Source organism: Musca autumnalis, unplaced genomic scaffold (assembly GCF_047663935.1).
Source record: "Musca autumnalis isolate F117 unplaced genomic scaffold, ASM4766393v1 scaffold_5, whole genome shotgun sequence".
NCBI classification, from domain to species: domain Eukaryota; kingdom Metazoa; phylum Arthropoda; class Insecta; order Diptera; family Muscidae; genus Musca; species Musca autumnalis.
In genome coordinates this window covers 25,357,799-25,429,887 of record NW_027412088.1, presented here as the reverse complement: position 1 = coordinate 25,429,887, position 72,089 = coordinate 25,357,799, and the positions used below count along the sequence as shown (strand labels likewise).

General features: G+C 36.9%; 5 protein-coding genes across 7 annotated transcripts; 4 read left to right on the top strand and 1 right to left on the bottom strand.

Moving 5' to 3' along the window:
• The first annotated feature begins 3,494 nt into the window (after nt 1-3,494).
• On the top strand, nt 3,495-4,602 carry LOC141386439 (uncharacterized). The gene has a single exon (XM_073954901.1). The coding sequence runs from the start codon at nt 3,633-3,635 to the stop codon at nt 4,461-4,463; it is 831 nt and encodes a 276-aa protein (XP_073811002.1). The 5' UTR covers nt 3,495-3,632; the 3' UTR covers nt 4,464-4,602.
• Nucleotides 4,603-13,263: 8,661 nt separating this feature from the next.
• Usp20-33 (Ubiquitin specific protease 20/33) lies at nt 13,264-17,900 on the top strand. The gene is made up of 3 exons (XM_073954898.1): nt 13,264-13,534; nt 13,836-16,548; nt 17,153-17,900. Exons 1-3 carry the CDS (start codon nt 13,460-13,462, stop codon nt 17,527-17,529), a joined length of 3,165 nt encoding a protein of 1,054 aa, XP_073810999.1. The 5' UTR covers nt 13,264-13,459; the 3' UTR covers nt 17,530-17,900.
• Nucleotides 17,901-20,794: 2,894 nt separating this feature from the next.
• LOC141386438 (ubiquitin carboxyl-terminal hydrolase 20-like) lies at nt 20,795-22,136 on the bottom strand. Its single transcript, XM_073954900.1, has one exon. The coding sequence runs from the start codon at nt 22,083-22,085 to the stop codon at nt 20,895-20,897; it is 1,191 nt and encodes a 396-aa protein (XP_073811001.1). The 5' UTR covers nt 22,086-22,136; the 3' UTR covers nt 20,795-20,894.
• A 741-nt stretch (nt 22,137-22,877) lies between these two features.
• Nucleotides 22,878-50,622, top strand: SmydA-1 (SET and MYND domain containing, arthropod-specific, member 1). Its single transcript, XM_073954899.1, has 6 exons — nt 22,878-23,173; nt 23,323-23,774; nt 31,347-31,775; nt 31,838-31,945; nt 50,057-50,241; nt 50,316-50,622. The coding sequence occupies exons 1-6, from the start codon at nt 23,042-23,044 to the stop codon at nt 50,552-50,554; spliced, it is 1,545 nt and encodes a 514-aa protein (XP_073811000.1). The 5' UTR covers nt 22,878-23,041; the 3' UTR covers nt 50,555-50,622.
• A 3,363-nt stretch (nt 50,623-53,985) lies between these two features.
• Nucleotides 53,986-71,420, top strand: Mdr50 (Multi drug resistance 50). 3 transcript variants are annotated; one of them, XM_073954895.1, is made up of 10 exons: nt 53,986-54,276; nt 62,045-62,300; nt 62,663-62,940; nt 65,870-66,362; nt 66,423-67,688; nt 67,743-67,904; nt 67,975-68,178; nt 70,018-70,119; nt 70,187-70,888; nt 70,954-71,420. In XM_073954895.1, the coding sequence occupies exons 1-10, from the start codon at nt 54,179-54,181 to the stop codon at nt 71,299-71,301; spliced, it is 3,909 nt and encodes a 1,302-aa protein (XP_073810996.1). In that variant the 5' UTR covers nt 53,986-54,178; the 3' UTR covers nt 71,302-71,420. The 3 variants fall into 3 exon arrangements, with proteins under 3 accessions (XP_073810996.1, XP_073810998.1, XP_073810997.1); XM_073954897.1 differs by lacking the exon at nt 53,986-54,276 and adding an exon at nt 61,221-61,442; XM_073954896.1 differs by lacking the exon at nt 53,986-54,276 and adding an exon at nt 61,312-61,565.
• The last annotated feature ends 669 nt before the right edge of the window (nt 71,421-72,089 follow it).

Genomic DNA, 72,089 nt, shown 5'->3' with positions numbered 1-72,089 from the left:
GCGCGTTGAGCGTTGCGTTACAACAACCACATGAAAAACTCAAGTACAAACTTGGCATCACTTACACATATTTCATGTGGTTGTTGTTTTCAACGCGTGACGCAACGCACAACGGACCGTATGTGCCGGGACCATAATAGTGCAACCTTCCTCTCGTTGGGCTGCGATTCCAAATCAGAGGCACGCAAAAATATCTTAAACTGAGTGTGCCACGTGTTCCATTCTTTCGCCAAGTTTGGTGCTTTTAGGTTTATTGGTGCCAATGTGGCCGCAAACAATTTGCCACCATTAGAACAGCCGGCTTCAACACTTCTCTCTTCCAAAGACATTTTTCTTTATTTTATCTGATATTTAATTACCAGAAATCACTCCTGACACCATGTTAAATGTTAATAATTAAAAGACGTCTGGTATCTTTAGGTTAACCACAATTAATGTGATGATTCTTTATTCAGATTGCAGAGATGCACTTTTGTGCAGCATATGCTTGAACGTCAAAACAGGTAGATTCATATATTTGTTATGTGTGCTGGTTCTAAGCACTAGGCCTAATAGTATGCGTAATAGTCATACGCATTATTACGCCTAGCTGTACGCGCTGACATAACAACTATACAACAGCTACCTGTGTATTTGTACCATGCACAAAAGAAACCTGCAATAAAAGGTCTGTACCATCGTGCAATAAGAAGGTGTTACATCAAATCATACCAAACGTCAAATTTGGTCACAATAATGTATTATTGTGAATTGCTTGTTTACATTTTGTACGTGTTTTTACTCACAGTAATGAATTTTGACAACTAATGTGATAACCAGCTGTTTTTGCCGCTGTACCTGTATTATTGTGCCATGGTCTGTTATATACAAGAGGTAAACAAGCAATTCACAATAATGCGTTATTGTGAACAATTTTTGACGTTTGGTATGGTAAATGGCCCGATTTTTGTTATCATGTAACACCTTCTTAAGCTGAAAACAGATACAACGTTTGATTAAAGTTTTGCGTCGGGCGTCGAGAAAAAAACAACAACAACAGGGCGATGACGACACCAAAGTCCAGCGTTTATCTGTTTGCCGGCATATATTTCAAATGAATTTGAATTTTTCGGCATCATGCCCAACAGTGTAAAAACGGCCAAAACGACACAAAACTTTACTCAAACGTTGTATGTGTTTCCAGCTTTATTCCGACATGGTCTGTACGATAACCCAAAACGGTTGGACAGTTATCGATAATTCCAAAAAATCTTCATTCAAAACTGACAATGTATACTGCACTTAAGTGCAGTACACATTGTCACCCAGCAAAAAAAAATGGAAGTGGTGCAAGTTGGAGTGAGGATTTCATTACATGCATGGATGCGCTTCCAGTGGACTAATGAAAAAGGCAATCCTTTTCCTCACATTTGGATTACATCCAACAAGCACTTTTATGTATAAACGATAAAAAATTCAATTTTCATTCAACAAATGAAATTAAAGTAATACGGCGTTTATATTATAGTTTTTTGCAGGGTTAACCTTCTTTATGAGGATTTGTTTGAAGTATATACAATGGAAATGACATTTGAAACCCAGACCCACTGGGTTAACCTTGTTATATATAAACGGCCTATAAGAATAAAATTAAAATGTCTTATTAATGGCCTGTTCCCGTACTTTACAAAGTGGTAAAAGTCGTAAACGATTTTCATACAAATTTTGTGTACGGGAACGCAAAACTCGTAAAAGTGGTAAAAATTGTAAAAATGGAGTGCTTCCTAGCTGCGTGCTGCGGAAGCAAAATGGAGTGCTTCCTAACTGCGTGCTGCGGAAGCAAAATGGAGTGCTTCCTTTCTGCGCGCTCCCTTGTAAAATTCACTGAGGAATTCATAGAAAAAGAAGCACTTCGTGACACTTGCACCAGTGATTTAACTGCTTCCGTGGATGCAAACTTTTTGCTGGGCAGTTTTGAATGTCGATATTTCGCAATTATCGATAACTGTCAAACCGTCCAGCAACCACAAAACATTTTGTGGTTGCATGATGAATGACAAAAATGAACGGCCACACTAGCAAGCAACAACAAAGCTGTCATTCAAAACTGACAATGTGTACCCAGCTTTAAAGGAAATTCTAATTACATTTTTTTCCGAAATACGTTTTTTTTCTCCAAATTTAATGCAAACTTAATCTTTCTTTATGAATGGAATAAAAATATCTAAATGTAATATTTTTGTAGTTTAATTACACTATTCCTATTTGGGTATGTATGAACGTTTTCACACGATAAGGTTTGCCTGCTCAAAAATGCGTTGTCCGTTTTGGTTCTCATTCGTAAATTGTGTCAGTGTTGAAACAAAATGTGGAAGTAAGTGAACGAAAACGTACATAAAGTACCATACATACAACACTAGCATGTAAGATATTATCTACCTGTTTCATCATATTTTTTACAAATAAAGGTGTTCTTCAAAACATGACTTCTATGTACCTGTAATAACAAAGGTATTTCCCTATTTCATAAAAATCTTTCTTGAAAAATTTACGCTGGTAACGCAGGTATCATCTTACCTTCAGGTGGTAAGAATTATTACATTATTTTTTACATGGCATGCGCGCATGAGGCAACAATTTTAACAACGCATCCCAATTTTATGGGATTCACAAGAATTACTTTTTTAATTTTCAAATACAATACACACATAAACCTTTTTGGTACATTTATGTAAACCGTACTTCTTTTTGTTCAAAAAGTACGCTTGTATACAATGACTTCAAAAACGCAACACTAGATGTGAAAATTACGAATGAGAGTCAAAACGGAAACCACGTTTTTGAGCAGTCAAACCTTATCGTCTGAAAACGTTCTATGTGTTTTCATCAAGCGAACGATTAAAGCTGGGTACACATTGTCAGTTCTGAATGACAGCTTTGTCGTTGCTTGCTAGTGTGGCCGTCCATTTTCATCATTCATCATGCAACCGCAAAATGTTTTGTAGTTGCTGGATGGTTGGACAGTTATCGATACTTGAGAAATATCGACATTCGAAACTGAAAATGTGTACTGCTTTTAAGACCCGTGAACTATTCTGATCCGAATGATTGAACTGGATAGTGAATTCTGAACTAGATTACTGAACTAGTTCAGTTAAAAGATCTGAGCTATTGAACTAGATCTTTCAAATGAACTAGATTGTAGAACTCTACTATATTAACAATCAAAATAAACGAATAAAGTACCCAATTGCCAAATTCCAGATAGCCCAGCTGAAAGTAATAGTGAGTATATATTAGAACTTTTATTCGGATTAACCTAACCCAATGGAATTGACAATATAAATCCAATACAATACACAATATATTCAATACAATTACATTACATGTTTGTCAAAATTAATGAATGAAAATTTGCGTATATATTAAAGCATTCATGGCCCAATGGGATAGGTTACTGTATTCGTACTAAATTAAATAATTGGCTTATTATTTTGTTAATATATGTACATACATGTATGTATGTATGTATAACGAGTTACCCTCCACATTTTCAAAATATGTATTGCTCTGTTATCGTTTTTGTAAATTTCCAAGAGGGTATTTAATCAGAGAATCAGAGGGTGGTGTTAATCCTGTATTAATCATCATGAATGAGCAGAAAAAAATCTGCATTTCTTCAACAAACAAAACAGAAATATAAAACATCCCGTCCATATAAGTTGTTTGGTTTGGTGGTAAAAGACAAAAACTATCCGAATCTTCATTACAAGATGTCTGCGACGGCTTCATTGAATATCCTGTGTGGCGTATGCTGTGAATATTTTAAAAACAATGACAATATTTACTCCACTTGCAAGTGTGGTCATGCATTCCATCACAAATGCTTGACCCGTTGGATGTCCAATTCGAATACATGTCCTCAGTGCCGTGCAGATTGTCATCCTCATATGATACATCGTCTATATTTGAATTTTTCTGAATCCACACCAATGGATGATATGTATGTGGCAGTTAAGGATACTTATGATTGGTGTCCTTTGGATAGTAGTGCCACAGATATTGCTAGTTTTGGCTTCAAATTTTGTAATGATAAAAATGGTGACGCCATTTATGCTGCTCGAGTTTACTATAAAAATGACCTCTTACCGGCTTATTATGTTCCAAAAGAGAAGGGTGTTTATTTTGCCTGGGGCTGTGCTTCACATTTTCAAGTCAATGAAATTGAACTATTGCATATTGCTGGCGACAAAGCTGAATACAAATGGATAGCGGCTGAGGATGGTGACGTACCTGGAAATGCCTTGGCCGTAGGTTATACCGAACGTGGTGAAACGTTGTATTTTGCCAGAACAAAGTATAAGCGACGTATGCGTTATGGCAAGCTACATCCATCACATCGTTGTTGTTATGTGCCCTATAAAGAGTGGGAGAAAAATAACAAATCCTATGAGGTATTAGTCCGTTTACCAACATGTACATAAATGAAAACAGGGGGTAGGTAGGTTAGAGAAGGAATGTACATAGAAGTATTAATGTTTTGTTCCTTATGTGCCAATAGGTATTCATATTCCTCAGAAACAGTGATTTTGATTGATTAATTAATTAAAGGTTGTCCAATTGTACATTGTACTAATTGTTGTATGTATTTTAAAATAAATGAAAACTTGAAAATCAAAAAAGGACAATAAATGAATGCCAAAATAGTGAATCAAATTCTTTCCCTGCTCTTCTGTCCTCATCACAACGATTCATGATGGTTGGAAATCGGGAAATCCTCTTCATACTCTACACCACCACTATCAGCCAGAGCTCGCGAACTAGAGCTGGCAAACCATCGATATTCCCAACATTAAAGAGCAGTACACATTAGTTGTGTCTTTTTACTTTTTCAGTAATAATTATTCAGTAACTTCTTTTCAGAGAGTCAGAGAAATTTTACTCTTTGATACGAAAATAGAGAAAAAAGTAAAAAGACAGCATATAGTAAATTTTAGCAAGATAACAGTTGATAACCAAAGCAAAAACATTTGCGCCAATGCATGAACGAAGAAATAACTCCAAAGCAACGAAAAAGTTATTAAATTTTAAGCAAAATAAATTAAAAATAAAAATATATTTATAAAATAGTCAATAAATAAACCAGAATCGTAATATTTATAGTATTTTCCCACAAAAAAAGACAGCATTTAGTAACATTTCGTAATAATTATTACAAATTATCACGTAAAAAGACACACATATTATGTGTGTTCGTTTACTCAAAATTTGTACAAATTGTTACTGGATGCTGTTCGTTTACTCTACAGTACAATGCAAAAGACCTTAGCCGATTACAAGAAGTTACTGAACTTGTACAAATTTGTACAAATTGTTGAGTAAACGAACACACCTATTGTCAGTTTTGAATGTCGATATTTTGCAGTTATCGATAACTGTCCAACCGTCCAGCAACCACAAAACATTTTGTGCATGGTACAATAAAGGGCCAGGTATGAAAATCACTGAGAAATGCCACCCAGCAGCCATGGCTTAAAACGTCAAATGGCATGGTACAATAATAATGGTAGATGTACCTGCATAGCTATCCCGTATTACAAAAACATATGGAACTTAAAGCTTCACTTTTTATATGTTAAAAGTGCCATATAGTGTAAAAACATTTCTTTAGCTAGGCTCCAGAATATTCTTGTTGGAAAAGTGTTCCAAAAATAGCAAAAGTTCTTCCCAAACTTATGACAGTGAAAAAATGTCATTCACTTATTTCCTACTTGACGAGTTTGGCTAATCTGACATCGTGATTGCTGGTATCCGATTTGCAGATAAATGTCAGCAGAATTTTTAAAAAAATTGTAATTTTTACATTCCCATACTTTTGGAACAAATTTAAATTAATATCAATATTTGATAAATTGTTCATTCGTAAGTTTTGCTAAAAAAAATCAACAATTTTATTTTGCCACGCGAATACATATTTTTTGTCCTTGTTTTCAATTTTAAGATTTAGTGTTACAGCAGAAGTTTTTTGTTGGAACAATTCAGCGATACATCTACCTTTATGATTGCATAATGTCAAAAACAGTACAAAATGTCAACCCTGCTTTTGACAGATTAGTGGTTTGTTCCAGTACTGCAAGAATCTACTAATTTTTACTATTTTTTCCGATAACGCAAAGGAAAAAATGTTATCGTAGTAAAAAATAGTAGCTTCTTGCAGGTTCTGGAACAGAGCATAGGCCATAAAAAGAAAAAATTGTAATCAGCTTTTAGCTGTGGCCTACCTTTACTTTATTCTACCATGCATTTTGTGGTTGCATGATGAATGACAAAACTGAACGGCCACACTAGCAAGCACCAACAAAGCTGTCATTCAAACCTGGCAATGTGTACTCAGCTTTATGCCAAGTTTACACTTGCGCTCCAAAATCCACTGGATTTCACGAAATCCTGAAATACACCCCGGTGTTTACAATTATTTTTTGTTGATTTCAAACATATCACAATGATCAAGGTAGACGCATATGCGCAGCTGATCGAACATGAATTTTCAAATCAAGTTTTTGCAAATTGAATGAATCATCAAAAATATACGACAATATAGAATTTTACAACTTTCTTTGGAAAATTATAGTAAAATTATCTATATATCGTATTATTTGTGTATAGTACTAACAAATGAAAAAATAAAAAAAATGATTTTATCGTTGAGACATCGTTATAATAAATTTTGATAGATAAAAGTTGTGCTCAGATGCTGCACAATATTAGTACTTGCAGTAGTTTTCCCGTTTAGTGCTAAAAATGCGTTCCCGTAATCCGAAATCTAGTAATACTTGCACTTCTCTTCAAACAAAAATCGCGCCGAATAACATCCTCTTCTCCTGTTTTCTGCCATACACTTTTGGCCTAGTAGAAACTAGCAGCAAGCATGTTCATTGGTATATATGATAGCTGATACGTTGATTTTGACATTTATGCTGGAGTTTTTGCAATTTCCGTCATTTTTCCGTTTCCGTATTTTTTAAGAAATTTGTATGGGGTAGCAATTTTTGACAATTCGCTCTTTTTTCTAACATTACCTGTTATGTAACTAAGACGGAGTGTAAAGGGGAATGAGGCATACCAAGATGTCGCTGGTATACACTTGCCATTGAAGAAATTCGGTCTAGCTCAGTGGCCACTCCTGACTAGCCATAAACAAAATTGATTCATTATTAATTCACAATCACAAACAGGATGCTTTATTTCAAAAAAATGATATGATGTTGTTGTTGATGATATGGGTACCCAAGGTGTTTGTTGGGATACCATGCCCTCCCAATGGATTTTCTACAAAATCCCCAACGAGTCTCACCGATGATGATGACTCCCAAAAATTTGGCTTGGCTGACCCTTACCTTTACCTTACCTTATATTGTTCAATTAGAACCTCATGATGATTAATTTCAGAATTCAAAACATGTTTATTTATAACTATTCGTTATAATAAGAACAATCAATAAATGCTTAGAGGTAATTTAATAATTAATCACTATTTGATTATTATCTAACTGATATTAAGTTCCCAAAATCAGTAAAAAAAACAATTCAATTTATATTCAGTTCAGAAATGTATACAAAATTCAAATTTGTTTTTGCATGTCATTCCCATTCGTGCCACTGTGCACCAAAATTATTTAATACTACCCTCAATTTTTTTTACCTAATGAGCTCAGTGGATAAAATTATGAGGTAAATATCCAGTAAGGATCGATGGACGGAGATCAAAGTAATGGGATTGACATTATATAATTTCCAGGTAAAATTATCAATTAGAACATATGCATATATATACCATGTGCAGTATAAACAAAAAAAAATCGGAAATGTCCGCATCAACAAAAAAAAAAGGTATCATTTACTATTTTGGTTGACCACAGGCCAATTTAACGTCGAAAAGATTCTTAAAATTGGGTATACATATGTCTATATATGCGTATATTTTAACCGAGGTATGCGATTGATATGATTTATAAATAAAGATGATGTTTATGGATCGTAAACATAATATTCTTAAAGATCGAAATTCAATAAAAACATCCAATAAATTTGTACGGTATACGATAATCACAATCTGTCGACCTGCAACGTAGTCTCGACGTATAAAAATGTCTTAAATGCTTTTTATCCGAAGGCGCGGAGTTTTAAACGAAGTTTCCAAAGATAGGAGAAATCTGTTGTAGGTTCTTTTGTTTGCTTAAGAAAAGTCGCACTCGAAATTATTTAACCAAATAACAGAAAAAAAAACTTCGAAATATCCATCCTCAAGAATCACTATTGTAGGAAATAACCGTCAGTAAAATATCGAATACTAGATTTGTTCAACAAAATTCGGATGAAAATTGTACTATATCAAGTATCATGTTCTCAGGGACCTAAATTTTCTGACCGGACTACACTGGGTAATCACGGGTTATTTTCCTACAATAAGCAATGGACAACAAGTGAACAGGCATACGCCGAATATACCCATAAATTTGGAAAAAAGAAACAATCTCGAGCGCAGAACAAAATGAAGATGAAATTTGAAAAGCACGAGAAATGCTAATAGAAAGAAACTACAACAGTTGTTGATTTAGCCGACTATTTCTCTTTCCCCAAAAAAAAGAGATAAAAAAAATCATCAAAGAGAGCAAGAATTTGTTTTCTCTCACTAAAGTGAGTTGGATTTATCGTTGATAGAAAGAAACAGAAAGATGTTGTTGTTGTAAATTTCTTATTCGAAAATGGAAATGAGAACAATACAACAACAACGTACTCTAAAACGTTTCTGTTAAACCGTTATTGCAAAGCTTTCATGATTATCTTCATCTTCTTTTTGCACGCGGAGACGAACCGTTACAGGTCCAACAACAACATTAATTTCTTATACACATACATACAGGGCTATGGCTATGTATGTGTGCATACAAAGTGCAATGCCAAGAGAATTCTTAAAAAGAGAAAGAAATAAATAATTTGCTCTGCTGACGTCGAGGGCTGGATGTAGGAACTGGTTTCCAAAATATAAAGATGACTACTCGGCTTCACCGTCGAGGAAAACAGCAAAAAAAAGACTGGTCCCACACCTCCCGGTCTGTAACTGGTTGGTATGGGTTACCAGGAAGGAGCAGGATGGTTGCACCGACTATATCTGTGTGTTATATTGCGTACTTACAGTTGGAGGGTAGGCATTACCCTTAATTTGGATTAACATCTCCTCTCTAATGCAGATTGAAATTGTGTATAAAATGGCGGCAATCGCAATGTTGTTAATGGATGCTTTTGTGTGAAGGTGGTTCTGTGAGTTGTGGCTTCCTTCTATTGTGTCGCAAACGGGAATGCTGGCAAAAAGTTCCAGAAAGTTCTATTTTTCGAGGTGGTTGTGGTGGCTTAATGTAACGTTAGTTACACAACGTGGATAATGGCCGACAAAAAAAATTCTAGGCTGTGGTAGCGGATTTAATTTTCCTTTTTATTGCAAATTGTTTAATTGTTCCATAAAGCGGGCTAAAACGATGGTTGGTTTTCCTCAACTAATTTGTTCGCCGTTGCACTAATTAAGCGAGGTTATCTGCCGGTGGTTGTAGTGCACGAATGCGGCAACACGTGTAATTATGAATTTCACAACTGCAATCAGGAAAAAACACGAATTCTTTATAATTGAATTCAACAAATTTTCTTTTCCACTAAACTCACCATTTCTTATAATTTTACCCTTACTTGGGGCTATGAAACAATTTTCCAATTGGAAATTACTTATTCGTTATGCGAATTGAGTGAGGTTGGGATTTACTTCCCAATATTCACGAATTACACTTTGTTAATTTTTTTTCCTTTTCAGGGATGTTACCGCCACCACAATTTTATTCGAATGATTGCAATTTGTCATTGCCTTTGGTGCCTGACATTTGCAATTAGCAGTGATGCCACATCGACAAAAAAGAAAAACAAAAATTGTGTGAAGAGGAACACACGATGACTGTGTGCTGTATTGCACACAATCACGACGTCGTATACGCAGCGGCTTACGCCGTTGTTATACAAGGTTAACATAACATACCATTAAAAAAGTACGGGAGCACAATGACAAATAGCATTGCAACAAAGTAATTTAATATTTTTTCACATTGTTTACAAATTTTGATACTAAAATTTTTTGTTGCAGCAATTGACCATCTACCTTATTTATTGTGATACGTGAAAAGTGTTGCAACTTTTGGTACTTTTTTATGCAAATACAGGGTTGTATATCATGTGTACTGTGATTTCGATGTTGATTTTGCTGAAATCACAAAATGAGATGATTTCATTTTTGTATGCGAAATCATGATAAATTTTGTTTGATTCCGCGCGAAATCACGAAACGCCTTCGAAATCACGAAACGACGCCAAATGTAAACTAAGCATTAGATATTTTCGATATGTTTTAAAATATCGATTGCTATCGATATTATCGTTAAGTTGTCATTGCCATTAATTTGGAGATGAAAATGACGGAAATGTCAATGATTTTCTTGAAATTATGCAAAAGTAGTTCACAGAAATGTAAGTCCCGGTCCACACTAGAGTGAATTTCATTAAAAAATTTCATGAAATTAGGCGTTCTTAGGTCGAATTCCCCACAACAGCAATGTCATGATTTTACTCTACTATGGAACTCGATCTAGAGACGCATAATTTCATGTCAAAAATTCAGTGAAATTACTCTAGTGTGGCCCGGGACTAAATGAGAATAAACAAATGCTTTTATTTTATAAAAAATGTAAAACAATACATTTTATTTTACCGAAAAATGTGTACGTGTGACTACGGACTTACTTTCTTACACACACATAACCGAAAAACAGCGAAATTTCTATTTATTTCAATGGATTTCAGGTTAGGGGTTCTTATTCCGATAATATCGAGAGGCAAAACTATCTATCGATATTAAATTTTTAAATAACAATAGATATTATCGATTGTGCCATCGATTTTTTGCCAGCTCTATCGCAAACATCGATATTCCAAGCATTAAGTGGAGTACACACGATCAGTTTTGACTGTCAGTTTTGCTCAAATAATCGGTTGCTTGTCAGTGTGGCCTTTAGTACAGTACACATTGTCAGTTTTGAATGACGATTTTTTGCAATTATCGATAACTGTCCAACCGTCCAGCAACCACAAACTATTTTGTGGTTGCATGATGAATGACAAAAATTAACGGCCACACTAGCAAGCAACAACAAAGCTGTCATTCAAAACTGACAATGTGTACCCAGCTTTACACTTAAGCCACACGTTGAAACTTTTCCCATCATTTTGGCGTTCTTACCTTGCATTTACACATTACAGGACAGTTGAGTACATATATTGATTGTCAAAAACCCAAAACTTGCCTCTGTGACGTAGGCGTCCAGACAACTGCAAAAACAGTTGTAAGATTATGACTGAAAATCGTCGATTTTTTTAGTTTTCCGTTCACATATATTTTGTTTTTGTTCATGTTCTTTTGTTTTCAACACATTTCTATTATCATCTCACTTATTTTTACAAAAATGCCAAAAATGTGTCTTCCCTAGTGTCTGTGAAAAACTGATGGACAGCTGGGAGACAGCCGACAAATGTATTTATGTGTTAGTAAATCTGGGTTGTATTTGCAGACAGTCTGTATTGTGTAAACGCCTAGTTAGGTCGAGTTCCCCAATACAGAAATTTGATAAAATTACTTTAGTACGGAACTCGTTCTATGAATGCCAAAATAATGGGAAAGTTTCGTTTCGTAGACTTAAGCTGAGTACACATTGCCAGTTTTGAATGGCAGCTTTGTTGTTGCTTGCTAGTGTGGCCGTTCATTATTGTCATTCATCATGCAACCGAAAAATGTTTTGTTGTTGCTGGACGGTTTGACAGTTGTCGATAATTGCGAAATATCGACAGTCAAAACTGACAAATGGTCTGTTCCAGTACTGCAAGAATATACTAATTTTATTTATTTATTTATTATTCATACATAGTAATGCAAAAAGTCTTTAAGACCAAAGTGCGCATTACACATAAATACAAAATATCTTGCTGATTAATCCATGACTAAGATAACATTATACAAAAATAAAAAAAAAAATATATAGTTTGCAAAAATAATGACAAAAATTAAAAAAAAGGAAACTAGAGAAACGGCTCCCCAGCCAAAAAGAATGAAGGGTAATGAATAAAAATCCCATGTTGATAATAATGCACGTACTACAGGCACCGGGCTACGTTACGTTTAAATGTATTGGGTGAATATGCAAAACTTCGCAAGTTAAGAGGCAGGTGATTCCAAAGCCTTGCTACTCTAACAAGGAATGATCGATCATAGATACCGGACCAAAAGCGAGGGAGTAAGATTTGTGGATTGCGTAAGAATCGCGAGAAAATTAACTTTGAACAGAGTAATTCCGGTGTACCATTTTTAATAATTTTATAAAAGCATGACATAACCCGAACATTTATGTACGACTGAAACGGACGTCGCAAAAACTGCAAAGTATAACTGGAGATATGATCTCTATAATTTAAACGGTATACAAATCGAACTACCATATTAATTAATATAAGAATTCTGTCGAGGCACGACTGAATAGTGCCAGAGAATACCTCTATACCATAGGTGATAGTTGACATTAACAACGAATATGCATGCTGCCGTCTTACAAAGAAAGGAAGGTAATAAGTAGTACAATTCAATTTACGCAAAATGGAAATTACCTTGGGAAATAACGTGTCAATGTGTGATCTGAAATCAAGCCTGTAATCAATATATACGCCCAGACACTTAATCTTGTCAACTACCTCAACAATATTTCCATCCATAACTATGTGAAAGGAATGACTACTCTGATTTTTTCGATAACATAAGGGAAAAAATGTTATCGTAGTAAAAAATAGTAGCTTCTTGCAGGTTCTGGAACAGAGCAAATGTGTACCATGGTGGAATAACAAGGTGTTACATCGATAACAGTAATCGGACCATTTACCAGACCAAACTTCAAAATTTGCGAACAAATGTTGACATTTGGTGTGGTAAATGGCCCGATTATTGTTATCGATGTAACACCTTGTTATTCTACCATGATTGGTCTGTTCCAGTACTGCAAGAATCTACTAATTTTTACTATATTTTTCGATAACATAAAGGAAAAAATGTTATCGTAGTAAAAAATATTAGCTTCTTGCAGGTTCTGGAACAGAGCAGATGTGTACCCAGCTTTACGGAAAAACACACCAATAATCGATAACATTGATTTAGCCAAACACGGTAACCCTACCAACATCTTTACTTTTAGATCTCTACAATTTTCACGATTTTGTTTTTTTCCCCATGTTAACCACTCTCTTCTCTTTCGCAAGAAAAATTATCCAGCGTCAAATTCCTTAAATTCCTCTAATGTGGTCAACGGTGGACGTGAAATAAATTCGATCCCTTGGAATTCCTAAAATGAGTAAACAGCAGCCGTGTGTTCATTTGTCAGCTGTGCATCATGCATCGTTGCATGAAGTTAAACTTGACGAGGTTCCATAAATTCCATAACATTTATATTCTATGGATGCAGTGCAGATAAAATAATGTGTGTTTATGTGTGTGTCTGTGAATGACCTGCAGTTGAGCAGTTGAACTGAAGGCCAAGTCTTTTTGGCCTTCTTAACATTAACATAAAAAACTAGGACACATTATTGTTTGTATGTTAAAAACTTGCCTTTGAACTAGAAAAAAAACTATGAAAATTGCATTCTAAAATTGCATTATGCTGCTTCCATGGAGTAGAACGTTCTTTAGCAAGACATAGATAATAATTAGTTGTTTTCTTTTTCAGAATAATGCTTGTGCCAATTGTCACTATGCTGGCCCTAATCTATGGATATGCCTCTACAAGAAATGCATGCTGGTTGGCTGTAGTGAACAGGCAAATGATCACAGCACGGAACATTTTCAACGAAGCAAGGATAAGTCGTTACACTGTATCCACATGAATTTATCATCCCAACGGGCTTGGTGTTATTTGTGTGAACGAGAAGTGCCCATTAGTGGTGTGGAACGTCCAGCTCAAATTGTTGGGGCAATGCGTTATTCCGATGAGGAAAACGATTCAGATTATGGCAGCGGAACTAGTGTATCAAGTGGCCTAGTGGGTTTGCAAAATATTGCCAATACATGTTATATGAATTCAGCCATCCAAGCATTGAGTAATGTGTTGCCTCTGACCCACTACTTTCTGAATTGTGGTGATTTAATGGATCACACTTTGGAACAAGGCGCTCATCGTTGCAAGGCTGGTTTGGCAAAGAGCTATCAACGTTTGATGCGTGATATGTGGCGTCGCCGAGATGAGGGCAAGACATTTTTGGCACCACGCAGCATTCTATATGGCATACGCAGCGTCCACCCCATGTTTCGGGGTTTCCAGCAGCATGATACTCAAGAATTCCTACGCTGTTTTATGGATCAATTACATGAGGAATTAAAGGAAACCACACTAAGCTATGAACCAACCAAAAGGAAACATTCCATTAAGGACACCAACATGCAGAATGAGGACGATGATGATACAATGTCAGAGTTGAGTTCATCATCTGGTTCAAGTCAAAATTTAGATACCAACTATGTAACCTGTGACAGTTCCAATTCTGAACAGTCTAGTCTGTGTGAGAATTTCATGACTTCTAGTCATCCAACGGCAGCGACGGCAAAAGCACCAACCACCGTTGCTCCACCACCTGGAATTGGTAACATTTTGTCTTCAACTGCCACGACAACAGTGCGCTCCATTGTAAGCGAGATTTTTGATGGTAAACTATTGTCTTCGGTACAATGTCTAACTTGCGATCGCATTTCCACCAGAGAAGAAACATTCCAAGATCTATCGCTGCCCATACCAAATCGTGATTTCCTCAATGTCTTGCATCAAAACAACAGCATGAGTGTGCAGAGTTTGAATTCCATTGATTCAACAACAACATCAGGTACAGCTAGAGCTCAAGAGGGTTGGATATCATGGTTATGGAATATTGTGCGATCCTGGCTTTGGGGTCCATCGGTAACCCTACACGATTGCATGGCCAGTTTCTTTAGTGCAGATGAGCTCAAAGGTGACAACATGTATAGCTGTGAAAAGTGTAACAAATTGAGAACGGGTGTGAAATATTCAAGGATATTAGATCTGCCGGAGGTGTTGTGTATTCATTTGAAACGTTTTCGCCACGATCTCTCATTCAGTTCAAAAATATCGGCCCATGTTGAGTTTCCTTTGGAAAATTTCGATATGCAAACGTACAAACACAAGGATTGCAAGTCTCAGGTGTCGTTGTACAACTTAACATCGGTGATATGCCACCATGGCACTGTCGGCGGGGGTCATTATACCTGTTTTGCCAGGAACTTTTGTAATAATCGCTGGTATGAATTTGATGATCATCATGTAAATGAAGTGTCCCCTGAAACTGTGGCCAATTGCCAGGCCTATGTGTTGTTCTATCAGAAGCATAATCCCCAAATGGAGTTGTTGCGTTTTGAGGCCAATGAACTGTCGGCCACATATCCAGTGTCACAGTCGGAATTACGTTTTTATATTTCGCGTGAATGGTTGGCTCGTTTCAATACATTCTCCGAACCGGGTGCCATTAGCAATTGGTCTATGCTTTGCCCACATGGTGGAGTGTTGCATAGCAAAATTTCCATGATCCAACAATTAGCAGTGCCAATTTCCCAAAATCTATGGGAATTTTTATATAGCAAGTTTGGTGGAGGTCCCGCCATAAATATGTTGTTTGAGTGTGAGGTGTGCAAGCGGGCGGCAGAGGCATTGGCCCAAAGGCAACACTATGAACTTTCGGTGTTCCAACGTTATAATGGCTTAGATGGGGAATTGGATTCAGCAGGAGCCATATATGCCATTTCAATGTCATGGCTACGTAAATGGCAACAATTTGCCAAAGGAATAACACACAAAGAACCGGGACCCATAAATAATGCCAACATTGTGGCGGGTACGAAGGATGCCGGCGTCGTCAAGCATTCCCCAGTACGAAGTGTGCGTTTGGGTTCGGATTATGTACAAATAAGTGCTCCGCTGTGGCGTTTCTTACATGACATCTATGGTGGTGGACCAGAAGTTTTGCTAAGACCATCATTGACGGAGGAAATTGTAATTATTGACGAAGATGAATTGGACGAAGATGGTGACGATGATGATATGATGCATGGCAATGTTTCAGACACTGAAAGTAATATGGGTGGTGGTCATGGTTATAATTATAACCATGAGACGGCAAGGCATGCTCCACCATACAGCATGGAGAATATTATAAATGAACAAGAAGAATCTGATAACGATGGTGATGGTGACGACGATGATGATGATGGTGATCACCATGATGATGAACCACCAAACTTAAACAATGACAAGAGAATAATGACAAGAGAGCATCGAGCCTCGGATCGGGCAAATAAAAAGTACAATAATAAAAATGCTACTTTATCCAAAAAGGCCAACAAACATAAGGAAAATAAGGATTTATTTGGTGTTCAAGGTAATCATATGTATATTTTCCTTACTTGGATGTTAAAGGGGAAACTTTCATGAGACAAAGGGGGTTATCATGAACGGCAATTCCCCGTGAATTTTTTCACTTTCTCCCTTAAGTTGCAACGGCGGAAAAACAAAACTCACGGGGAAATTTCATTCATGATAACCCCCAAAAATTAGTTTTTGGTTGAGAAGAGAAAAAAGTGAAAAAGACACAGTTTTAGTAAAAGGTCTCATGGGCATGAAATAAAGCTAAACGTGCCTAAAATCAAATTTTAAGGGCATGAGGACAATTCATCAGCCCTTGCCCGATTACGCCAAAGACATTTAGAAATGTAATTCCTAAAAAATGTAATTTTTCACAATCTATTCATGTACATATATTTTTTTAAGATATATTAACTTCATCTGGAACAAGTTTATGCCATTGAGATCAGTCCACAAAGCTCTGTGTCTGAAGAGAAAAAACTTCGAAAGTATCCGAGGATCCTAAATTGGCATAAAATCCCATCTTCATCCAAAAACTCAGATTTTTCTTCCATGAAATTTTCTCTGTGTGAACCCATGGTTTCCATATTCCTATAATTTGTATTGATTTCTGCTTTCAGGCAATTACAACCCCAAAGATTCTGAAAAACATTCCCCACATCATGGCGTTAATGATATGCAAACCGATCAAGAGACATTTAATTATAAAAAATCCCAATATTCCGCTGGAGCAGTTTCCAAATCTAAGAAATATACTTTACGTACGGACAAATATCAAAATCAGCAACAACAACAACAACGACATCGTAAATCTTCAACATCTACGGCTGAACACTCGAATCCCGACGATGCCATGGATGTACGTCCATCCGCATCACATCATGGTAAAAAGGGTGGTAAATCAAAGAACCCAGTAGTCTTGAAAAATTTCCAATCTTTGGCAACTGAAAATGATTCAGCTGCTCTATCAAATGATTCCAATGAAACTGATGTTTAAAAAACATTGAAAAAAATCTATATAACTTTGTCAATTTATAGACAATTAATGAAACTTATATACAATACTTAAATAACATTTACATTTTGTAATTAATCCCTACCCAATTTATCCCATTTAAATTGTTATTGAATTTTATTCGTTATCTGACAACGAAACCAATCAATCATCCAATCAATCCATTTAAAAGTCAATCATTTATATAAACTATACTGCTACAAAGTTATTTTTTTGTTGTGTATATGTTTATTAGAACATAATATTATAAATTATTATTATTTTGTGTTTAATTTGTTTTTTTTGTTGTGGAATAAAAAATAAATAAAACTCTGCTTTATGAGTTAGTCCGGGTAGAGGCTTTAAAGTTCAAATAGTTTGGTGGTTTTTTATTCTTTGGAGTAGAAAAGGATTGTACTAAGATGAGTAATTTAAGGGACTATCACAGTTCCTGAAATTTCAAAGAATAATTTTCAAGGGACCAAAACACAGCCTCTTACATTTTTAAAAAATATTTTTCAAGGGACTATTCAACCTCCTACATTTGTAAAGAAAATTTTTCAAGGGACAATCCAATCTCCTAAATTTTTTATAATATTTTTCAAAGGAACAACAGTGCCTCCTACATTTTTAAAGAATATTTTTCAAGGGACCATCCAACTTCCTTAATTTTTAGCGAATATTTTTCAAGGGACCAATGCAGCCTCCTACATTTTTAAAGAATCTTTTTCAAGAGACCAACAGAGCCTCCTACATTTTTAAAAAATATTTTTTAAGGGACCATCCAACCTCCTACATTTTTAAGGAACAATTATCAAGGGACCATCCAACCTCCTAAATTTTTAAAGTATAATTTCAAGGGACCAACAGAGCCTCCTACATTTTAAAAAATATTTTTCAAGGGACCCACACAGCCTCGTACATTTTTAAGGAATATTTTTCAGGGGACCATCCAACCTCCTACATTTTTAAAGAATATTTTTCAAGGGACCAACAGATCGCGGATTTTTATAATATATTATCCAAGGGACCAACACAGCTCGTGGATTTTTAAAGAATATTTTTCAAGGGACCAACAGAGATCGTAGATTTTGAAGAATATTTTTCACAGGGACCAACACAGCCTCCTATATTTTTGAAGAATATTTTTAAAGGGACCAACACAACTCGCACATTTTTAAAGAATATTATCAAGGGACCAAGCATGTTTAGTATTGTACTTCTATAGACCCCTGAACGCAAGGTTGCTTCTATAGACCCTTTCTATACACAAGCGTGCTTCTATAGACCCTTTCTGGAAACAAGGGTGCTTCTATAGAACCTTTCTGAATACAAGGGACTTCTATAGACCCTTTCTGAACGCAAGGGTGCTTCTATAGACTATTTCTGAATACAAGGGGCTTCTATAGACCCTTTCTGAATACAAGGGGGCTTCTATAGACCATTTCTAAACACAAGCGTGCTTCTGCATACCCTTTCTGAATACAAAGGGACTTCTGTAGACCCTTTCTGAATACAAGGGCGCTTCTATATCCCCTTTCTGAATACAAGGGCGCTTCTATATCCCCTTTCTGAATACAAGGGCGCTTCTATATCCCCTTTCTGAATACAAGGGTGTTTCTATAGACCATTTCTGAATACAAGGGGCTTCTATAGACCCTTTCTGAATACAAGGGTGCTTCTGCATACCCTTTCTGAATACAAGGGGGCTTCTATAGACCCTTTCTGAATATAAGGGTGCTTCTATAGACCATTTCTGAATACAAGTGGACAGACCCTTTCTGAATACAAGGGTGCTTCTATAGACCCTTTCTGAATACAAGGGAGCTTCAATAGACCCTTTCTAAATACATGCGTGCTTCTATAGACCCTTTCTGGAAACAAGGGTGCTTCTATAGACCCTTTCTGAATACAAGGGGGCTTCTATAGACCATTTCTAAACACAAGCGTGCTTCTGCATACCCTTTCTGAATACAAAGGGACTTCTGTAGACCCTTTCTGAATACAAGGGCGCTTCTATATCCCCTTTCTGAATACAAGGGTGTTTCTATAGACCATTTCTGAATACAAGGGGCTTCTATAGACCCTTTCTGAATACAAGGGTGCTTCTGCATACCCTTTCTGAATACAAGGGGGCTTCTATAGACCCTTTCTGAATACAAGGGTGCTTCTATAGACCATTTCTGAATACAAGTGGCTTCTACAGACCCTTTCTGAATACAAGGGTGCTTCTATAGACCCTTTCTGAATACAAGGGAGCTTCAATAGACCCTTTCTAAATACATGCGTGCTTCTATAGACCCTTTCTGGAAACAAGGGCGCTTCTATAGACCCTTTCTGAATACAAGGGGGCTTCTATAGACCATTTCTAAACACAAGGGTGCTTCTATATGCCCTTTCTGAATACAAGGGTGCTTCTATAGACCCTTTCTGAATACAAGGGAGCTTCAATAGACCCTTTCTAAATACATGCGTGCTTCTATAGACCCTTTCTGGAAACAAGTGTGCTTCTATAGACCCTTTCTGAATACAAGGGGGCTTCTATAGACCATTTCTAAACACAAGCGTGCTTCTGCATACCCTTTCTGAATACAAAGGAACTTCTGTAGACCCTTTCTGAATACAAGGGCGCTTCTATATACCCTTTCTGAATACAAGGGTGCTTCTATAGACCCTTTCTGGAAACAAGGGTGCTTCTATAGACCCTTTCTGAATACAAGGGGGCTTCTATAGACCATTTCTTAACACAAGCGTGCTTCTGCATACCCTTTCTGAATACAAAGGAACTTCTGTAGACCCTTTCTGAATACAAGGGCGCTTCTATATACCCTTTCTGAATACAAGGGTGCTTCTATAGACCATTTCTGAATACAAGGGGCTTCTATAGACCCTTTCTGAATACAAGGGTGCTTCTGCATACCCTTTCTGAATACAAGGGGTTTCTATAGACCCTTTCTGAATACAAGGGAGCTTCAATATACCTTTTCTAAATACATGCGTGCTTCTATAGACCCTTTTTTGAGTACAAGGGGGCTTCTATAGACCCTTTCTGAACGCAAAGGTGCTTCTATAGACCCTTTCTGAATACAAGGGTGCTTCTATATACCTTTTCTAGACAAAAGGGTACTTCCCTTTTCTGAATACAAGGGTGCTTCTATAGACCCTTTCTGGACAAAATGGTGCTTCTATAGACCCTTCCTGAGCACAAGGGTGCTTCTATAGACCCTTTCTGAACGCAAGGGTGCTTCTATGGACCCTTTCTGAAAAAAGTCTGCTTCTATTGACCATTTTGTGAAAGAAAGGGTTCTTCTATAGACCCTTTCTTAAAAATGGTGCTTCTATTGAACGTTTCTGAAAAAAGACTGCTTCTATTGACCCTTTCTGAATGAAAGGGTACAGTGATTTGTCCGTTCTGTGGCTCGATGTTCTCTTGTCATTATTCTCTTGTAATTGTTTAAGTTTGGTGGATCATCAAACTCCTCACCATCCCCATCGTCATCAGATTCTTCTTGTTCATTTATAATATTCTCCATGCTGTAGGGTGGAGCATGCCTTGCCGTATCATGGTTACAATTATAACCATGGCCACCACCCATATTACTCTCAGTGTCTGAAACATTGCCATGCATCATATCATCATCACCGTCTTCGTCCAATTCATCTTCGTCAATAATTACAATTTCCTCCGTCAATGATGGCCTTAGCAAAACTTCTGGTCCACCAACATAGATGTCATGTAAGAAACGCCACAGCGGATCACTTATTTGTACATAATCCGAACCCAAACGCACACTTCCTACTGGGGAATGCTTAACGACGCCGGCATCCTTTGTAACCGCCACAATATTGGCATTATTTATGGGACCCGGTTCTTTGTGGGCTATTCCTTTGGCAAATTGTTGCCACTTACGTAGCCATGACATTGAAATGGCATATATGGCTCCTGCTGAATCCAATTCCCCATCTAAGCCATTATAACGTTGGAACACCGAAAGTTCATAGTGTTGCCTTTGGGCCAATGCCTCCGCCGCCCTCTTACACACCTCACATTCAAACAACATATTTATGGCGGGACCTCCACCAAACTTGATATATAAAAATTCCCATAGATTTTGGGAAATTGGCACTGCTAATTGTTGGATCATGGAAATTTTGCTATGCAACACCCCACCATGTGGACAAAGCATAGACCAATTGCTAATGGCACCCGGTTCGGAGAATGTATTGAAACGAGCCAACCATTCATGCGAAATATAAAAACGTAATTCCGACTGTGACACTGGATATGTGGCCGACAGTTCATTGGCCTCAAAACGCAACAACTCCATTTGGGGATTATGCTTCTGATAGAACAACACATAGGCCTGGCAATTGGCCACAGTTTCAGGAGACACTTCATTTACATGATGATCATCAAATTCATACCAGCGATTATTACAAAAGTTCCTGGCAAAACAGGTATAATGACCCCCACCGACAGTGCCATGGTGGCATATCACCGATGTCAAGTTGTATAACGACACCTGAGACTTGCAATGCTTGTGTTTGTACGTTTGCATATCGAAATTTTCCAAAGGAAACTCAACATGGGCCGATATTTTTGAACTGAATGAGAGATGGTCCCATGTAAGAACCGCCACTGTTGAGCATTTATTTAGTACTGGGCATACGACAAATTGGTATTACGTATGGCGTTGAAGAACGACAGAAGAGACGTAGCAAATTTTGTTACCGACAGCATATAAATCAAAGAACTACAATGGTTTTCTTTTCTAAATTTGTTTATGTACTGAATTTATGCCTTTCTCAAAATATGTTAATTGTGAGATGTAAATTTCAAAGGCAGTGAGCGCCTAAACGTATGCAATGATTTTTCTCTACATACAATAAAATGTAAACACGGCCTGTCTGACGGGTACTTTCTTTTAAGGAAATAGAGCCTTGTTTACACTAATGCTCTGTTGTTGGTTGAAGTGCCATTACAAGACAACGTTTACACTAGCACTCATTATCATGATAATTGCTCAATATTGGGTTATTTGGTGAATATTTTAATACATATCATAATAATATAGGCTCTAGTGTAAATACCATTTAAGAGAGCCTGGTTCACATAAATATGTAGAGTATGTGTCAAAACAAAGCCGGAAATTTAACCCTAATGTAAAAAATAAAATAAGAATAAAACTTTTTATACCTTACTCGTATTTAACATACATTTTGATCTAGATATTGATGAAGAAAAACAAATACAAAATAACATCTTAAGCAGACACAAACACACACATGCCGGCGGCACACAATGGCATATTTCACTCTCAATGTGGTGCTCATCACACCCCAAGAGAGGTGGAAAATCTATTTATAACGGCCATCATGTGGAGCAATTCAAATTTTCTTTAGTTTTTCAATAGATTTTTAACACTCAAGACGTTGTTTCATCAATAAGAAATTAAATCAATAATTTTTTAATAAAATCATCTATAAAAACCAATAATTAGTAATAAATTTCATTATGAATCCCTGTCATATTTGTAAAACCGAAACAAAAAATAGTTGTTCCAATTGTAAACAAGTGTTTTATTGTAGTGCCGAACATCAAAAGCAAGATTGGAAAGAACACAAGAAAAATTGTCATCCATTTAAGGTGGGAAAACGACGAATACAACAACAATATCAAGAGCTACATATTCAGTAGTAACTACATACATACATACATATAGATAACATCATTAATAACGCCTTATTAAATAATGCATTTTCTCCACCCCTCCCCCTTCTCTCCTCTTTCAATAGATTGCCGTGAGCAATGAATTGGGTAGACACTTGGTGGCCACACGTACCATTAAACCTTTTGAAATAATTCTAAAGGAATCTCCATTGTTTCGTGGTCCATCTCAATTAACGGCACCCGTATGCTTGGGTTGTTTGAATGCCATCGATCCACAAGATTATAAAAATTGTGAAAAATGTGGTTGGCCATTGTGTGGTGATGAATGCCTCTACAAAGCGGAACATATTTATGAATGTGAATTAACCGTTGCAAGGGGTAAAGCAGCAAATGTTCAAGAATTCACCAATCCCCATCCACTGTATCAGTGTTTGAGTACGGCCAGATGTTTAATGTTACGCGATAAGGACTCGGAACGATGGAAGAAAATCAATGAATTGGAATCGCTTGAGGATCAACGCCGTGGTTCGATGCAATGGAAGGCGGACTATGAAAGTGTGTGCAAGTTTATATTAAAGTGAGTATATTAAGTGAGACGGAAATGAACGAGAGAACTAATTTTCGTATTTATTTAAAAAAGAGTAAAGATTTTTTAATGATGACGACATGATTCAAGGGACCGGTGAAATGTAATGAGTAGCAATTACGAAGAGAGTGGAAATCAAAAGTGCTTCGAAAATTGTTGTTTTAATAGAAATAAAAGACTATTCTCATTGACAGATATCAGGAGAAGAGTGGATGTAGTTGTTGTATTGATGCACAAACCCGCACATGCAAAATATCTGGTGGACACATAACTATAGAATGGAGTGAGATTCAGAAAGGGTCTATGGAAGCAGCCTTTCTTTCAGAAAGGGTCAATAGAAGCAGCCTTTCTTTCAGAAAGGATCTATGGAAGCAGCCTTTCTCTCAGAAAGGGTCAATAGAAGCAGCATTTCTTTCAGAAAGGGTCAATAGAAGCAGACTTTCTTCCACAAAGGGTCAATAGAAACACGATTTTTAAGAAAGGGTCTATAGAAGCACCTTTTCTTTCACAAAGGGTCAATAGAAGCAGACTTTCTTTCAGAAAAGGTCCATAGAAGCACCCTTGCGTTCAGAAAGGGTCTATAGAAGCACCCACCCTTTTGTCCAGAAAGAGTCAATAGAAGTACCCTTTTGTCTAGAAAGGGTATATAGAAGCACCCTTGTATTCAGAAAGGGTCTATAGAAGTACCTTTGCGTTCAGAAAGGGTCTATAGAAGCCCCTTTGTCCTCAGAAAGGGTCTACAGAAGCACCCTTGTATCCAGAAAGGGTCTAAATAAGCACACTTGTATTCAGATAGAGTCTATAGAAGCATCCTTGTATTCAGAAAGGGTCTATAGAAGACCCCTTGTCCTCAGAAAGGGTCTACAGAAGCATCCTTGTATTCAGAAAAAGGGTCTATAGAAGCGTCCTTGTATTCAGAAAGGGTCTATGGAAGCACCTTTGCGTTCAGAAAGGGTCTATAGAAGCACCCTTGTATTAAGAAAGGGTCTGTGGAAGCACCCTTTTGTCCATAAAGGGTCTATAGAAGCACCCTTGTATTCAGAAAGGATCTGAAGAAGCATCCTTGTGTTCAGAAAATGTCAACAGAAGCATCCTTTTTTTCAGAAGCACCCTTGTGTTCAGAAAGGGTCTATAGAAGCACCCTTGTATTCAGAAAGGGTCTATAGAAGCCCCTTTGTATTCAGAAAGGGTCTAAAGAGCACCCAGGTATTCAGAAAGGGTCTATAGAAGCACCTTTGCGTTCAAAAGGGTCTATGGAAGCACCCTAGTATTCAGAAAGGGTTTATAGAAGCACCATTGTATTCAGAAAGGGTCTGAAGAAGCATCCTTGTCTTCGGGTCAACAGAAGCATCCTTCTTTTCAGAAAGGGTCTATAGAAGCACCCTTGTGTTCAGAAAGGGTCTATAGTAACACCCTTTTTTTCAGAAAGGGTCTATAGAAGCACCCGTTTGTCCAGAAAGGGTCTATAGAAGCACCCTTGTATACAGAAAGGGACTATAGAAGCACCCTTGTATTCAGAAAGGGTCTATAGGAGCACCCTTGTATTCAGAAAGGGTCTGTAGAAGCTCCTGTGTATTCAGAAAGGGTCTATAGGAGCACCCTTGTATTCAGAAAGGGTCTGTAGAAGCACCATTGTATTCAGAAAGGGTCTATGGAAGCACCTTTGCGTTCAGAAAGGGTCTATGGAAGCACCCTTGTATTCAGAAAGGGTCTATAGAAGCACCATTGTATTCAGAAAGGGTCTGAAGAATCATCCTTGTGTTAAGAAAGGGTCAACAGAAGCATCCTTATTTTCAGAAAGGGTCTATAGAAGCACCCTTGTGTTCAGAAAGGGTCTATAGTAGTACACTTTTATTCAGAAAGGGTCTATAAAAGCACCCGTTTGTCCAGAGAGGGTCTATAGAAGCACCCATGTATTCAGAAAAGGTCTATAGAAGCACCCTTGTATTCAGAAAGGGTCTATAGAAGCACCCTTGTATTCAGAAAGGGTCTATGGAAGCACCTTTGCGTTCAGAAAGGGTCTATGGAAGCACCCTTGTATTCAGAAAGGGTCTATAGAAGCACCATTGTATTCTGAAAGGGACTGAAGAAGCATCCTTGTGTTCAGAAAGGGTCAACAGAAGCATCCTTCTTTTCAGAAAGAGTCTATAGAAGCATCCTTCTTTTCAGAAAGGGTCTATAGAAGCACCCTTGTGTTCAGAAAGGGTCTATAGTTGCACTCTTTTTTTCAGAAAGGGTCTATAGAAGAACCCTTGTATTCAGAAAGGGACAATAAGGGACCGTTTGTCCAGAAAGGGTATATAGAAGCACCCTTGTATTCAGAAGGGGTCTATAGAAGCCCCTTTGTATTCAGAAAGGGTCTAAAGAGCACCCTTTGTATTCAGAAAAGGGTCTACAGAGCACCCAGGTATTCAGAAAGGGTCTATAGAAGCGCCCTTGTATTCAAAAAGGGTCTATGGAAGCACCTTTGCGTTCAGAAAGGGTTAATGGAAGCACCCTTGTATTCAGAAAGGGTCTATAGAAGCACCATTGTATTCAGAAAGGGTCTATAGAAGCACCCGTTTGTCCGGAAAGGGTCTATAGAAGCACCCTTTTGTCCAGAAAGTATATATAGAAGCACCCTTGTATTCAGAAAGGGTCTGTAGAAGCCCCTTTGTATTAAGAAAGGGTCTGTAGAAGCCCCTTTGTATTAAGAAAGGGTCTAAAGAGTACCCGGGTATTCAGAAAAGGGTCTACAGAGCACTCAGGTACTCAGAAAGGGTCTATAGAAGCGCCCTTGTATTCAAAAAGGGCCTATGGAAGCACCTTTGCGTTCAGAAAGGGTTAATGGAAGCACCATTGTATTCAGAAAGGGTCTATAGAAGCACCATTGTATTCAGAAAGGGTCTATAGAAGCACCAGTTTGTCCAGAAAGGGTCTATAGAAGCACCCGTTTGTCCGGAAAGGGTCTATAGAAGCACCCTTTTGTCCAGAAAGTGTATATAGAAGTACCCTTGTATTCAGAAAGGGTCTGTAGAAGCCCCTTTGTATTCAGAAAGGGTCTAAAGAGCACCCGGGTATTCAGAAAGGTTCGAAAGAAGCACCCTTACGTTCAGAAAGGGTCTACAGAAGCACCCTTGTGTGAAGAAATGGTCTATAGAAGTACTCTTGTATTCAGAAAGGGTCTATAGAAGCACCCTTGTATTCCAGAAAAGATGTATAGAAGCCCCCTTGTTTTCAGAAGGGTCCTATAGAAGTACCCTTGTGTTCAGAAAGGGTCTATAGAAGCACCCTTGTATTCAGAAAGGGACTATAAGGGACCGTTTGTCCAGAAAGGGTATATAGAAGCACCCTTGTATTCAGCAGGGGTCTATAGAAGCCCCTTTGTATTCAGAAAAGGGTGTACAGAGCACCCAGGTATTCAGAAAGGGTCTGTAGAAGCCCCTTTGTATTAAGAAAGGGTCTAAAGAGCACCCGGGTATTCAGAAAAGGGTTTACAGAGCACCCAGGTATTCAGAAAGGATCTATAGAAGCGCCCTTGTATTCAAAAAGGGTCTATGGAAGCACCTTTGCGTTCAGAAAGGGTTAATGGAAGCACCCTTGTATTCAGAAAGGGTCTATAGAAGCACCATTGTATTCAGATAGGGTCTATAGAAGCACCCGTTTGTCCAGAAAGGGTCTATAGAAGCACCCGTTTGTCCGGAAAGGGTCTATAGAAGCACCCTTTTGTCCAGAAAGTGTATATAGAAGCACCCTTGTATTCAGAAAGGGTCTAAAGAGCACCCGGGTATTCAGAAATGTTCGAAAGAAGCACCCTTACGTTCAGAAAGGGTCTATAGAAGCACCCTTGTGTGAAGAAATGGTCTATAGAAGTACTCTTGTGTTCAGAAAGGGTCTATAGAAGCACCCTTGTGTTCAGAAGGGGCCTATATAAGCACCCTTGTCTGAAGAAATGGTCTATAGAAGTACCCTTTTGTCTAGAAAGGGTATATAGAAGCACCCTTGTATTCAGATAGAGTCTATAGAAGCATCCTTGTATTCAGAAAGGGTCTATAGAAGCATCCTTGTATTCAGAAAGGGTCTATAGAAGCACCTTTGCGTTCAAAAGGGTCTATGGAAGCACCCTAGTATTCAGAAAGGGTTTATAGAAGCACCATTGTATTCAGAAAGGGTCTGAAGAAGCATCCTTGTCTTCGGGTCAACAGAAGCATCCTTCTTTTCAGAAAGGGTCTATAGAAGCACCCTTGTGTTCAGAAAGGGTCTATAGTAACACCCTTTTTTTCAGAAAGGGTCTATAGAAGCACCCGTTTGTCCAGAAAGGGTCTATAGAAGCACCCTTGTATACAGAAAGGGACTATAGAAGCACCCTTGTATTCAGAAAGGGTCTATAGGAGCACCCTTGTATTCAGAAAGGGTCTGTAGAAGCTCCTGTGTATTCAGAAAGGGTCTATAGGAGCACCCTTGTATTCAGAAAGGGTCTGTAGAAGCACCATTGTATTCAGAAAGGGTCTATGGAAGCACCTTTGCGTTCAGAAAGGGTCTATGGAAGCACCCTTGTATTCAGAAAGGGTCTATAGAAGCACCATTGTATTCAGAAAGGGTCTGAAGAATCATCCTTGTGTTAAGAAAGGGTCAACAGAAGCATCCTTATTTTCAGAAAGGGTCTATAGAAGCACCCTTGTGTTCAGAAAGGGTCTATAGTAGTACACTTTTATTCAGAAAGGGTCTATAAAAGCACCCGTTTGTCCAGAGAGGGTCTATAGAAGCACCCATGTATTCAGAAAAGGTCTATAGAAGCACCCTTGTATTCAGAAAGGGTCTATAGAAGCACCCTTGTATTCAGAAAGGGTCTATGGAAGCACCTTTGCGTTCAGAAAGGGTCTATGGAAGCACCCTTGTATTCAGAAAGGGTCTATAGAAGCACCATTGTATTCTGAAAGGGACTGAAGAAGCATCCTTGTGTTCAGAAAGGGTCAACAGAAGCATCCTTCTTTTCAGAAAGAGTCTATAGAAGCATCCTTCTTTTCAGAAAGGGTCTATAGAAGCACCCTTGTGTTCAGAAAGGGTCTATAGTTGCACTCTTTTTTTCAGAAAGGGTCTATAGAAGAACCCTTGTATTCAGAAAGGGACAATAAGGGACCGTTTGTCCAGAAAGGGTATATAGAAGCACCCTTGTATTCAGAAGGGGTCTATAGAAGCCCCTTTGTATTCAGAAAGGGTCTAAAGAGCACCCTTTGTATTCAGAAAAGGGTCTACAGAGCACCCAGGTATTCAGAAAGGGTCTATAGAAGCGCCCTTGTATTCAAAAAGGGTCTATGGAAGCACCTTTGCGTTCAGAAAGGGTTAATGGAAGCACCCTTGTATTCAGAAAGGGTCTATAGAAGCACCATTGTATTCAGAAAGGGTCTATAGAAGCACCCCTTTGTCCGGAAAGGGTCTATAGAAGCACCCTTTTGTCCAGAAAGTATATATAGAAGCACCCTTGTATTCAGAAAGGGTCTGTAGAAGCCCCTTTGTATTAAGAAAGGGTCTGTAGAAGCCCCTTTGTATTAAGAAAGGGTCTAAAGAGCACCCGGGTATTCAGAAAAGGGTCTACAGAGCACTCAGGTACTCAGAAAGGGTCTATAGAAGCGCCCTTGTATTCAAAAAGGGCCTATGGAAGCACCTTTGCGTTCAGAAAGGGTTAATGGAAGCACCATTGTATTCAGAAAGGGTCTATAGAAGCACCATTGTATTCAGAAAGGGTCTATAGAAGCACCAGTTTGTCCAGAAAGGGTCTATAGAAGCACCCGTTTGTCCGGAAAGGGTCTATAGAAGCACCCTTTTGTCCAGAAAGTGTATATAGAAGTACCCTTGTATTCAGAAAGGGTCTGTAGAAGCCCCTTTGTATTCAGAAAGGGTCTAAAGAGCACCCGGGTATTCAGAAAGGTTCGAAAGAAGCACCCTTACGTTCAGAAAGGGTCTATAGAAGCACCCTTGTGTGAAGAAATGGTCTATAGAAGTACTCTTGTATTCAGAAAGGGTCTATAGAAGCACCCTTGTATTCCAGAAAAGATGTATAGAAGCCCCCTTGTTTTCAGAAGGGTCCTATAGAAGTACCCTTGTGTTCAGAAAGGGTCTATAGAAGCACCCTTGTATTCAGAAAGGGACTATAAGGGACCGTTTGTCCAGAAAGGGTATATAGAAGCACCCTTGTATTCAGCAGGGGTCTATAGAAGCCCCTTTGTATTCAGAAAAGGGTCTACAGAGCACCCAGGTATTCAGAAAGGGTCTGTAGAAGCCCCTTTGTATTAAGAAAGGGTCTAAAGAGCACCCGGGTATTCAGAAAAGGGTTTACAGAGCACCCAGGTATTCAGAAAGGATCTATAGAAGCGCCCTTGTATTCAAAAAGGGTCTATGGAAGCACCTTTGCGTTCAGAAAGGATTAATGGAAGCACCCTTGTATTCAGAAAGGGTCTATAGAAGCACCATTGTATTCAGATAGGGTCTATAGAAGCACCCGTTTGTCCAGAAAGGGTCTATAGAAGCACCCGTTTGTCCGGAAAGGGTCTATAGAAGCACCCTTTTGTCCAGAAAGTGTATATAGAAGCACCCTTGTATTCAGAAAGGGTCTGTAGAAGCCCCTTTGTATTCAGAAAGGGTCTAAAGAGCACCCGGGTATTCAGAAATGTTCGAAAGAAGCACCCTTACGTTCAGAAAGGGTCTATAGAAGCACCCTTGTGTGAAGAAATGGTCTATAGAAGTACTCTTGTGTTCAGAAAGGGTCTATAGAAGCACCCTTGTGTTCAGAAGGGGCCTATATAAGCACCCTTGTCTGAAGAAATGGTCTATAGAAGTACCCTTTTGTCTAGAAAGGGTATATAGAAGCACCCTTGTATTCAGATAGAGTCTATAGAAGCATCCTTGTATTCAGAAAGGGTCTATAGAAGCATCCTTGTATTCAGAAAGGGTCTATAGAAGCACTCTTATTCAGAAAGGTTCTATAGAAGCACCCTAGTATTCAGAAAGGTTCTATAGAAGCACCCTTGTATTCAGATAGAGTCTATAGAAGCATCCTTTTATTCAGAAAGGGCCTACCGAAGCCCCTTTGTATTCAGAAAGGGTCTGTAGAAGTACCCTTGTATTCCAGAAAAGATGTATAGAAGCACCCTTGTGTTCAGAAGGGGCTTATAGAAACACCCTTGTTTTCAGAAGGGGCCTATAGAAGTACCCTTGTGTTCAGAAAGGGCCTATAGAAGTACCCTTGTGTTCAGAAAGGGTCTATAGAAGCACCCTTGTGTTCGGAAGGGGCTTATAGAAGTACCCTTGTGTTCAGAAAGGGTCTATAGAAGCACCCTTGTGTTCAGAAGGGGCCTATAGAAGCACCCTTGTGTTCAGAAAGGGTCTATAGAAGCACCCTTGTATTCAGAAAGGGTCTATAGAAGCACCCTTGTATTCCAGAAAGGGTCTATAGAAGCACCCTTGTGTTCAGAAATTGCCTATAGAATCATCCTTGTGTTCAGAAATGGTCAATAGAAGAAACCCCTTCTTTCATTTTTTTATCATATCGTAATATTAATCAATTTCTCATTTCCTTCCTTTCAGATTCTTCAACACCCAACTCTTTAGTGAAGATGAAATAATGCGCATAATTGGCATTTTGCAAATTAACGGTCACGAAGTACCCACGTCCGATCCACCACATGTTGCCCTCTTCTATAAGGCCTCATTCTTGGAGCATTCTTGTACCCCTAATTTGGCCAAGAGTTTCAATAAAGATGGCAATTTAATACTCTGGGCACCCAAGGAAATTAAAAAAGGCACACACCTCAGCATTTGCTATTCGGATGCTGTATGGGGTACTGCGGATCGTCAACGTCATTTGATGCAAACAAAAATCTTTAAATGTCAATGTTTGCGTTGTCTTGATGTCACTGAATACGGTACCAATTATTGTGCCCTGAAATGTGAAAAGGAACAATGTAAGGGTCTTATGTTGCCGGCAAATCTCAATGATTGGCATAAGGAATGGACGTAAGTTGGGGGAGGTTGTTGTTTAATAAGTTTTCATTATTGTTATTATTTATATTTTTCAGCTGTTCGGAATGCAAATCCCAGGTAGATAAGGTCTATGTCAATAACATTTTGGAGAGAGCCGGCAGTGATATCAATGCCATGGAGAAAACAAAAGAAAATTGCCTAAAGTGAGTATAAAAACAAAACAAAAAATGGGGTTTATTGCAAAGGTTTCGACCGTTGCAAGGTCGATGACTAAGTTTTGTTTTCGTGGGTGTGAAATATTTATTATGCCCCACACAGACATGCAAATAACCTTTTTGGCAATAAAACCAGTAGATCAAGGTTAGGTTTGTGTTCGCCCAAAAATATTTTACATTTATTTTGCTCTCCAAACTTTCTCAGTTATGATTCATGTTAGGTTTCTTTTTCTTAATAATCTTTCTGGTATTTGGAAATGCTTATCATTTTTGATTGTTTTGCTATTATTTCCATTGTTGATATCAATCAATTGTTGGATATAAATATTGAGAATTTTTTGCAATTCACGTTTCTTCCTTTATTTGTTGTTGTAATTGTTTTAAGTCAACTACTATTTTGATAAGAACGTGAAATAGGGTGAATCGTGGTATTTGTATTTATTTATCTATTTTTTTATTTATTTCTTTATTCACTCATTTATTTATTTGGAAAATTTGGAACAGAGTATACTATATTTGTCCTTGGATGTTGGAACATATCAAACAACGTTCGGTATAGTCCCCATACAAAGGTTCCGCCCAGTATTTTCAAGATTTAAACCAAATTCTCCAACAGCATTGACGCAATAACCAAAAAAACTTTCAAATGAATATTACACATACAGGTTTACGGTTTGGTATATCCCAGAATTTTCAACCACATTAGCTCTTATTTGGCAATTTGGGTTCTAATTCCTCCAGAAAAATTTCAATATAGGTATAGGTTTTCGCTATCGAAAGATTTTCGATATTTCAAAGCTATTATCGTAAATTTTAAAAATATCTGTCTGTAATATGGATTGTGGAAATAATTTTAGTGGGAAAACCTCCATACAGAAAGTGGTTAAAATATATCCACGTTTGAATACAAGGATTACATTCGCAAATATTTCGAATAGAGATAGAGACAATGTTTTAATATGGTAGAGGATATTACATATCCAGATATCAAACACTAACTTCTGTCCCATTAAAAAAGTCTTGTATTACTTTTGCCTTATTAAGTTTTCAATTGAACACATCTTTGACAACTAGGACTGATTCCCATAAAAATATCTATCTCAAAAACCTTTTAATGTTATTTGTTAACCATTAATTAATTAATTAATTAATTAATTGAAATAAATAAATCCAAAAAGAAGAATAACTCCGCGAGTATAGATTAGACTTGGATCGAATATTTCCAATCAAAAATTCTCCACGGCGCCTTTTTTCCAAATTGATTGTATATCCAGCTATTGTAAGAAAAATATAAAAACACCAAAACTTTACCAGAAGTGACAGAGTCCGTGGAAGCCAACTAAAAAATTAGAAACAAAAAAGAAAACATTTTTATCAGGAACCGGGAGATACAAACTACGACTCATAGACTCCGAATCCTACTCGTAGTACTGTTTGATACTACGAAAACCATATTTGGGATTTGAAAAAAAAAATTTAACAAAATTTTAGCAAAGTCCTGACAAAACATTTTAAATCGGAAAAACTCCATCTGATACCCAAATGTTTGTTGTTCCGGCTTATTTCTATCTTAATGGTAGGAGTAGATGTTTATGGACTCGATGACATTAAAAACCTTCCAAGGACTATGCCCAAAGATTAATCACTTTTGTCGGCACAGCAAATGCAAACTTATGAAAATTCATAACTTTTGTTTTCTAAAAAAACAAGTAATAAAGTATCAGCCGGTTTTGTCGACAGAGACATTTCGTGGCCTTTTTGGACGTAAAAGCTTTCCGACAAAAATATTGAAACATTTGGGGTATATAACCTCACGATTGTAGGCTTCGCGAATAAATGCTTATGTTGTGCTTATAAATTTGACTTTGATAAAAGCGCAAAGGTTTTGCACTTTTATGGAGAAGATAATGGTGTAATGGTATGCATGTCCGCCTTGTACGCAGAAGGTCGGGGGTTCGATTCCCCGGCCAGGCAATATCAAACATTTTTCAACGGTGGCAAAATACCCTCAGTAATGTTGCCTTGAAAAACTTCTCCACAAGTGGTGTCTTAAGATATGCCGTTCGGACTTGGCGATAAACAGTAGGTCCCTTATCATTGAGCAAAATATGAATCGGGGTACACTCATTGATATGAGAGAAGTCTCCCTTGTCCCGTATGAGATGTTGTGGAACGATGTTTTGTGTGATTCCTGAAAAAATGAACCAATATAGTCAATTTTGGAAGTGGACTTAATTTCGGAATTCATTCCTTTTGATAGTTATCTTGTCAAGAAGTCATTTTAGTTAGTTACCGTAAAATTTAGAGCTTTTGGACCATTATGTTAAGACCGCAAGGTGTACCATTGGTCAAAATACCCAATGGATCTTCGAACAGCACATAAACTGCACTTATGTTGAACTTTTGTGAGGGAGTTATCCGAAACTGTTGTTTCATATAGACCATCTTGGTACTGGATATATGTACGTCTGGAGGTAATTTTAGGATGTTCAAAGTTTCGGTGAAATCGGATATTTGAATTTTTGTGTGGAGGTACATGAATGAGAAATCGATTTCGACCTTCGAGAGTGGAGAAAGTGTCCGATGGAGAGGATCGATATGGCTTAAAGTTTGAACAAAACATTGCGAGATCCAAAAATTGGAACAAATCGGTTGATTCGTTCGAGAGTTATCATGTGCTGGAGCCAAACAAACGGACAAACTAATCTAAATTAACTCCAAATTGTTTGAAGCGGATTTCCTCAAAATATATGAGAAGTCAAAGACCATTATTTTGATGATGCACATGTTTATCGATAGTCTAAAGTATAGTACACATTGACAAGCAAAACTGACAGTCATCGAGGTCTATTTCGTGAATATCAAAGCCTAACTGAAAATTTTCTTTTGTAATCTCTAAATAATACCGTAAATATTATATTTTAAACGTTTCTAGCTAACTAAAAGTTGTTATTTGCCGGAAAATTGTCCTAAAAGTACGTTGACTGTCAGTTTTGACTGTTAGTGTGTACTCCCCTTAAAGGTTGAGGGCCAATATACAAATTACAGCAGATTTTAATACCATATAACCAATGTTTGAGCATAAATTTCGTTTACTGTTGTTTTCATCTACAACTTTGTTAATGATAGGAAAAAAATCAGGTGGGTATGCTAATTATAGCAGATATTAGCACTTTATAACCCACAACAACAAAATTTTCTTCAACTATTTAGCAACAAATTTATCTAAAATTTTGATTAAAGCATTACAACAATTTTCTAATTGGTTTTCGAGATGTACTCTACGGAAAACTCTTGATATATCGTACCTTTTTGTCCACTAGACATGTCATTGCATGCACTTCTAATCCGCCCAATACTGAACTCGTAATTTTTTTGAATACAGAATGAGTTTAAAGTCTCATGATCTTTATATTCAGTACAAATTCCCGCGACCTTTTATTATTTGATAATGAAATGCCATGGCATAAGGAAGTAATTTTGATTCTACTGGAAAGGAGTATTCAAAAAAAAAAAAAAAAATTAAATATTTCTTAGACAATTAGTTAATAAAATATTTTTCAGTAGAGAACCCTCTGAAGAATATAATTTTTCATTTTAAAGAGAACCCTCTGAAGAATATAATTTTTCATTTTAAATTTCCAAAAATAAAAATTATTTTATGGAAAACACGTAATAATTTGTTAAAGTAGCTCAAAAAATGTTATCGGACCAAACCATTTCGGAGGTTCCCTGCCAGAGTCCGTACAAACCCTCAAAAAATAAATTAAAAAATATATAAAAATATGAAACCAAATTTATAGAGATTGGGTGCATAAATTGAAAAATTTATTGTTGAAAAATATTGTTGCAAATATATTTTTTGGTTTGATTCGAAAAATTAGAAAAAAAATATTTGGGAGTTCTCCAACTATTTCGCTAAACCCCCATACAATAATTAATGTGTACTGCTAAAACTTCATCAAGAAATATGGTTTACCATCGTGTTGCTTACTGTGATAACTTATAAGGATAGGAAATTAAGAGTAATATTGAAATTACAATCATTCCAAAAATGTGACAATTAAATAGCCTATTATTGGCGAATTAGTTAGAATCAGTTGATGCGTACCCGTTTTTGGATACAGCGAATCAATCTCTTTCAATATTTATGCATATTTCGATGTTTTACTCAGCGGTCAAAGTGTGCCGCTAGTTGCATCACATCACATTCCTACGTCTATGAGATATCGCGGGTACTATTTTAGCGAATATTTTCGAACTTCTGTGGGGGCAGGTACCGGAAGGAGTGCATCTATAAGCACCACCTTTGAATTTCATCTAATATTCGAAGAAATATTACGATATCCAAAGTGAGGACGAACGCAGTATTGGGTTCGAGCTCCCCAGCCACTACATATGGCGCCATAGGCGTTTTTTACAACTTTCGGGCTGTTTTACCAAGAAGTATGGAATTGCCATTGAAAAAAATTTTACTGTCGTAATTGAGGCAGCGAATGCAAGTTGCTTCAACAAAAATCAAAGTGATTCGAGAGCAGCTCTTAAAGTGAATTTATCCAAAATTTTGTGTGGGAGGTACCCGAAGGAGTGGACGAATATAGTCCACATTCAAACCAGATCCATATCTGGTAGATATATTAGGATGTGTAAAGTATTGATCAAATCGCTGACTCCCATCAAGAGTTATCGTGCTCACAATTTTTCCGAACATTTTCGAACTTTTGTGGGGGAGGTACCTAAAGGAGAGGACCGATTTGGCTTATCTTCGAACTTAAACTAAGTTTGCACAAAATATTACGAAGGCCACATTTTTGACCCAATCGGCAGATCCGTTCGAGGGTTATCTTGCCCTCCAACCACTACACACGGTGTCATAGGTTTTTTTTTGTAGCTTTCAGGCTTTTTCTCAGGAAGTATGGACTTTCCCCTGATGAAACTTGTACCGTCGTATGGGGGGCAGTGAATGCAAGTTGCTACAACAAAAATCAAAGCGATTCGAGAGCAGGTCCTAAACTGGACTTTTTCGAAATTTTTGTGTGGGAAGTACCCGAAGGAGTGGACCGATTGAGTCCATATTGGAACCTCATCTAAGTCTGGTAGAAGGTTCAAGATGTGCAAAGTATGGACCAAATCGGTTAATTCCTTCAAGAGTTATCATGCGCACAAATTTTCCGAACATTTTTGAACTTTTGTGGGGGAGGTACCTGAAGGAGTGGACCGATATGGCTTCTCTTCGAACTTAAACTAAGTTTGCACAAAATATTACGAAGGTCACATTTTGGACCGAATTGGCAGATCCGTCCGAGGGTTATCTTGCGCTCCAACCACTACACACGGTGTTATAGGGATTTTTGCATCTTTCAGGCTATTTTCTCAGGAAGTATGGACTTTCCCCTGATGAAACTTGTACCGTCGTATGGGCGGCAGTGAATGCAAGTTGCTACAACAAAAATCAAATCGATTCGAGAGCAGGTCCTAAACTGAACTTTTCCGAAATATATTTTTGCAAATTTTCGTGGATTCTTCGCGATATCTCAAAAATAAAATACGTCAGATCCTTCCTTGGATAAATACGAACATTTTAAGACAGACGCGAGTTTTTGATTCACGTACGAACGCCATTTGAGTTTTATATAATAGAGAAGAAGAAGAAGAGATATATTATATGTTTTTATTTTATATTTAACGTTTTACATTTTATTTTATATATTATATATTTTGTATTTAATATTTTATGTTTTATATGTTAAGAACCATTTTAGATAGTCAGTCTTCGGACCAATCCGTCAACCCCCTGGCTATCGGATTGTTGCCGTCCGCAATGTAGTAGTTTTGATCGAACATAGGGCTATACCATGGTACAATCATTACAAGGTAGGACACAGCAAACATATGACTACAATTTTTTCTTGAGGTCCTCCTATTGTGTCAAAACCATGATACAAAAAGAAGGTAGCAGCAACTGCCGTTTTTGGTAACATAAGATGTCAAAATTTGACATAAATTCAATGCAATTGACACATTATGTTACCATCAGCTGGGCTTCAGCTGGGCTGATAATGCTACCTTCTTATTGTATCATGGTCAAAACCATGGCACAATTACAACAAAAATATTTTTTTATAAAGGGATTTGACTTTTCATATTTGATCAGCTGGTGTGATACCACTACCTGGTAGTTCTGCTATGGTCAAAACTGTTTTGACAAATCACAAAATAAAATGATTAAATAAAAAATTATAAAATCAAAATATAAATAAAAAAATATAAATATAATTGGTGTGTCTTTCTACTTACTAAATGTTGCTGCAACATTTTTTTCAGCAACTTTTCCTTTATACAACTGTCAAAATCTGCTACATTAGTAATAATTATTACAAACTAGGTTTGTCCTCGTACTTACTAAATGTTGCTGAAACGCTTTTTTCAGCAACTTTTCCATTGAAAAACTGTCAATTTTAGAAACATTAGTAATAATTATTACAAATTATCGAGTTCGCAGACAGGCATATTAGCTGTGTCTGGTTACCCTAAAATTTGTAACAATTTGTACCAATTGTTGCTGGAAGTCGTCTGTTAACACAAAAAACCAGCAAAAGAGAGCGATTCGAGAGAGACATTTTGACAGTTCTTTCACTGAGAGCTTGCAAATTCTTGCTGGACAAATTTCTTCTAGCAAGCACTTGCAAGCTCTTCTTCTTCCTGAAAACAATCAATCAGCCGTTTTTAGTTTTTTGTTGATTTATGTTTGTGAACATTAAAAACAATATTATTGTGGAAATAACATAGTCTAATTGTATTGTTTTATGGAGAACAAATTTGTAAAGTGGAAAAATACTTTTTTGTTTCATTTTCTTTATTATTTTTTAATAAAATACAACGTGTTTGCTTCCTTTGTTGGCGGACAAATTGTTCTGTTTTGGCAAGTCAGCTGATTGCTTGCTGGTTTTTGCTGGGAAGTGTCTGTTTACTTTTTACAATTTTCTAGCAAAAGAGAATAAAAACCCCTTACTCTCTGAGAAAGTTCTTGCTGGACAATTCTTGCTGGGAAAGTAACCAGACAGACTTATTATCACGTAAAAAGACACAGCTAATATAAAGCAGAAGACAATACATACATTTTTCGAAAAAAAACTTGATTTCAACATTACCGAGGAATCCTTTTAAGCAGTTGTGGCAGTTCAGTGGAATATGCTGTGGCTATCTGTGTAATTGCACTTTACCGATATCCAACCACAACGTTATCAATTTGATTTGGTCTGGAGACAGCCATGTACCCTTATGAAAGTGAAGATGCTTGAATCTGGTGCTGTTATCTATCGTGTGTTTCGTCGATGCGAAGTCTTTCAGCCTAATCCGTAGTCAGATGCATCATTGTGACAAACTGAATTTCCGGATTATTGGGTCAAAAATATTCTGCTTTTAAATTTTGACATTAAAATATCCTAGAATAATTTTAATCTCATATGCCGGTCATATGTTTTTTCTAAGCACTCGAAAAAGATATCGTTGGTCCATTCGTCCATGTCTTTAGTGAGAGCTTTCGAATTTCAAATAAAATTCATTTTGAAAAACTTAGCCTTTATCCAATTGCAGCAAGACTTTATTCAGGGTGAAGCTGGATACCAGATGTTTTAGCCTCCGACCAGGTATAAATCCGCAACCGAACACATGCTTTATGTCATTGTTGTTGTGACGCCTTTCCCTATCCATTGTATTTCCTGTATGCAATAATGTCGGCACTGTTCTTTATGCCAGTGAATAAAGTGCACCTTCTCTATGAAGAGTCCGGAAAATCAGGTACATATTCGCAGATCATGGTCGTTAAAACGAGTGCGTGAGTCATCAACTTTAGATGGGGTTTGTTTTTTCATAGTACGATGTTTTTATAGGGTGGGTTACTAGCCCAACGGGCAACCCAAGTGTTTACAGATCTTATGGATGGATCAGGGTCCACTTGACATGGAAGAGGCACCATGATAAGTCATGGGCATAATCATTTTAAAGCCGGTTAATACCGTTGCTCTTAACTTTTTCCCCTACATCACCCTCAACATACAAACGCTTTTTTAACCTCTAGAAACACTAATGCCACCTTCAATATTCCTAAAGGCGAAGCGTCGTGTTATGTGGCGGATATACCAAAACGTGGACTAATATAAACAAATTTTCAATACAAACATTATAAAGCATTTGACCAACATTTTATCCACAACTTCAATCCGTTCGGATCTCCACAGACAGACGGACAGACATGGCTATACATATGTTTATTTCATGTGGGTCAATAAATAAAAAAGTAAATTATATTTAATATTAAATGTAAACAAAACAAACTTTGACATTATTTCCAATAAACAAAACTTGTTGCATGGTACAATAATACAGGTAGCATCATCAAGCCAGCTGATAGTAACGTAATGTGTCAATTGCATTGAATTGATGTCAAATTTTGACATCTTATGTTACCAACAATTGCCGATGCGGCTACCTGTGTATTTGTACCATGACTTGTTGCTTTTGTTATTAGTAATTTTGAAGTTATAAGCAAACTGGCTTCAAAATTGTTTTTTAAAAATTTAATCAACCTGCCGAACCTTCTAATAATTGAAGCATGGGGCTATACATTTTTCGATAATGCTTTCACCCAAGCTGCTCCTTGTACATCCGCTTCCATGGTAAAATTTGTAAGTAAGCCCATTACTGCAATGAGGCTCAATTCTATTGGTGAAACAAAATCTGGAACTGTGATTAAAAAATGTCGTCAAGAGGATTTCCTACTGCGTAGAAATATTTCCTTAGAAAAAATATATGACATATTTACCATAACATTAATGTCATTCAATGGATTTTATTGCGGTAAATTCCGCAAATAGTACTAAAAGCTTCCCCTCCTCACTACCATAGTAATGAGTTTTTTTTCTCAAACGAGAATGGCATGTTATATTGATGGGGTTTTACGCACGTCTTATCAATGCCATGTCACTCTTTTTGGCAAACGTAATAGTGATTATCGTTATGTTATCGAATTCAATAAAACAATAAGATGTAACTTATCTCACGCATTGATTTGATATTTTTATACATATATAGGTGTGTATGTACTTGGCTAGGTACATATGTACATACATATGTACGTAATGTCTGCATAGACGATTGATGGCCACCAATGATTTTATAAATTAACACATGTTCATTTGTTCAGAGTCATGAGCATGGCAATATAACCCCTAATGTAAATGTGCTATCAATGTCAACAAAAAGTAACGGAGTATCACTTAAATCTCCTTCCTCTAGATCTATTAAAAGGAGCAGATCTATTTAATCTTCTATAATGTAAACATGCTATAAGTAATATTTGTGGAATCAATTGTCTTCCACTTGCAGTTATTTGATTTCTCTCGGAAGTATTTTTAGATAAATTGCAAATAGGTGCTACTAAATATGATTACGAATAATAATGGAAAATTGTTCATTAGTAAATACAAAAAATGTTAGGTCCACACTTCACTTATTGGAAGTCTTTTACTGTTATTACCTCTTAATGACATTTCGAAATTGTAATCGTAATTGTTCAATTGTAAAATATTACACAATATACACACTTGAAATTTTCCAATTTTGCATCGTGTAAGAGCTCAATAGAATGTCTTATCATTGACAAAACAGTAAGCACCTTATAGAAAATAGCGCGCAAAAAATAAAAAAAATATTGGTCATGTAATAATCCCTTAAAATATTATTACATTATACATTTGTCATGTAATGAGAAAGACAACTGAGTGATTGGAAATTATAATTATTCTACTTTGTTATGCCTATAACAAAAAACTGAAATAAAGGCACTGATTTCAATTACCTTTCTTTCTTGCCTAACTGCCAGCCTGACTACATTTTATTTGTTTTTATCTAGGAAATGTTAGAACAATTCATTAATGACATATAGACTACGACGGCGACAGTGGTGAGCGTTCAGCCAGTCAGCTGAGTGATTTTTGTGCTTTCGACAATAAAACACAATAAAGAAGTGGTGATATTTCATTTGACCTTGCGTTTGAATCGGTTTTTGGTTGTTTTGTTTTTGCTTAGAGCAGTAAGTTTGTCCATTCTTTATCTTTACAAGTGTTTTTCTTCCTGGCATGCGACACATGTTTATTTTAAAAGAATGACTTACACTATCTTTGTTTTTTGTTTTGTTTATTGATATCATATAATCGTGAAAAGTTAAATTCATGATTTTAGTTTTCGTTTTTTAATTTGCAATTCATATATTATTATAGATCAATTATCGTTTTGTTACCAACTGAAGGGAAAGTTAATCGATAAATACAAACATGTTATAGCATGTGTTTATTTATCTGTGAATGTCGAGGCATTTATATAAGTAATAATATGACTGGGAATGGATTAATTCACATCAAACATTAATTGGATACAGGGTAAACACTGTATTAATATTGTGTATCCCATCTCTGTGTAAATATAGAAGCACCCTTTCTTTCAGGAAGGGTCTATAGAAGCACCCTTTCTTTCAGGAAGGGTCTATAGAAGCACCCTTTCTTTCAGGAAGGGTCTATAGAAGCACCCTTTCTTTCAGGAAGGGTCTATAGAAGCAGCCTTTCTTTCAGAAAGGGTCTATAGAAGCACCCTTTCTTTCAGAAAGGGTCTATAGAAGCAGCCTTTCTTTCAGGAAGGGGTCTATTGAAGCACCCTTTCTTTCAAGAAGGGGTGTATTGAAGCACCCTTTCTTTCAGGAAGGGTCTATTGAAGCACCTTTATTTCAGGAAGGGTTCATAGAAGCACCCTTTCTTTCAGGAAGGGTCTACATAAGGACCCTTTCTTTTAGGAAGGGTCTATAGAAGCACCGTTTCTTTCAGGAAGGGTCTATAGAAGCACCGTTTCTTTCAGGAAGGGTCTATAGAAGCACCCTTTCTTTCAGGAAGGGTCTATAGAAGCACCCTTTCTTTCAGGAAGGGTCTATAGAAACACCCTTTCTCTCAGGAAGGGTTTATAGAAGCACCCTTTCTTTCAGGAAGGGTCTATAGAAGCACCCTTTCTTTCAGGAAGGGTCTATAGAAAAAGCTTTCTTTCAGAAAGGGTCTATAGAAGCACCCTTTCTTTCAGGAAGGGTCTATAGAAGCACCCTTTCTTTCAGGAAGGGTCTATAGAAGCAGCCTTTCTTTCAGAAAGGGTCTATAGAAGCACCCTTTCTTTCAGAAAGGGTCTATAGAAGCAGCCTTTCTTTCAGGAAGGGGTCTATTGAAGCACCCTTTCTTTCAAGAAGGGGTGTATTGAAGCACCCTTTCTTTCAGGAAGGGTCTATTGAAGCACCTTTATTTCAGGAAGGGTCCATAGAAGCACCCTTTCTTTCAGGAAGGGTCTACATAAGGACCCTTTCTTTTAGGAAGGGTCTATAGAAGCACCGTTTCTTTCAGGAAGGGTCTATAGAAGCACCGTTTCTTTCAGGAAGGGTCTATAGAAGCACCCTTTCTTTCAGGAAGGGTCTATAGAAGCACCCTTTCTTTCAGGAAGGGTCTATAGAAACACCCTTTCTCTCAGGAAGGGTTTATAGAAACACCCTTTCTCTCAGGAAGGGTTTATAGAAGCACCCTTTCTTTCAGGAAGGGTCTATAGAAGCACCCTTTATTTCAGGAAGGGTCTATATAAGCACCCGTTCTATCAGGAAGAGTCTATGGAAGCACCCTTTCTTTTAAGAAGGGTCTATAGAAACACCCTTTCCTTCAGGAAAGGTCTATAGAAGCACCGTTTCTTTCAGGAAGGGTCTATAGAAGCACCGTTTCTTTCAGGAAGGATCTATAGAAGCACTCTTTCTTTTAAGAAGTGTCTGTAGGAGCACCCTTTATTTCAGAAAGGGTCTATAGAATCACCCTTTTTTCAGGAAGGGTCTTTAGAAGCACCTTTTATTTCGGGAAGAGTTTATAGAAGCACCCTTTCTTTCAGGAAGGGTCTATAGAAGCTCCCTTTCTTTCAGGAAGGGTCTATAGAAGCACCCTTTCTTTCAGGAAGGGTCTATAAAAGCACCCTTTCTTTCAGGAAGGGTCTATAGAAGCACCATTTCTTTCAGAAAGGATCTATAGAAGCACCCTTTCTTTCAAGAAGGGTCTATAGAAGCACCCTTTATTTCAGGAAGGGTCTATAGAAACACCCTTTCTTTCACGAAGAGTCTACACAAGCACCCCTTGTTTCAGGAAGGGTCTATAGAGGCACCCTTTCTTTCAGGAAATGTCTATAGAAGCACCCTTTCTTTCAGGAAGGGTGTATAGAAGCACCCTTTCTTTCAGGAAGGGTCTATAGAAGCAACCTTTCTTTCTGGAAGCGTCTATAGAAGCACCCTTTCTTTCAGAAATGGTCTATAGAAGCACCCTTTCTTTCAGGAAAGGTCTATAGAAGCACCCTTTCTTTTAGGAAAGGTCTATAGAAGCACGCTTTCTTTCAGGAAGGATCTGTAGAAGCATCCTTTCTTTCAGGAAGGATCTGTAGAAGCATCCTTTCTTTCAGAAGGGTCTATAGCAACACCCTTTCTTTCAGAAGGGTCTATAGCAACACCCTTTGTTTCAGAAAGGGTCTATAGAAGCACCCTTTGTTTCAGAAAGGGTCTATAGAAGCACCCTTTCTTTCAGGAAGAGTCTATAGAAGCACCCTTTCTTTCTGGAAGGTCTATAGAAGCACCCTTTCTTTCAGGAAGAGTCTATAGAAGCACCCTTTCTTTCTGGAAGGTCTATAGAAGCACCCTTTCTTTCAGGAAGGTCTATAGAAGCACCCTTTCTTTCAGGAAGGGTTCATAGAAGCACGCTTTCTTTCAGGAAGGGTCTGTAGAAGCACCCTTTCTTTCAGGAAGGGTCTATAGAAGCACCCTTTCTTTCAGGAAGGGTCTATAGAAACACCCTTTCTTTCAGGAAGGGTCTACAGAAGCACCCTTTCTTTCAGGAAGGGTTTATAGAAGCACCCTTTCTTTCAGGAAGGGTCTATAGAAGCAACCTTTCTTTCTGGAAGCGTCTATAGAAGCACCCTTTCTTTCAGAAATGGTCTATAGAAGCACCCTTTCTTTCAGGAAAGGTCTATAGAAGCACCCTTTCTTTTAGGAAAGGTCTATAGAAGCACGCTTTCTTTCAGGAAGGATCTGTAGAAGCATCCTTTCTTTCAGGAAGGATCTGTAGAAGCATCCTTTCTTTCAGAAGGGTCTATAGCAACACCCTTTCTTTCAGAAGGGTCTATAGCAACACCCTTTCTTTCAGGAAGGGTCTATAGAAGTACCCTTTCTTTTAGGAAAGGTCTATAGAAGCACCGTTTCTTTCAGGAAGGTTCTATAGAAGCACCCTTTCTTTCAGAAAGGGTCTATAGAAGCACCCTTTCTTTCAGGAAGGGTCTATAGAAGCACCCTTTCTTGCAGGAAGGGGTCTATAGAAGCACCCTTTCTTGCAGAAAGGGGTCTATAGAAGCACCCTTTCTTGCAGAAAGGGGTCTATAGAAGCACGCTTTCTTGCAGAAAGGGGTCTATAGAAGCACGCTTTCTTTCGGGAAAGGTCTATACAAGCACCCTTTCTCTCAGGAAGGGTCTATACAAGCACCCTTTCTTTCAGAAAGTGTCTATAGAAGCACCCTTTCTTTCTGGAAGGTCTATAGAAGCACCCTTTCTTTCAGGAAGGTCTATAGAAGCACCCTTTCTTTCAGGAAGGGTTCATAGAAGCACGCTTTCTTTCAGGAAGGGTCTGTAGAAGCACCCTTTCTTTCAGGAGGGGTCTATAGAAGCACCCTTTCTTTCAGGAAGGGTCTATAGAAACACCCTTTCTTTCAGGAAGGGTCTACAGAAGCACCCTTTCTTTCAGGAAGGGTTTATAGAAGCACCCTTTCTTTCAGGAAGGGTCTATAGAAGCAACCTTTCTTTCTGGAAGCGTCTATAGAAGCACCCTTTCTTTCAGAAATGGTCTATAGAAGCACCCTTTCTTTCAGGAAAGGTCTATAGAAGCACCCTTTCTTTTAGGAAAGGTCTATAGAAGCACGCTTTCTTTCAGGAAGGATCTGTAGAAGCATCCTTTCTTTCAGGAAGGATCTGTAGAAGCATCCTTTCTTTCAGAAGGGTCTATAGCAACACCCTTTCTTTCAGAAGGGTCTATAGCAACACCCTTTCTTTCAGGAAGGGTCTATAGAAGTACCCTTTCTTTTAGGAAAGGTCTATAGAAGCACCGTTTCTTTCAGGAAGGTTCTATAGAAGCACCCTTTCTTTCAGAAAGGGTCTATAGAAGCACCCTTTCTTGCAGGAAGGGGTCTATAGAAGCACCCTTTCTTGCAGAAAGGGGTCTATAGAAGCACCCTTTCTTGCAGAAAGGGGTCTATAGAAGCACGCTTTCTTTCGGGAAAGGTCTATACAAGCACCCTTTCTCTCAGGAAGGGTCTATACAAGCACCCTTTCTTTCAGAAAGTGTCTATAGAAGCACCCTTTTTCTCAGGAAGGGTCTATAGAAGCACTCTTTTTCTCAGGAAGGGTCTATAGAAGCACCCTTTTTCTTCAGGAAGAGTCTATAAAAGCACCCTTTCTTTCAGGAAGGGTCTATAGAACCACCCTTTATTTCAAAAAGGTTCTATAGAAGCAGCCTTTCTTTCAGAAAGGGGTCTATAGAAGCACCCTTTCTTGCAGAAAGGGGTCTATAGAAGCACCCTTTCTTGCAGAAAGGGGTCTATAGAAGCACGCTTTCTTTCAGGAAGGGTCTATACAAGCACCCTTTATTTCAGAAAGGATCTATAGAAGCACCCTTTCTTGCAGAAAGGGGTCTATAGAAGCACCCTTTCTTGCAGAAAGGGGTCTATAGAAGCACGCTTTCTTTCAGGAAGGGTCTATACAAGCACCCTTTATTTCAGAAAGGATCTATAGAAGCACTCTTTCTTTCAAGAAGGGTCTATAGAAGCACCCTTTATTCCAGGAAGGGTCTATAGAAGCTCCATTTCTTTCAGGAAAGGTCTATAGAAGCATCCGTTCTTTCAGGAAGGGTCTATAGAAGCACCCTTTCTTTCAGGAAGGGTCTATAGAAGCACCCTTTCTTTCAGGAAGGGTCTATAGAAGCACCCTTTCTTTCAGGAAGGGTCTATAACAGCACCCTTCTTTCAGGAAGGGTCTATTGAAGCACCCTTTCTTTCAGGAAAGCACCCTTTATTTCAGAAAGGGTCTATAGAAGCACACTTTCTTTCAGGAAAGGTCTGTTAAAAAACCCTTTCTTCCAGAAAGGGTGCTTTTACAGACCCTTTCCTTCAGGAAGGGTCTAGAGAAGCAACCTTTCTTTCCGAAAGGTTCAGTTAAAATCCACCGGATTTAATAAGTCCTGTACAATATAAACGTAGTATAATAATTCAATGAAAATATATATGTTTCGTTAGTTTTCGTTCGTTAGTCTCTCAATTTGCTTTCTTTTGCTGGGCTATTGAGTTATTTAATAACATTCAGTAACATATGTTTACAAATTTTGGGTTATCGAACATACCTATTGTAATGGCTAAACAAGTCAATATTTACATTAGGCAATTTTCCTTGCGGCAATTGTCAGTTTGTTGATGAGAGAGGGTGTTGAGAGGCAAAGTTTTACCATATGTATCACCTCATTCTCCTTCAAACTGACAATTGCCGCAAGGAAAATTGCGGAATATAGATAAATATGGACCTACAATAACAGAACTGTCTATCATGGAGTATACATAATTCACGCTTACATACAAGTGTATAAATTATACGCTCCATAGCAAGGTGTATTTAGTGAGGTGTTTGTATGAATTGTAACTACTAACAATTTTACAATAACAACAATATTGTATAAACAATGATATTTTTTAAGGTTAAAACGCCCTTTTGCATTAGAGCTTTTTGCCGGTCTTACCTTCTTTATGAGGATTTTTTGACGTATACGCTATGGAATTGACATTTGGAACCCAGTGGGTTTATTAAATCCAGTTATATGCAAACGTAGTATAACCTTGCAACAAGTTTTAATTAAAACTAGCTACTAGGGTCGCTCAAAAATATTTAAAAAATGTCCAAGACATAAATAGAAATACGATTTCATGAAATTATGATGATATGCATGTACGTGTTTGTCAAATTTCCTCCAAAAAAAGCTATTCACGATTTCATGAAGAGCTGTCAAAAAAGCGCGTTTTGCTTGCATATCAATAGTAAAACATAAGAACCAAAATGTCATTATATGGTGGGATATAATTATAATATATAATAATATAATATATAATTAGGTAGAAAATTGAAATGTATGATGAAATTTTAAACATAAATACATATGTGTGCAATCAAATTAAAAGATTCACGTGTAGTTAGGCTTGTACATACAAATGTACACAAACAAATTTACAACATTAATGAGGAAAATAATAAAAACGAAAATATAGCAACGCGTTACGTTATTGATATCTCTAAAGTGGCAAATTCATTCTTCCGACATTTCTCTCTTCATTTACTTGTTTTGTTAGACGAGGTGTGACGCATGAAACCTCCATCGCTTTCTTATAACAATGCCATATACAAAGAAAAACACATGTCCAATTAATTGAATACAACTCTACATGTATGGGTGCTTTATTAAACTTTAGAATTTCGTAAAGGGTTTCCTTTAATTTGCACACTCAGCAGTAGTGAGCAGGGCTGCCAGATTATTTTTATGGAAAATCGTCAAAATGACGATTTTTAAAATTAAAATCGTCAAATCTATTTTACAAAATCGTCAAAAATTATAATGGTAATATTAAGTTATATTTAAATATAATTTTAAATAAAATAAACATTAAATGGCTATTCGAGTTAGTAAACTTATTTTTACTTCAAATGGGTATTAAATTAAATGATTAATTAAACGATTTTGTAAATAAATATTTGAGTTAACATTCTTAACAAGTCGTGTTTAATCAATGTGTCAAACAATTTATTTTGTTAAGTAAACTCCACATTGAATCCTTATGAAAAGAAGTTCGATACATATTTAGTTTTGTGAAGATTTACTTGGCTGAAAACACGTTTAACATTTGTTGGCGAATGTGGTAATACCTATCATTATTTTCTTTAAAAATTTTGTTATTATAGGAAAAAAAACATGTGAACCATCAACACGTTTCAAATCATATATTAAAATGCGAAATAAATCCTTTTCATTATTTTCAAACATTTCCTCAAAATCCAAAAGCTTTAGTTCACGAAATTCTGAATCCAATTTTTGCTTTTCCTTCTTGTTGACAAGATGTGAAAGTTCGTTAAGGATGTCGAAAAATCAATAAAACTATTTTCAAAACCAAATCTATTAAACTTTTCAAATGTCTGTGCAAAGCTCAATATAACACAGTTAATTGCCCAGAACAGAATCTACTATTGTTGAAACTTTGACTTTTTGTTCCTTTATAAATTTACCAAAAAATAGGAGATTGTTGCAGATTCTGGATATATACATATTTAGCTTGTTGAATTCAGTTTGGTTCTAGTTAAAAATTCCTTAGCATATGCACCCAAACATATCGTAACCATTGATGAAATCTGACACATAAAGCTAAAATACATGTTCTGGCAAAATTTCTACGTTCAAAAATAACGATTATTGGGATTATTGCTTAACAATTAATTTTTAAAATCAACTAAGTTTTTACAAATTCATACTTTACAACATTTTTATGACTGCATTAGCAAAATATCCAAAAATCGTCATTTTTGGGGTAAAAATCGTCAAATCGTCATTTATCAATTTTTGAGCAAAAAATCGTCAAAATGACGATAAATCGTCAAATCTGGCAGCTGTGGTAGTGAGTGAGTTGTGACTCTTTGGTCATTTACTCTGTCTCTATCTCTTTTCCGCTGGCAGAATGTGTCAAACTTGCTGAGATTGAATATCAATTGAAACAACGTTTGTTTATCAATAACAGTAAAATAAAGAGAGACAGAGAGAATGAGAACGGTACATGCTCTTTTTAACACCGATGACACACAACATACCAACAATTGGTTAATACATCGTCTGTGGCGGGGATTATTACCCTATAATGAATTGTTTTTGTTTTGTTGCCTTTCACTAATATTTGTTTTTATTTATTTTTGTTTAGATATTTACAACACTACAGCAAATGGTTGCCTGCAAGTCACTACTACATGTGCGAGGTGAAATTGTTTTTGGAGCAAGAATTGGGCAAACAAGTTAACGAACTGATGGTATTGTCAGCTGAAGAGTTAACAATGAAATTGGAATATGGCAAACAATTGGTGGAGCTGTATGAGAAATTGGCGCCATGTATGTTAAACGTTGTTATGCTTAAATAAAAAAATATTTTAACAAATATTTCTATTTTTTTTTCGTTTTTTCAGGTGAAGTCCGTATGTTGGGCACTTTGTGTTTTGAGGTCCACTCAGCTTTAGCGGAAAACACCAGACGCATATCCTTGCAAACAAGCCTCTCGCCCAAAGAACTTTTAGAAGAATCTCTGATGTATGTTGACAAGGCTGTGGGTTATTTACAATACGAATCGGATATCTTTGTTGAGGGTCATATTTTGAAACAAGCCAAAATCAATAGAGACGCCTTGAAAATGGTTATGAGAATGTAAACAATCAGCGGCTTAACTCTTTTTGTAGTAAAAATTAAGAGACATAAATAAAAATAATAATAAATAAAGGAAACTCGTTTTTCTTTTAATATAGAAAAATATGAGAATTAGGGGAAATGAGACACATTTTTAGTTATTGTTGTCTTATTAGGACGAAGGTCATTATTTATAAGAGTTTTTAATTAATTGAATTAATCGAGCTAACATGACCTAAGGAGTTTGTATTGAAAATGTAAATTCTAGCGAAGCCACACACACCCAACAAAAACGTACAAACATTACTGCAAATTTGCAGTTATGAAGTATTCTGAAGCCCTTTTCTTATCAAGTCAACCGAATCTTTTGTCTAGAATCATTTCTCAATACATACACACGTACAATCGAAGACACTTTTTTATTTATTAAGTGGGATGGAGCGTATAATTCATATGTTATCCATAGTTTAATACGTATACGCTACCTTACCCTGCGTTTACACATGACAGGACAGTATTGATTGTCAAAAACCCAAATCTTGCCTTTGTGACGTAGGCGTCCAGACAACTGCAAAAACATTTGTAAAATTATGAATGAAAATCGTCAATTTCTCGTTGTTTTCCGTTCACATGTTTTGTTTTTGCTCATGTTCTTTTGTTTTCAACACATTTCAATTATTATCTCACTTATTTTCACAAAAATGTCAAAAGTTTGTTAACCCAACAGCCGACAAATGTATATATGTGTTAGTAAATCAGAGTTGTATTTGTACACAGTCTGTCTTGTGTAAAAGCCTAGTTAGAATCATTGGATCGAGGCAAATTTATATAAGGTATATGCATGAATTACAACAACTAACAAATTTACAAAAACAACATTGTTGTCTAGGCAAATTTATATAAGGTATATTCATGAATTACAACAACTAACAAATTTACAAAAACAACATTGTTGTTATTGAAGATTAATTGTCAAAGAAAATATTGAATAATAGGGTTGTTCCAATTTTTTTTTTTCAGGAAAAACATAAATACATTTTGGAAATCCTCTAAAATAGAACAAATTTTAATCAAAATGTTAATATAACGCATTCAGAACTCTCGTAGGTAATTTTTATTACACGTTTAGGATGAAAAGCATTATTTTATGGTAGCTAATTTCGATTTTTTATTAAATATTGAAAACTAAATTTACAAAAAAGTAAGACTACTGCTGATTGTCACTTCTACCTTATGTAAATATTCCTTGCATTGTATCATTCGTGGTGGATTAAGAAGGTGTTACATCAAATCTTGTCAAACGTCAAATTTGCTCACAATAATGCATTACTGTGAATTGCTTGTTTACATTTTGTATGCAATTTTATTCATAATAACGCATTTTTGACAACTGGTATGAAGATCACTTGTGTTTGGCGTTACACCTTTTTATTCCACCATGGTATCATTATAACCAGCGTCAGGCGATTAGGCGCCCGTGTGCGCTCATTTACCGTTGCTCTCTCCACACACAATATTCAACCCATTAAAAAGGCTTGCACTCACACATTGACAGCTCGTAAAGTATGCAATAGAAAAATATGGTGCCTGACCCTGATTATAACGGATTATTGTGACTGATATCACATAGAATAGGTAAACCATGATGCAATTAATAAGGTGAACCAGAAACCACAACAGCAAGGTTATTTTGATTGTCCTTTAAGCTGGCAAATTTTTTGTTTACGTTTTCATACGTTTAATTCACAGTAAAAGTACGTTTTATCTGTTATAGGTCATATTCCTCATAAGTCAGATGAAATCCAATGGATTTCAGATGAGTTTTCATTTGATGTATACGCAAAAGAATTGACAGTTGACTCGATTTCGTAAATGTAAACGTACTATAACAACGAATTTGACAGATTGTGTGAAATCAGCTGGTCTTAAGACTCCGGCACATGAAAACTTTAAGAACGAACTTGGCATCACTCACACTGTTTTCATGTGGTTGTTGTTCCTAACGCGCGACGCGACTTACAACGGATCGTATGCGCCGAGGCCATTACTTTTCCAACTTATGCTTTGCATCATGGTCGACAATTAAAGAGAACAATTCATTTTTGTCTCGTGCTTGGTCCTTGTTCACACCAGATGCTTTCATTGAAACAATTTCATGAAATCCAGGGTTCCTAGGTCGATTTCCATACAAGAGTAAAATCATGAAGTTGCTGTAGTGAGGAACTCGATTTAGGAATCCCTAAAAGTTTCAATGAAACCACTCTAGTGTGACCTTCGACTTAGTTTACATTTACGAAATCCACTCGATTTCAACTGTCAACTCCATTGTTTAAACGCCAAATGAAATCCAATGGATTGCAGATGAGATTTCATTTGACGTATCTTCAAAGGAATTAACAGTTGAAATCCACTCGATTTCGGAAATGTACATTTATTATCGTCCTGTTTTCTTCCCACTTTAGGAAATACACTCTCTACCTAACACGTGATTAATATTAATACCTAAAATATGTGTTTAGGTATCAGCATAAACGACGCCTTTATTTATATAAAAATGTTGTATGTAAATGTGGCATAAAATACGAAGACGAACATCAACAAAACAAATGTTTGGGACAAATACGTCATTTATTTTTATGATATTCTGTTGAATTAACAATTTAAATGACGCATGTTTTATAAAACCAGTTAGAGGTAAATTGGGTTTTGCAAAGTAATGCACACTCAAAGAAAGTAATTAGGAACAATTTAAAGCTTACATCGCAGATGTTTATTTTTTTATAATTTATGTATGACCACAAATTACTTATAAATATGAAAGTAATTATTTGTGTGACACATGAACATGTAATTATTTTAATATTTATTACTATGATTACTATCGATGTTAACTTGGAGTACGTTTATACTTGCGCTTATTGTTATGACACAATTTGCCCTAATATTTAAAGTGAATATATTTCAAACTTTAATTTTCTTTAAAAAAATCCATTAATATTAGTTTGTTTAATGTTTTAACACCAATGAACGAAAGGACACTTTAGAAATAACAATACTCTTAACATGTTATGGATTTTATTTTGCCAACCGCTTGTCTCATGTCAACGATCTTAACGATGTCTGTGGTAAATATTGACTTCATTGATAACCCTCAATTGCTGTGATGAAACATGAAATAATGACTTGTTGAAAAAATTTTATTATATCTGACAAACGTATTTTGGCAAAAAAAAAAAACACTATCTTCATTCAATACAGGTAGAACATAACTAACTTATACATGCAAAAAACACAAAATACAAATACGAGTATCATCAAGTACTCCATGCGCGCTCTGCACACTTACCTATCCGCAACATATTAGAATTCGATAAGTTATCGCTAAATTAATGCCAATCTAATAAAATACAATAACAAATAAATATATATACACAATTATATCAAATATTTTCCCATATATACAGCTTAGGTAATTTTGCAATGAATTCAGTCAGTTACGAAAATTTGTTAAATACACTTCTATTTGAATTTTAAACGGGCATAAGGAAATAACATTTGGCAAAAGTGAAGAAACAACAATAATCAGCAGCAGCTGTAAACGATCAGCAATTTTTAAACTGGAAGACCGTTATCTTGAACATAGCACGTGATGAGTGTTAACGATAATACGTCCAAGGACGATAAATCCTTTTATAATAAAAATATAACACTTGATGGTCAGAATGGTGTTAAAAGTGGTTCCACAGTGTAAGTGTTAAAAGACAAAATAAATAAATTAAAAAAAAACAAAATTATAAAAATAAACACAAAATAATCACACATCACCTAATGCGACCCTTTGTGAAATTGACGGAATTTGTGATTGAACATTTATATAAATTTTATTTGAAATTTATAACAGATTTTCGATGATTGGTACATAATGTGAAGAAAGTAATTCAATATTCTTTGGAAGGTCATTTTTGTTTTTTTATCAATTAAAAGTATACTTGAAAAAACGAAATCCGGATTAGATGAATGAAATATGAAATGCGATTTTGATTGCGCCACCAATATCCTTTAAATTATTTATTATTAAAACACATTTGATGTAAACAAAGCCCGATTTACAAAGCAACGACTGTCTTATCCCATGATTACACACGACAAAACTGTGTTATCGATTGTCAACAACTCAAAATGGGATATTGTAACGGACAATGGCAAAACCAAGTTTGATTTCATGAATGAAAACATACATTTTAAAATATTTAATTGATATTATAACTTTTCAAATATTTCAATATTAAAGTTAAGGCCTCGACACATAAGAAGCATGGCATTCTTGCTTAAGTCTCATATCTGGTAAATGACTAAAGACCGAGTTCGACCTAATTCAAATGTGATTCTGAAATCTTTTTATTAGGTCGAAGTTGGTCTTTAGTCTTTTATCAGATATGACTTTAGCAAGAATGTCATGCTTCTTATGTGTCGAGGCCTTTATTTCTTTTTTAGTTAATTAATGTTCATGTTTAACGTTAATGAATAGTTCAAAACAGTGTCCAGACATTTGTCACAACTATAAATGTATTGGTGAAAAATAGTTGTACCTTTGCTATTGTCAAAATTGTCATTTGTAAACACCAGGTTACTAGACGTTTACAGAAGACAATTTGTCTTAAAATACAGATTTACTAACACATATTGTGAAAACCTAAACAAAAATTGACAGCTTGAAGGACTTTCAATGAAAATAGTCTTGTTGTTGTAGTTTTTGGTTCACCTTCTTAATCGCATAATTTAAGCCACCTTGTAATTGCACCATGATCGACATAAACAAACAATTTAAACAATTCTATTTTTATACTTAAATGACATTTACAATAGCGCCTTTATAATAGAAAACCATTCTATGCATGGTATAAGTAAAGAGGTAGATTTAAATGAAAATAATCTATAGAACCCTTGTTTTTCCTGAATTCCTAAAACTTCAAAATTAGTAAACACAAAAGCAACAAGTGGTTTTCTTTACAATACCTTTTTTGAGCATTTTATAAAAAACGCGAAAAATTTATGAAGTGTCAAAGTTTCTCCACATAATCGAATTGTGGATATGATCAAATGATTGTTTCAATGCAAAGCTGACGAATTTCTTCCCTACAAATGTTCTGAAAACAATTTCAAAAATCATTGAATTCGATTGTTTTTAAAATCGTTTGGCATATTATTCAAACAGCACAAAGACATAAAGTAATAAAGACCTGACAAAATGCATGCAACAAAAAAATGTTTACGAAACTATGTATAGAAACATTAACCTTAACAGGTTGCAGTTAATTGAAAATCGCAACCAAGGAGGATCATTCCATGTAATGGTATCAGAAACGAAATTTATGAATTCAAGGATATGTTCAAGAATAATTCCATGTCAATTTGATCGGTAAATTCGGTTAAATACGTAAAAATGTATAAAAGAAAAAAATGTTATATCACCATATCGTGATATAACATTATGTTAAATTCAAAAGCCATTCACTGAAGAATGATAGCAAACAAAATGTCTTATCTTGTTGTATTTATGTCTTTGAACAGCACACACATTCACAGATTGTGTATATTGTTTTGAAGTTTTATGCTAAGTTTACATTTACGAAATCCACTCGATTTCAACTGTCAATTCCATAGCTCAAACGTCAAATGAAATCTCATCTGAAATCCATTGGATTTCATTTGACGTTTAAACTATGGATTTGACAGTTGAAATCGAGTGGATTTCGTAAATGTAAACCAAGCATTAGGTACACTCGAAAGAGAAAATTAAACTGACAGAAAACTTGTGAAAATATTACTTATTTTGGTGGCTCTATTCAGAATATTTTTTCCATAAACCGAAATAAGAATATATTTTTAAGTCTTCTGATTCATTACATAAATACCATGGTGGAATAATAAGGTGTTACATCAAATCATATCAAACGTCAAATTTGATCACAATAATTCATTGGTGTGAATTGCTTGTTTACATTTTGTATGAGATTTTATTCACAGTAATGCATTTTGACAACTAGTATGATGATCAGCTGTTTTTGGCGTTACTTACTTACTTAGCTGGCCCATTACAGAAAATCTGTTCCATAGACCGAACTAAGAAAAGATCACCAATTCTCTCTGTTTCGTGCTTCGCTTTCTGGAATACCGCGCCTTGTCATCTCGTCAACCACTTGTTTGCGCCATCTGTTCTTTGGCCTGCCAATTCTGCGTGCACCGCCATGTGGCTCTAATTTATACGCCTTTATAGCGGGTTCATCTTCGCCCATTGTTATGATATGGCCTAGCCAACGCAATCGCTGCATCTCGATACGTTTAACTATATTGATGTCGTTGTATAGCAGATACAGCTCGTGGTTCATACGACGACGATATTCACCGTCAACGCAGATCAGTCCGTAGATCTTTCGAAGAATTTTTCTTTCAAACACGCCAAGCACTGCCTTATCTGTTTGCGCAAGTACCCAGGCTTCGGAACCATACATCAGTATCATTTTTTTGTAAAGCGTTATTTTTGTTTGACGAGTTGTGGCTTTGTTTTTGAAGTGCTTACTTAAACCAAAGTAGCATCTGTTGGCCAATACAATTCTTCTTTTTATTTCACAACTGATGTCGTTTGTTGTGTTTACGGCAGTGCCGAGGTATACGAAGTCTTTTACTACCTCAAAATTGTAGGTACCAACTTCCACAGTTGGTTCGAGCTCTATGGACGCTTTGCGCGTCGACACCATCAATTTGGTCTTTTCTCCGTTTACCGCCAGACTCACTTTCGCAGATTCTGCTTCGACCTTCCTAAAGGTATCAGTTACTTCCTTTACTGATCGTCCCATGATGTCTATGTCATCAGCATAGGCAAGTAACATGTGGCTATTGGTGTAAATTGTGCCATTTCTTTTGACATTTGCATCTCGTATTACTTTTTCCAGCAAAATGTTGAATAGGTCACACGAAAGGCTGTCTCCTTGCCTGAAACCTCTTTTGGTACAAAACTCTTCGGAGAGGTTCTTTCCTATTTTAACTGAAGATCTTGTGTCAGTTAGAGTCATTTTACAAAGCCGATTGAGGTTTGCGGGGATACCAAATTCAGACATTGCTTCGAATACTTTTGAACGTAGCGGGCTGTCGAAGGCTGCTTTATAATCGACAAAAAGGTGGTAGGTGTCGATCTGCATCTCTTGGGTCTTCTCTAGGATTTGCCGCAGGGTAAATATCTGGTCAATGGTGGACTTGCCAGGTCTAAAGCCGCATTGGTATAGTCCAATTATTTCGTTGACCATGGGCTTTAGTCGTTCGCACAATATTCCTCACACTATCTTGTAAGCGATAGGGAGAAGACTTATGCCCCTATAGTTGGAGCATTAAGTCTTATCTCCTTTCTTATGGACAGGGCACAGGATGCCAGATGGAGCTAACTAGCTGATGCATACACCCTATCAGCGTGTCGCCTCCGGTTTTAAACAGCTCTGCTGGAAGGCCATCAGCTCCTGCTGTCTTATTATTCTTCAGCCGGTTTATTGCTGTCTTTACCTCATCTTGGCCGGGTGGTATACATTCAATACCATCTTCTGGGATTGGATCTGTGGTATCTTCGTCGACTTCGCTACTATTGGATACCAACAGTTTGGAAAAATGATCTTTCCATATCCTTAACAGACTATCTGTATCAGTTACCAGATTACCTTGCTGGTCTCTACAGGAGGATGTGCCTGTACCAAAGCCATCAGTTTGATGCTTGACTCTTTGGTAGAATTTTCGGACTTCATTCTTCATTCTCTAGTGCACTACGCGTTGCTACTGATTGTAAAGTAGCCCTATATGCCGCATTTTTCTCTTCGGTAGCAGTACGACACTCCTGGTCATACCATGGATTCCTTGGTGGAGGTCTCTGGTATCCAAGTACTGATTTTGCGGCTGTTTGCATGTAGTGGGCAATGTTTTGCCATTGTCCTGATATGTTATCGGGACGATGAGTGCTTTGATTAAGTAGTTGGGCCAGTTGAGTGGAATATGCTGTGGCTATCTGTTGTAATTGCAGCATACCGATGTCCATCTTCCGTGTTGTGTCTGTTCGCACTTTGTTTGCTACGTTTAATCTGTAACAAGGTAGTGGTCCGAGTCTATGTTTGCACCTCGAAACGCTCGTACATCCAACACGCTTGATGTATGTCATCCATCTATCACAACGTGATTAATTTGATTACTTGTTCTTTGATCTGGCGACAGCCAAGGTGCCCTTATGAATATCGAGATGCTTAAATCTGGTACTGCTAACTGCCATGTTTCTTGCAGCTGCAAAGTCTATCAGCCTCATACCATTGTCAGATGTTTCACTGTGCAGACTGAATTTCCCGACTGTTGGGCCAAAGATATTCCCCTTTCCAATTTTGACATTAAAATCGCCTAGAATGATTTTAATGTCATGGGCAGGTCATAAGTTTCTTCTTTGGTCTGTTCGTCCTTGTTTTCAGTGGGAGCATGAGCGCAAATAAAGCTGATGTTGAAGAATTTAGCTTTTAATCGAATTGCAGCGAGTCTTTCATTCACTGGGGTGAAGCTGGAGACCAGATGTTTTAACCTCCGTCCAACTACAAATCCTCAACCAAACTCATGCTTTGTGTCATGGCAGCTATAATGCAGTGCGTCACTAGAGTTGTATAGTTCATGAACGAATTAGTTCAATTGAACGATTCATTGAATAGAGCGTATGAACTAGATCAGTCGATATAGTTCATTATAGTTCAATAGTTCACTGAAATATAATCAGTCGGCGATCGTACGATCAACGAACGAACAATTCACAATCTAGTTCAACATGTCATTCACATATGCATAAACTTACGCCGTCGTCAGTGTTAAGTGATGCCTTCGTAATGTGATAAGTTTGTTTACGTTTTGGATCAAGGTACAATGAATAGCTGTTCGAAAGTGAAGATTTCTTCAAAAACACAACAAATTCCACATATTCCCATATTTATGTGCTTGTTCTAGATAGAAAAAAATAAACACACACGCACAAAGCTTTTTCGCGTTGACAGTTTCTACACACACACAACATAAGATTTTTGCTATTGTTTGTTTCTACTTGGTGTATGTATGCGTTTGATTGAACGATTACGATCCGAATGAATGAACTGGATAGTGAACTATGAACTAGATTACTGAACTAGTTCAGTTAAAAGAGCTGAACTATTGAACTAGATCTTTCCAATGAACTTGATTGTACAACTCTATAGCTCTGTTCCTTTACGTGCAAGAATCTTCAAGTTTTACCACTTTTTACTCGAAAAGCGTTCCTTTACTTCAGACACCATACAATTCACATGAGTGCAGTTTACAACTTATACTACTTTTGCCGGTTTTACCACTTTCAAAAGTAAAGGAACAGACCATATACGTCACCTTTAGGTGTTGTTGTGACGCCTTTCCCGTTCCATCGTATTTCCTGTATGGCAGTAATGTTGGCCTTGTACTTTTCAAGTACATCTGCCAATGCGTAAACTGCACATTCTCTATAAAGAGTGCGAACATGCAGATTCGCAGATCATGGTCCATAAAACGTTTGCGGGGGTCGTCAACTTTTGAGGGATTTGTTTTTCTTTTCTTTCGTTTTTTCATAGTTTTTTCATAGTAGGGGAGGGTTACTAACCCGAAGCCTGTTCTGTTCCTTTACTTTTAAAAATGGTAAAATCGGCAAATTTAGTAAAAGTTGTAAACTGCTCCCATATGAATTGTATTGTGTCTGAAGTAAAGGAACAGGTTTCGAGTAAAACGTGGTAAAACTTAAAGATTCTTGCACGTAAAGGAACAAAGCTATTATGTGCCAATTAAACTAATGCCTTGTTCATACTAAGGCTAATTCGCTCTCTATTCGTTGTTCGAACCCAAATTACGATATAATTACTTCATTTCCCCTACAAAATTTTGAGAACGAACAACGATTTTTGTACATTGTTCAATTTAAATTACTCTCAGAATGACGATAAAAAATGTCCCATCTCTAACAAATGAGAGAATTTATCGAAATAAATTAATTATGACACAAAAATACAACATTTAAAATTTTATCAAAAACCCAAACATTTTTGGAAAAACTGCAAAACATGAATGAAAAGTAAAAGGTTTAAAGACTAGTGTACATTCAAATCATAGCAAATTTTGTATTCTCTTTCATTGCAGTTGCATTTCTTGTCCATCGTTTCAAATTCCATACAAATTTAGAAACAAAAATCAAATGCCTGCCAAAAAGTCTGTATACCAGAAGTTATTTTGGCAGGTCTCTCTCTCATTAATTTTCAAAATAGAAAAATTAAAAGTTGTACTGAAAACACCAAAATTGTGAGAAAAAGTAGAAAATATGTGCTCTGTTCCAGAACCTGCAAGAAGCTACTATTTTTTACTACGATAACATTTTTTCCCTTATGTTATCGAAAAATATAGCAAAAATTAGTAGATTCTCGCAGTACTGGAACAGACCAATGAATGAAAATAAGTCCCAATTTACATTGGGCGAGTTTACTTGCGGCAATTGTCATTTTGTTGGAGAGAGAGGTGAGGCATATGGTAACCCTTTGCTTCTCAGCACCCTCTCTCACCGACAAACTGACAATTGCCGCAAGTAAACTCGCCCAATGTAAATTGGGACTAATATAATTTAATATTAAAATGATTCAGATATCAGATTCAGGACAAATATGTTTTTCAGTTCATATCAATTAATTTTACTCGTCTTTTGGTTGAAACTTTCTTTACAATCAGTAATTAAAAAGTATGAAAATATGAATCATGTTGCTGTGAATTGTGTACATTTCATATGAACGGGTTAATTCGTGTACGTGATTATGAGAGCGAACAACGTGATTCAAATGCTGGTATGAACATAGCATAAGGTAATTTCACTCTTCGATTGGTTGCCTAGGAATTATCTACCACAAAAAGGATTGTCCTTAACTGACCTGTTAATTAAAACACAAAAAGGAACAACGCATTATAGCTTCTAAAGGGACAAAAGGGTAATTATTTGAAAGTATTTAGCGACTTCATAGAAACACATTCTATCTGACTGTATAGGGAAACACGGATCTGACGGAAATAAAAACATTTACAAATATTTTCCAATGAAAATTGCGTATGTTTCATTTTTCTGTCCTGCTTAGCCAGTAAAGATAGCAACAATATCGAGAAATCATCATGATTGGCAAAAAACGAACGAACAGACTCAGTAACTTCGTGCTTATCTTTAATTTTCAAAGTGTAATAAATACTGATAAAATACCTACCAATCTAAATTTTGGTCATATTGACAGGCCTGTTGGTGATTAAGAAAGGAAAAGTGTCATTTACCTAATAGAGAAAAATTGTTGTTGCCATGACATTGAGATTTGTTGGCAGAGGACAATGACTTTTAACATAATCAAAGTGATTATGTTTATAATAATGATAAAAAAATAATAATGTACTTGTTCTTTTCTTTTATTTTTATGTCCAATAGACCAATAAATGGTGAACCCAAGAAAACCAGTTGGTGGAATCGGAAGAAGGGTACGGAAACACCAACTGAAAGCGAGACAAGTGAAGAAAATCCCAATGCTAGACCCAAGGATGATGTTGCACCTGTGGCTTTTTATAAAATGTTTAAATATGCCACACCAATGAATAAATTTATGTATATCATTGGTATTTTGGCAGCTGTGGCTACTGGTCTGACAACACCCGCCAACAGTTTGATTTTTGGTAACTTGGCAAATGTAAGTACACAAACTTCAAAGGTATTTACACTAACGTTTAAAGGGAGAAAATGATTTGTTATGATTTATTTGACGTAAAATATAGTGATGGGTTTACATTAACGAAATCCACTAGATTTCAACTGTCAATTCCTTTGCGTATACGTCAAATGAAAACTCATCTGAAATCCATTGGATTTCGTTTGACGTTTAAGCAATGGAATTGACAGTTGAAATCGAGTGGATTTCGTAAATGTAAACTTACTATAAGAAAAAAAAACTAGCAAATAATTAAAGATGGATTCACTTTCATGCAAAATAATTGCTTGTGTAAACCTACCCTTTGTTCTTTAAAAAATCTGTGCTTTTTATTTTATTTCTAGAGCATGATTGATTTTGCTTCACAATTTCAAAGCATGAAATATACCAGATCTGATCCAGCCGATCAGCTGTTGGATGCCGTCCAGACTTTTGCCTTCCAAAATACCATGATTGGTGTTGTCATGTTGGTATGCAGTTACATCTCGGTTACCCTGTTCAATTATGCTGCGCATGCACAAATTTTACGCATCCGTGGTAAATTCTTTAGATCGATTCTGCATCAAGATATGGCCTGGTATGATGTCAATCAAAGTGGTGAAGTTGCCAGTCGTATGAATGAGTAAGTATTTTGTTATGATATTAATACTATGTTTACATTTACGAAATCCACTCGATTTCAACTGTCAATTCCATTGCTCAAACGTCAAATGAAATCCAATTGATTTCAGATGAGTTTTCATTTGACGTATAGACAAAGGAATTGACAGATGAAATCGAGTGGATTTCGTAAATGTAAACATAGTATAAGTTATATTGAAATAGATCAGTCAAATTATTTGCAATGTTAAGATACTTTAATGTCATTTACACAAGATCTTGTAGTCGCGATTAACTGGTCTATTTTGATGTTTAATGTAAAACAGAAAGTAAACCGAAATGATCATTAAAACGAGCGCTAATGAAAACGTAGTACGGTTACACTAGAGATTTTTTGCCGGGTTAACCCACTTCGAGAGGATTTATTTGACGTTTGCGCTATGGGATTGACATTTAAAATCCAAACCCACTGGATTAATACGGTTAATTGTAACCGGGGTATTAATGTAAATGTAGTAACCTTATAGTACGTTTACATTTACGAAATCCACACGATTTCAACTGTCAATTCCATTGCTTAAACGTCAAATGAAAACTCATCTGAAATCCATTGGATTTCATTTGACGTATAATAGCTGGCTTACATTACGAAATCGAGTCGATATCAAACTGTCAATTCCTTTGCTCAAACGTCAAATGAAATCGAATTGATTTCACTTGAGTTTTCATTTGACGTATGTATACGCAAAGGAATTGATAATTGAAATCGAGTGTATTTTGTAAATTTAAACGTACTATAGATTTACATTAAGGCTACGTTTACATTAGCGCTCGTTATCGAGTGGATTTCGTAAATATAAACACACTATTAAAGGCCTCGGCACAACGGCTTCGTTGAGTGCCATATGAAACATATGTAAGTGATGCCAAGTTTGCTTTTGAAGTTTTTGAGTGGTTGTTGTTTTAAACGCGTGACACGACTCGAAACGGACTGATTGTACCGCTGCCTTTACAACAACCACATGAAAAAGTTGTAAGTGATGCCAAATTTTCGTTTGAAGTTTGGTTGTTGTTTTCAACGCGTGACACACAATGGATCGATTATGCCCAGACCAACAGCCGAAAACACATACAACGTTTGAGTAAAGTCTTGCATCATTTCTGGTAGAAGAATAAAAGACAAAGTGCAGCCAAGTTTGAATTTTTCTCTAATTTTTTTTATCAATGAAATGACACAAAACTTTACTGAAACGTTACATGTGTATCGTTTTAGGCTTCAAAAACAACAACCGCATGTAAAAAGTGTAAATGATGCCAAGTTTGATCTTGAAGTTTTCATGTGGTTGTTGTAACACTGCACTCAACAGAGCCATTGTGCAAAAGTATTGGATCCGGAGCTTTATAAAATCCGTATAATGTAAATGAGCTCTTAAGGCCTACGTACATAAGCTGCCTCGCCTGGTTGCCTTGCTTCTGATAAAAGAATAAAAAGAAAAGGGCAACCCAGTTCGAAATTTGCTCGGCCTCCTTTTTTCTTTTATTTTTATTATGTCAAAAATGAAGCAGGAAAGCAAGGCAATCAGGCAAAGCAGCTTATGTACCCAGGCCTGCGTACATAAGCTGCTCTGCCTGATTGCCTTGCTTTCCTGCTTCATTTTTGACATAATAAAAATAAAAGAATAAAGAAGGCCGAGGAAATTTCGGACTGGGTTGCCCTTTTCTTTTTTATTCTTTTATCAGAAGTAAGCAAGGTAAGCAGGCAAGGCAGCTTATGTACGCAGGCCTTAAGGTCTGGGTACATAAGCTGCTTGTCTGTTTGCCTTGCTTTCCTGCTTCATTTCTGACATAACATTAATTAAAAGAATAAAGAAGGCCGAGCCACTTTCAAACTAGGTTGCCCTTTTCTTCTTTATTCTTTTATTTTTGTTATGTCAGAAATGAAGCAGGAAAGCAAGACAGCCAGGCGAGGCAGCTTATGTACGCTGGCATTTACGGCCTCGGCAATACGGTCCGTTGAGTGCCGCGTTACCACAACCACATATAACAAAAGTAAAGCAGAAAACACACCCAACGTTCCAGTAAAGTTGGGCGTCATTTCTAATAAAAAAATAAAGAAAAATTTGATCTATGCTGCCCCTTGCTCTTTTATTCTTTTAAACGACATTTGCATTAGAGACTTTTACAGGGTAAACCTTCTTTATGAGGATCTATTTGACGTTTGCGCTATGGAATTAGCATTTAAAACACAGTGGATTTATTAAATCCGGTTAAGTACAAACGGGGTATTTTCAGAAATGGCGCCCAACTTTACTAAGACGTTGGATGTGTTCTCGGCTTAAGTGATGTCAAGTTTTCTTTTTAAATTTTCATGTGGTTGTTGTTTTTAATGCGTGACACGATCAAGCCGAAAACACATCCAACGTTTCAGTAAGTTGGGCGGCATTACTGATAAAGGTATAAAATAGCAAGGGCAACATAGATCGAATTTTTCTTTATATTTATATTTTATCAGAAATGACGTCCAACTTCAGTGAAACGTTGGATGTGTTTTCGGCTTCGCAACGGACTGATTGTGTCGAGCGCTCAAAATACGCGTGGCGCGACTCACAACGGACCGATTAATGGTGACGCGACCAAGACGAATACACATCCAACGTTTCAGTAAAGTTGGGCGTTATTTCTGATAAAAGAATAAACAGAGCAAGGGTAACATAGATCGATTTTTTCTTTATTCTTTTATCAGAAATTACGTCCAACTTCAGTGAAACGTTGGATGTGTTTTCAGCTTCGCAACGGACTGATTGTGTCGAGCGCTCAAAATACACGTGGCTCGACTCACAACGGACCGGTTATTCCGAGGCCTTTACGTCGTTCTGGATTTAGGAAACCTAGTGAATCTACTTACCTAGCTAAACACCTTAAAATCCCCTTCTCTTATCTTCCTCTTACAGAGATTTGTCAAAAATGGAAGATGGTTTGGCTGAAAAGGTTGTCATGTTCGTGCATTACATTGTGGCCTTTGTCGGTGCCATCGTTTTGGCTTTTGTAAAAGGTTGGCAATTGGCGTTGGTGTGTTTGTGCAGTTTACCGGTGACCTTCATTGCTATGGGTTTGGTAGCTGTTGCCACCTCAAAATTGGCCAAAAAGGAATTGAATGTTTATGCTGCAGCTGGTACCATTGCGGAGGAAGCTCTCAGTGGTATACGCACGGTAAAGGCGTTCGAAGGTGAATCTAAGGAAATCAACGCCTACAGAGAGACAATTGTTGATGCCCGCAAGCTGAATATTAAACGTAATTTCTTCTCTGGTCTGGGTTTTGGTCTATTGTGGTTCTTTATTTATGCCTCATACGCTTTGGCCTTTTGGTATGGTGTTGGCTTGGTCTTGAAGAACTATCATGGTGATTCTAAGTATAGCAACTATGATCCTGGTACCATGATTACGGTAAGTCGATGTTCAGTAGTTTTTTGATGATCTCTTATTTCATTTGTCTTCCCCTTTTAGGTCTTCTTCTCGGTTATGATGGGTTCCATGAACATTGGTATGGCCTCACCTTACATTGAAGCCTTTGGTATTGCAAAGGGCGCCTGTGCCAAAATCTTTAAATTGATCGATCAAATTCCCACAATTTACCCAATTGAACCAAGAGGCACCAGCCTTAATCATCCTCTGATACACATTGAGTTCCGCAACATTGATTTCAGCTATCCCACCCGTAAAACAGTGCAGATTTTGGATAAATTTAATTTGCGCATTAATCGTGGTCAAACTGTGGCCTTGGTTGGTTCCTCGGGTTGTGGTAAATCAACTTGTATACAATTGTTGCAACGTTTCTATGATCCCGATAGTGGTAGTGTACACTTCAATGATGTCGATCTGAAGGATTTGAACATTGAATGGTTGAGATCACGCATTGGTGTTGTGGGCCAAGAACCTGTGTTGTTTGGCACCACCATTTATGAAAATATACGTTATGGTCGTGAAGACGCCACCATGGAACAGATTGAAGCTGCCGCTCGTGCCGCCAATGCCATGACATTTATCAATAAATTGCCTGAAGGTTTCCACACGTTGGTGGGTGAACGTGGCGCCCAATTGTCGGGTGGTCAAAAGCAACGTATTGCCATTGCCCGTGCCTTAGTTAGAGATCCGGAAATTCTTTTGCTTGATGAAGCTACCTCTGCTTTGGATACTGCCAGTGAAGCTAAGGTCCAGGCTGCCTTGGAAAAGGCCAGTCTTGGTCGTACCACACTTATTGTTGCCCATCGTTTGTCCACCATTCGCCGTGCTGATCGTATTGTGGTCATCAACAAGGGACGCGTTGTTGAAAGCGGTACTCACAATGAATTGATGGCCTTGAAAGAGCATTACTACAACTTGGTTATGACCCAATTGGGTGAAGATGCTGAAGCCACCACCCCTGGTGTGGGACAAAAGGAATTCTTGCTCAATGCCAAGGATGAAGACGAAGAACACATTACCATTACAAAGGAGGATCCCGAAAAAGAAGCCTTGGTGGAGAAAGAGGAGAAATTCAATTTGTGGAATATTTTGAAAATGAATGCCGAAGAATGGCCTCAAATTTTGTGCGGTTGTATTTGTTCGATTATTATGGGTGCTGCCATGCCTTTGTTTGCTGTGCTGTTCGGTTCAATTTTGGAAGTTTTGGCGGTACGTGATGACGATGAATATGTGCGAAGTCAAACGGATACTTTCAGTTTGTATTTCCTTATTTGTGGTATTGTTGTGGGTATTGCCACCTTCTTGCAGGTAAGTTCTTGAGAACGTATGTTTTGGGTAGAAATTCATGTGTTCTTTCTACAGATCTACACCTTTGGTATTGCTGGTGAACGTTTGACCGAACGTTTGCGTGGCTTAATGTTTGAAGCCATGATGAAAATGGAAATTTCTTGGTTCGATGATCGTGCAAATGGTACGGGTAGCTTGTGTGCTCGTTTGTCTGGTGATGCTGCTGCTGTACAGGGTGTAAGTTGAATGTCTGATGCTCCGAAAACTTGCAATAGAAATTATTATATTTATCTTCCTTTTTCTCTAGGCCACTGGTCAACGTATTGGCACCATTGTCCAATCTATATCCACTTTACTTTTGGGTATTGGCCTTTCAATGTACTATGAATGGAGTTTGGGTCTATTGGCTTTGGCATTTGCCCCCTTCATTTTGATTGCCACCTACTTGCAGCGCAAGGTTATGGCCCAAGAAAATATGGGTACCGCTAAGACTATGGAAACATGTACAAAGGTAAGTTGAAAACTGTAAACACCAAAGATTACTTATCCACATTACTGAAATAGCTTGTTATCCACATAACTTGAGTTGCTTATCCATGTGATGCAAATGTCTTGGATTACTATCCACGTTATCCAAATGACTTAGATTGCTTATCCACGTTATTCAAATGACATGTATTGCTTATCCAAGTTATCCAAATGAATTGGATTGCTTACCCACGTTATCCAAATGACTTGGATTGCTTATCCACGTTATCCAAATGACTTGGATTGCTTATCCACGTTATCCAAATGATTTGGATTGCTTATTTAGTTATTCAGATGACTTGGATTGCTTATCCATGTTATCCAACTGACTTGGATTGATTGCCCACGTTATCCAAATGACTTAGATTGTTTATCCAGTTATTCAGATGACTTGGATTGCTTATCCACGTTATTCAAATGACATGTATTGCTTATCCAAGTTATCCAAATGAATTGGATTGCTTACCCACGTTATCCAAATGACTTGGATTGCTTATCCACGTTATCCAAATGACTTGGATTGCTTATCCACGTTATCCAAATGATTTGGATTGCTTATTTAGTTATTCAGATGACTTGGATTGCTTATCCATGTTATCCAACTGACTTGGATTGATTGCCCACGTTATCCAAATGACTTAGATTGTTTATCCAGTTATTCAGATGACTTGGATTGCTTATCCACGTTATTCAAATGACATGTATTGCTTATCCAAGTTATCCAAATGAATTGGATTGCTTACCCACGTTATCCAAATGACTTGGATTGCTTATCCACGTTATCCAAATGACTTGGATTGCTTATCCACGTTATCCAAATGATTTGGATTGCTTATTTAGTTATTCAGATGACTTGAATTGCTTATCCATGTTATCCAAATGACTTGGATTGCTTATCCATGTTATCCAAATGACTTGGATTGCTTATCCACGTTATACAAATGACTTAGATTGCTTATCCACGTGATCCAAATTACCTCGATTGCTCATCAACGTTATCCAAACGACTTAGTTTGCTTATCCACGTTATCCAAATGACTTGGATTGCTTATCTACGTTATTCAATTGACTTGTATTGCTTATCCAAGTTACCCCAATGACTTGATTGCTTATCCACGTTATTCAAATGACTAGGATTGCTTATCCACGTTATCCAACTGACTTGAATTGCTTATCCACATTATCCAAAGGACTTGGATTGATTATCCACGTTATTCACATAACTTGAATTGGTTATCCACGTTATCCCAATGACTTGAATTCCTCATCCACGTTAGCCACATAACTTGAATTCCTCATCCACGTTAGCATAACTTGAATTGCTTCTTCACGTTATCCACGTTACCCAATGACTTGGATTGTTATCGATGTTATTCAAACTTCTTGGATTGCTTATCCACGTTATAAAAATAACTTGGATTGTTTATCCACGTTGTCTAAAGGACTGTGATTGTTTATTCGCATAACTTGGATAGATTATACACGGTATCATGACATATCCAGGTTATCCGAATGACATGGATTGCTTATCCACGCTATCCACATAACATGGATCGCTTATCCACGTTATCCAAAAGACTTGGATTGCTTATCCACGTTATCCGAACACCTTAAATTTAATATTCGCGTTATACGAAATTACAAAAACGCCTACAAACGTTGATCAGGCCTTTAGAAAGACATTGACTCAAGATTTTTGTTTTTCTCTTTTCAAAGATTTTTTTTTAATGGTTGCAACTTTGAAATCTCTCTCCCTCTCTCTCTCTCTTTTTAAAGCGCCCATTCGAATCTGCTTCTAAAATTTGTTTCTTCTTTTGTTTAGCTTGCTGTTGAAGTGGTCTCCAATATTCGCACTGTTGCATCTTTGGGTCGTGAAGAAATGTTCCACAAACAATATATGGACATGTTGTATCCCGCTGTAGAGGTAAGCCTTTCGACTTCTAACACTCCTTATGAGCAATGTATGATTGTGTGTTTTTCTTTGATTACAGAAAGCCAAACGCAATACCCATTATCGTGGTTTTGTCTATGGTTTGGCCCGTTCCTTGATGTTCTTTGCCTATGCCGCCTGTATGTACTATGGCGGTTGGTGTGTTGTTAACAAAGGTATGGATTTCGGTAATGTTTTCAAGGTGTCGCAAGCTTTGATTATGGGTACGGCATCAATTGCTGGTGCCTTGGCTTTTGCTCCCAACTTCCAAAAGGGTATTTCCGCGGCGGAGGCCATTTACAAGCTGATTAAACGTGAACCGAAAATTGTTGATCGTCCCGGTGTGTCAATGCAACCATGGACCTCGGATGGCAATGTTTCATATAACAATGTGAAATTCTCATATCCAACACGTAGTGAAATTACGGTATTACGTGGCTTAAGCTTGGCCGTGGAAAAGGGTCAAAAGATTGCCTTGGTGGGTCCCTCCGGCTGTGGTAAATCAACTTGTATTCAATTGTTGCAACGTTTCTATGATGTCGATGATGGTTCGGTGACCATTGATAAGCATGATTTGCGCAATTTGTCATTGCATAATTTGCGCAAACAATTGGGTATTGTTTCACAGGAGCCCATACTTTTCGACAGATCCATTCGCGAGAATATTGCTTATGGTGATAATGTGCGTATGGTGTCCGAGCAGGAGATTATTGAGGCAGCCAAGAAGGCTAATATACACAATTTCATTGTGAACTTGCCAATGGTAAGTAAACGATGTTCTTTCTAGTTATTATGGGGACATTAAACTAATTGTCTCCTCTTTTTCAGGGTTATGAAACACGCATGGGTGAAAAGGGTACCCAGATGTCTGGTGGTCAAAAACAACGTATTGCCATTGCCAGAGCTTTGGTGCGTAACCCCAAAATCCTACTGCTCGATGAAGCCACTTCCGCCCTGGATGCCGAAAGTGAAAAGGTGGTACAAGATGCCCTCGAAGTGGCCAGTGCCGGTCGTACCAGTATCAGTATTGCCCATCGTCTCTCAACTATTGTTGATTGCGATATCATCTTCGTCTTTGAAGAGGGTAAAGTATGCGAATATGGTACCCACAAACAGTTGCTCGAAATGCGTGGTCTTTACTACACTCTCTACAAATTGCAAACGGGTGCTATGTAAAGATGAAGATAAATGGGATAACAATTGCCACTCCTGCCTCATACACATACTCTTTTCATTAGTGTTCCTCCTTTAGCCCATAAGATCCATCATACATACATTTTATACATTTAGCAAAATATATAGATAGGAATCGAACAAGATAATTAAACAAATTATGTACAAGTTGTTGTATTATTGTGTGCCGCCGTCGCAGACACGTTTTCTAGTAGTATTATTATAAATAATAAGAATTTAATTGTATTTTGTTATTGTATAAACAATATTCTAGAAAGATAAGTAGATAAGTTAACGAAGAAAACACACACAAAAACAAAAAAAAAACTCAGTAAGCACCACCACCACGTGTATTTATGTTTGTAGATAACTACCCAAAAAATAATGATTGTTTAATTGTTTTAAATAAACAGAATTTTATAAAAAAGATGATAAGAAAGGTGTTCTCATTACTCAGACTGACCGTTACTTTATGAACATTTGACATACAAAACGTGAGTCATGGCTCGGTTGTTTATCAATCCATCTTTCACCGATTACAAAGTGTCTCCGCTTAACTTAGAAATACAACTTGATAACACCACCATTTGATTAGGTACAAGGCCTCGATTCATCTTTTTTATTAAGAAACTTAATCGGACAACATGGGTGCATTGCATTTTTAGAAAATCAGAGGTTTTTAAAGTTAACGGAATTTTGTAGAACATTAGGTCTGCCTGGTTACCCTAAAATTTGAAACAATTTGTACCAATTGTTCCTGGAAGTCGTCTGCTAACGCAAAAGTCCAGCAA

Bases quoted from the DNA above. Each gene is read 5' to 3' on its own strand.
- LOC141386439 (XM_073954901.1), top strand. From the start codon at position 3,633: ATGAGCAGAAAAAAATCTGCATTTCTTCAACAAACAAAACAGAAATAT.
- Usp20-33 (XM_073954898.1), top strand. From the start codon at position 13,460: ATGAGTAAACAGCAGCCGTGTGTTCATTTGTCAGCTGTGCATCATGCA. The intron at 13,535-13,835 runs GTTCCATAAATT...TTTCTTTTTCAG, and splicing joins ATGAAGTTAAACTTGACGAG to AATAATGCTTGTGCCAATTG. The intron at 16,549-17,152 runs GTAATCATATGT...TTCTGCTTTCAG, and splicing joins GGATTTATTTGGTGTTCAAG to GCAATTACAACCCCAAAGAT.
- LOC141386438 (XM_073954900.1), bottom strand. From the start codon at position 22,085: ATGCAAACGTACAAACACAAGCATTGCAAGTCTCAGGTGTCGTTATAC.
- SmydA-1 (XM_073954899.1), top strand. From the start codon at position 23,042: ATGAATCCCTGTCATATTTGTAAAACCGAAACAAAAAATAGTTGTTCC. The intron at 23,174-23,322 runs GTGGGAAAACGA...CTCTTTCAATAG, and splicing joins AAAATTGTCATCCATTTAAG to ATTGCCGTGAGCAATGAATT. The intron at 31,776-31,837 runs GTAAGTTGGGGG...TATATTTTTCAG, and splicing joins GATTGGCATAAGGAATGGAC to CTGTTCGGAATGCAAATCCC.
- Mdr50 (XM_073954895.1), top strand. From the start codon at position 54,179: ATGAGTGTTAACGATAATACGTCCAAGGACGATAAATCCTTTTATAAT. The intron at 68,179-70,017 runs GTAAGTTGAAAA...TCTTTTGTTTAG, and splicing joins CTATGGAAACATGTACAAAG to CTTGCTGTTGAAGTGGTCTC. The intron at 70,889-70,953 runs GTAAGTAAACGA...CCTCTTTTTCAG, and splicing joins TCATTGTGAACTTGCCAATG to GGTTATGAAACACGCATGGG.